Source organism: Anabrus simplex, chromosome 7, assembly GCF_040414725.1.
Source record: "Anabrus simplex isolate iqAnaSimp1 chromosome 7, ASM4041472v1, whole genome shotgun sequence".
In the NCBI taxonomy this organism is placed as follows: domain Eukaryota; kingdom Metazoa; phylum Arthropoda; class Insecta; order Orthoptera; family Tettigoniidae; genus Anabrus; species Anabrus simplex.
Window position 1 is genome coordinate 15,033,898 of NC_090271.1, and position 72,089 is coordinate 15,105,986.

A 72,089-nucleotide genomic window follows, 5' to 3' on the forward strand; every position below is an offset into this window, starting at 1 on the left:
AATGTTGTGTGAAAACATTATTACTCCACCGTATCTGTTCATGATAAAACTGACGACGCCACTTTCTTATGGCTTACTGAGGTACGACTAAAAGCTGCAATCTGTTAGCGACACATACTAGATTAGAGAAAAAGAATTTCAAAGTTATGAATGACGATTCAGCATTTTTGCTCCTACGAATGGTTGGTTAAAATCTGTAATCAACTTAAGTACTGCCTCCGTCACATTAACTGCATGGATTATAAGCATGAGAGCAGAGTCCTTAAGAGAGGCCCAGCCCATGAGCTGCTTCGGCAGTAGACTGCAATGGGCTTTGAAAGACTCGAACATACGAAGCCCGTGATGTCATCGCACGGGCCGGTCTGGGCAGCGCTCTGTCATTCGTACGCGGTGAGCCAAGGACAGCGCTGTGGTAGTTCCATGGGCTGACTGCTTCAATGTATACAGTGCCCTGCGTGTCAGCGGGGTGCGTTTCATTACGGTCGAGTGGAGCCGATCAAATTTGCTGTGGTTTTCAGTTTGACTTCTCCGTCTATCCTGTTATCGGAAACGAATGTGACTGCAGTTCCAAAAGAAAATAAACCGTGGCAAAAATCGTGAAGTTAAAAAACCAACAAACGAACTAAAACCGCACAATACAAGACTTCTGAACCGAATCCTAAACTTAAAAGACGTATTTAGTTGGTATTCAAGCCTGCAGTTGACGATGATGGGAAAGACGTTAATTGTGTGTGCTGTACGATCTGCGGTGAACTTTATGTACACACTAACGGTTACCCGCGGCTTCTCGCGTGGATTTCATAATTTGATAAAAGTAATCATTTCTCGGTACTGTACTAAGACATTATCTGAAAATCCCTGAAGTATAAAACCTCACTGAAAAATTGAGTTTCATTTCCCGCGGAAACTCTTTGTAAACCACGTTTGTGGTATTGCCTTTTTGGGGCTAAGTTGACTATGCGACATAGAACTGTACAAGTGAGAACGCCTTCTCTCAAGTAAAAAACAAAAGAGTTTCTTTATTTTTAAAGGAGATTCCAAATACATATTTCCACATCTGTAGCATCTTCAGGTTTTGAGATATAAGTATCCGCATGAAGAGAATTCAACACCTTTATCAGCCCTTCCTCCACCCCCACCTACGTGGATTTTCCGAAATAAAAAAAGACATGTTTCTTTATATTTAAAGGACATTCCAAGTACCAAGTTCCATGTCTGTAACATGTAAAGATTTTGACATACACTGTAGATATACCGGTACTCATTTTAAAAATTCACCTGCTTTTTCAATTCTTTTCAGTCCCTTAAGTGATTTTCCGATAACAAAAAATACGTGTTTATTGATAACGGAGCTGCCAAATGCCAATTATCACGACTGTAGCATCTTCAGTTCTTGAGATATTTGTATCCTCATGAAAATAATTCAACACCTATTTCACCCTCCGCCCTCCGAAGTTAATTTTAAAGGTGATTTCAAATGCCCATTTCCACGTCTGCAACAACTTTAGGTTTTTTAGATATAAGTATACTCATACAAATAATTCAACTAATATTTCAGTCCTTTCATCCCCCTTAAGTGGATTTTCCAAAACCAAAATAATACGTATTTCTTTCTTTTTATAGTTGACCCTAAATACCAATTTTTACGTCTGTAACAACTTCAGTTTTGAAATATCAGTACCCTAATAAAATTAATTCAAACCCCTTTTCAGTCCCTTTTACCCCCACGTTAAGTGGTTTTTGCAAAAAACTAATATTAAATATTATTATTATTATTATTATTATTATTATTATTATTATTATTATTATTATTATTATTATTATTATTATTATTATTACAGTGCAGGAGAAATCTCTACCGTTTAATTTCAAAATGCGATTAGCCTACTTTGAAATATGTTATTAGCGTACGGAATTCGTAGAGTGAATGATCCTAATAGTAGTGTGACGTGAACATTTCGTTGTGCACGGCACACATGTTATTGTGGAGAAGTACTCAAGGTTATTCTACTGAGCCCGCCCAGTGCTGTTGGCCACTACGCTGCCGCGTCAGAAGAGAACGGTATTGCACGGGCTGGGCTGCCGGAGCCCGTGGGTTTGAAGTGCTGCGCGGTGGGCCTGGCTGCAGCATGAGAGGATGGCCACTGGAATCCCATTTAATTTTTTGTCTTGCGAGTATTATATTTCATTGGGATAATCTTGGCTTGTCCAAGTGATTTTACTCGTCCGGTCCCTCGGCGCAGTGTCTTGTTTTTTGGTGTCTGTGTATCACTTGATTCAGTGAGGGGAGAGCGAAAGCACGTGACCTGCAGTAGACTGAGAACTTTCAAGCAGGGGAGTCGAAAGCCCTATCTTGATAATGTTAATTTGACAGAAAAGATGCCCCGTTATATCAGGAAGTATTAAGTTTAGAGCTTTGATATTTTACTACATGAATTTACACGCTTTCCATAAGTACTGAACCAGGATAGAATGGTTGGAGCAAACGATTGTAAAGTTATGAATTAGTTTAATAAGTTCCAAATTTTTAACAAAAAAGTCATTAAAATGTATGTAAATCAGAAACTATATATGCGAAGTGCTTTTATCTGGTTCAGTAGCTGTATCATGGCACAAGGTGACTCTCTGCAAACAATGAACTGCCTATCAAGTTCCGTTTCTGAGATAATGGGTCAAACATGTGAAAAAAAGTCATTTTTCAGAATATGATTTCAAAGTAAAACAAAATGTTCACTCTCACATTTACCCACAACAGTGCCTAAAATCCGACTCTATTTAATTGAAACTATTGAAATGTTTGTTTTGACAGTGTCGGAAACCTCTGCACATAATATTAAGGAATAGAACAGTGAAAACCACAGCCTTCTAGATTAAATGGTTCCAGACATTTATATTTTCAAAAAGAAACAAGTCTAAGTAGCCCAATTTGACACTTGTGCATTTATTTTTAAAATATTTCTTTAAAATGCTTCCATGTGTCGTATTAAAATAAATTATACACCATTTTAATCAGCAGAGTTCAGATAATTGAATGAGGCAACATTTGGAAAAAGTTATGTTTTAAATTTTTATTGTGTCCAACTCCCCTTAATGCAGTGCGTGTCTGTCATCTCGGAACATTCTTGACACAGGGTCTTGAACCAAAAATCTTTTACGACCAGTAGGATATTTTTGTCGCGCCACACCTCTAACTATGTAAAGACATAGTTCTCCACATTCTTGTGAAGATAGTCACACAGCAAGTTTTTTTACGTAGCTTCGCAGAAAAATAACACGTGGTCGTGGGCATTTGCTCTGTTAGTTTCAGTTTGCGGGAAACTCACCAAACCTTCCAAGGAGCCTAGTGCAACCTTACTATGTCTGCGGAACTCCTCTGTGCACCTGTTCATGTGGACTGCTGCAATGGAGAGGATTCTGACTTGCAAAACATCTCCAACATGAACTTCTAGAACGGAAGCGCAGCCCTGACTCTAGGAATGGAGCACCCGGTAACACGAATACAACACAGTGTGATCAAACCCAACCATCAGCAAAAATGGGTACAATTTTGTAATGTCTTTCTAAAACTTTATCAGAATGTAATACGTTCTTTCTTGTTGTAGAGTAAAATCCTATTAGTTAGACTTCTGTAGTAGCATTCTTTACATTTCAGCACTATCAGGGTCATGGAAATTTTTGCACCTGAGTTTGAAGTAGACTTGTATTAAATTGCCTGAGAGTGTTGTTGTCTTCAAACCTTAATAATTTAAGGGCGCCGTTGTACCTAAAAATCAGAATATAATAATCATAATTGTACCATGCGTTAACTTGTGCACTAAAAAGTTTCCTTACTGCGATTATAATCATTATCAATGGAAGATCTATAGACTTAATAGTCTATTAAGCGGTCTTTAGCGATTTTCAAATCCAACAGTTCACTAAACAAAGAGAAACTGGAAGCTCGCCTATAGCATAGGCCCTCCCCTCTTGAGAAGAAAGATCCAAGTGTGTGGGGTGACGCTTCTATAGCCTTATAACAACTAAGAGGCTACCCCCTCTCCAAACTCGCATACAGCCTGTTCACGGCCTAACAGAGGCAAAATAGTGCGATAATTCAGTGACCAATATCTTCCTAATGTAGATGAGACATATCCGTACGACATCCGATCGTGGTATCTCTAGTATTTAATAGATATCTTTCCTCGATTTCTCCCCTCCTCGGGTGAATTCCCTTGTCGATTAGGTGCAAAGAGATAAGCTAGATGGCCTGCAGTATTTTTCCATCGTTATGTAACCAACTATTCCTTCTTTTATCAGTAGATTATTACAAAAAAGGACACCACACTCTCTAAATAAATGCTCCAGTTACCACCAGCTCCTGTGAATCAGAAGGCAATGCATGAATATGTATTTCATTAATTCTTTCAGCGTAGATGATCAGGTTGCTTATGCTGATTTAAAGATGGCTCCCATATTTCGATTCGAAAAAGTTTACCTCTCCCACTCGGCTACAGCATGAGATGGGGGTGACTTCTCCTAATATTCATCTTGGTGGTTCCCAGGCTCGGCCACATCCATAGCGTCACAAGCTTCAATCTCCCGCGAACTTGCCGCTATACAAAGAAAGCTTTCCTAACTAGATCGTATATGAAGAAATATTTTGGAATAAAATTTATAGGATGGTTGTATCTCTTGCTAGGATGTTGATAGTCATTTATTTTAAGTTTCTCTTCTCAAAATAGTATTATGTCCATGACTTAGATAATTAATCTCGATCATAAGTCCTCGGTTCATGTCCCTGTCGGGTACAATATAATCTCGTAATTAACAAAATAAATATTTTGCATTTTCAACAATCATATTAAAAATAATATTGTTTCCAAAATGAACCGTGTTCAGAAGATAAGCTTGTTGGCAATCATTTTACAAAATCTTGTTAAAAATACTATTGTGGTTTATTAATTAATTGTGCTGAATTTTGTGATTTCCACTGTGAAGAACACAGAGTAAATCGGAACCCAATAAACAATTAAATAAGAACAAAGAGCACAAATAATCAACATACAACACCACCACAAGCATAAGACACGCGCTATTTACAAAATTATTTTACACGGTCGTTTTGTTCTTGCGAGCGTGTTGATTGATTTATTTTCCTCAGCAGATTTAGATCTATTCCAGTAATAAACTACCTGGTATTCTGTACTTAGTATTATCTTTATTATTGTTTCTTGCACATTAAATGGCTAGTAGGGTTTCAGGATCCCTGGAGACATCGTAGACATGTGTCCGGTCCTGGGCATGTGTACAGTTATCTCACAGTGATGGGATAAATAGTGTGCGTATCACATACTTTGTGTACATAAAATATGTGCTTGTCATGTGTTCCTTTTTATGTTCCAGATCTAGTTTGTATTGGTGTTCAGCGTCGACAATGGTTGTTACCCATTGGTAGGGCAAAAGTGTATTTAGGTCAAGGTTCGCTCCGAACCCAAGACTTTTGATCCTTGTACAGATTGTATCATATTATGTCAAGTTATTCCATTGGGAAAGCAATTTGCGGTAGGATAGTTGTCACTCGGACGTGTCTGCATTGAGTGTATAATTTAATTGCCCAGTAATATGGGAATAGCTTCAGTGATTTATGTTAAATATTTCAGTATACGTTGCACCAACCCGCGTCCAGGTGGGGTACACGAGTTTCCAGACTAGCTCTTAATAATAATTTCATCTGCCAAATATTCCTGGGTTGTGAGTTCCGCGTGAGAAAGAACACCAATGGCCTACGGTAAATTCCAACCTACGTAGATGAACGTCTTCAACACGCTATTAGTTGGTTACCGTATATGTATGATACCGGAATTCATCGTAAAAATCAGATTATCATGGATTTCCAAGAATTCAGTACATGTCATCATCATCATAATCGCAATCAAATTAGTCATCATAAGCTTATATCTAGTACTTATTCTAAGTAGACATTGAAAGAATTTAATGTTTTCACTACTCAGCTTTTATTCATAAATTGGTCTAAGTATGAGTTGAAATAAACGTAGATTATCTTGAAAAATCATTTATACATTATGGCTGGTTTCCTACGCAATCAGCATCTAAATAATGTAATGATGTTGCCTTGAAGAAAATAGGTTTAGGAAAACCTCTAATAAATAAATGAAACTAGGCCTCATTCATCTGTATCCTAGTCCTGGCCTGTCAAAGAATTGTATTATAATTAAGTAGTATCCAAGGGATTCAAATGAAAAGAAAAATAAATAAATTATATAACCAAGTAAAATCACTCAACATAATTGTAAAAGTTGGATAATTGTAATAATTATAATTATTATAATGATTGTAATGATTGGATGCATCCAAAAGGTTTAAGTAAAATAAGCTATATCCCTACTATATACAATGTTCAAATTGGGTTTCAATTGAAAATGTGAAAAACGCAAAGAAAATGGTCAATAATTAATCAATTAATTAATTAATTAATTAATTAAGATCTGGAATCTCTCAATATTAAGCTAAGTTGCTTCTTAAAATTACAAAAATTCAATCGTCTGAACCTAAATTCACATGCAATTACAGAAATGCATATCACTCGGCTGTAACACTTCACATCAATGTCCACGCACAGTAGAAAAATCGTGTGAGAAGATTAATGTCTGACCATTAGGGATTTTCTCTATTTGAGGTTCCAAATTATCTAACGTTTCATATTTCATGCCAGTTGGCCTCCATATAAGCAAATCTAAGTCCACTTTAAGTCGTAAGCATTCTCAAATCAATTCCATCGTAAGGCTTATATGGCTAAATCATTCAATTATTATTTTAATTCATGGTTAAAATTCAGTTAAAGTGCGTATATGACTTAACATAACATTACCAAGTGTATTTCACTTAATATTCCAACGAATAATACCATGGGTGGAAAAATTGACACATAGGAAGACTCTATCTTCATCTAAAATCCACATATGAAAGACTAAGTTACCAGTGATGTCTTATACTGCTCCCATAAAATCATAAGTTGAATTGCCGTTAGTGAGAATACATGAAAACAATCGTAGATATGTCAGTGAAAGCCTAAATATTGACGTAAGTGACCTCTCGGCTCTTCTGATGATCCTACTTACTTAATTAATTCTAAAGTGATGGCATTGAGATCGTATCCTAATCTGTATCATATATATATATATGGGAATAAAATAGCAATCGGAAACAGTACATTTCAATACCTATACCTTAGCATGTGCCACCTACACATACTACCATCTCTCGAAGAAATACTATGACCAACTTCCAAAATAACAGTAACTATCACCATCAAAATATACTAACAACTCATGTGCTAATTACATTCACCATTTAACACTTCCATTATCGCGTAGCATTTATATTCAAAGCACTCGTTTCATCAAAAAGCGCAACATATGTGCTATAACCTACACATATATAAATCATTATCATTACTGTCATAGTATCAAAGAACGGCACAACGTAACCTTAAAATTGTGCCACTATATTTTATTGTAATATTCCCTAAATACGATCTTAACGCACGTTATTTGTTAAAGCCATCACGCATATGAATATTAGCTTCCTCTTAATACTCTAATACTTCACTGACAACGAATTATGAAAAATATCAATCACTTCTCCACTATCATATTGACAAACTTACGAACGGCATTCACTGGTATTTTAACGCCTATGTTTGGAATTTACGGTAACTTTGGATGAATACCTATTTCCTTGTGAGCACACTCGTATATTAACTACGCGCACACAATGTCATAGTGCACATTATATATTAACCAAAAGAATAAGGTTTTCTACTTACGACACGACTCAAATGGGGACTTATCTTTGCTTATTGGATATTGACTTCCATCTCGCTGTTGATCGTCATGGGATGGTAGGCCTCGCTCCATGGTTCGGCTTAAGTAATAGGGTCCATCTCGTCCTCACAGCTGACTACTGTCCTCCTGGATCATCCATCTCGTCAAGCGTCACCATAGCCAGAGTAGTCTTTGCCTCAGCTTCTTAGAACATCATGGTGGTCTTCATTGCGTCAAGGACAGAACAACACAAGGCATTAGTTGATTTATACATGCTGTAATCTGCTTAGTAATGCTAATGTGATCAATATATTTGTTTTCTGGTCCGTCTAATTTGCTTATAAGGCTCTAAAGATCGTCTTATTCTAACTGCCTTGTTCGCCGAAACGTTGTGAAATTTACGTGCTTTTAGAATTGCACTCTATTTTCCCTTTAATTCAGCTCTCTTGACGTTGTGCAGTATCGGGCAAATACAATGTTCCGAGCCCAACCGTGACGTAGTACAGCTCCAACTTGACGTTTCTTATCAGCTGGTCTTTAATCTCACGTATATGTCAATCACAGCTGATGTTTTGCGGGTTATCGTAGATTTGATCTTATCTCCAACAGTTGATTAAAGACTCCGATTAGTAGTGGGTTTCTTTACGCGATTCCGTCTTTCTTCGACGCAGTGCTCAATTGAGTTTTGTTCTAATGGAAGACTTTTTTTTTCAATAATCGATTTAAATAATCCGCTCTCGTCATTCTTTCGCACCGCCTTCTAAAAGTGGTTCTTTCCGTGATTGCCGGTTGAATTTATTATCTCTTCAGTTCGTACCGCTGTTAATTGCTTTTATTCTGATCCGTTAATAGCCGGAGCGCCATTTTTGTTCCTAATACAGCAACTATAGAACAGTGAAATGGCACAACCTTAAGTTATTATATATTTGCTTTACGAATGGTCGGTACTCGGTCTTATCCCTCAATATCAATGTTTAAAATAATCGACGATGATGTAGAATCAATCCTTGTAAATCACTTGTAATATATGTTTCATTCCCCATAATCATCAGAATTTAATAAACCTATTTGATTTAATTTAAACTTTATAGATATGACACTCGTCTCTTCCTACCCTTTATGCCGCTAAGTTATTTTATACTTGATGTCCATTTGATTTTAACCCGTTAGTGACCCTGTAGATTTCTCGCCGGAGCCCATAGGGTGGGGGCGGGTGCAATGTATGTGGAATAATGGGAACTAGATTTAAGGATTAAATAAAATTGTTATTGAGATGAGAACTATTACTTTGAATTGAAATAATTTGTAAACTGAAAATCTCACATTCAGGCTCAAGGAATATTAACACCTTAAGTGCCACGTATGCAGTAAAAAAAATTCCATCCAGGCCATTCTTTATTTTTTTACTATAGAGTATAAAATGGTGCACCTTATTACAGAAATATACCCGTTAGTCACCTTGGGCCAAAATTTTAGTCATAACATTGTGTTGAAATTGTGGTGACACATTGGTCTCACGCGGCCACTGACACTACCTTCCAGCTGTATAGGCCGCGTGAGACCAATGTGTCACCACGTATCCTAGCCCAGTTCTCACCTTCCTGACACACTGGTATACGTCTGTCTCATTAATTCATGAACTACTAAAGAATAAAACTCTTATCTTTGGAAGACTGAAATCTAATCGGAAGTATAATCCAACCAATGTTACTAAAAGGAAGTTGGCAAGAGCAAAGACAAGAGCCCGGGAAAGTAACACTGATGTGGTTTTTCAAAAATGGCACGATAAAAGAGACGTCTTAATTTTGACAACTAAAAACACTGGTGAGATGGTCACTATTCAGAGGAGGGATGGTGAAGAGCAAAACCCACGTAGTGTTAGAGTATAACAAATACAAACCGTACATTGATTTATCATATCATAGAAAGAGCTATAGTACTTCCCTGAGACGGAGTAAAATGGTACAAAAAATAGCTATAGAGATATTGATCGGCATAAGTATAGTAAATGCCATCTATATTTCCAATCAACTTGGGAATGAGAGTATATCTGTTACCCAGTTCAAAGAGGACATTGTTGAACAGTTAACAGGTACCGGTATAAAAAATTTTCACATTCCCTCACAAGTACCAAAGAAACAGGTATTACCCCACCTACTGGAGGATGTAGGCCGGCAGGGAAGACAAAGATGCAGTAATTGTTATGAAGAGATCCATCCGGAATCAAGAAGGCCATATGCCATGAGGAAGACTCTACAGTATAAGTTCAAATGACCAACCTGTGAAAATTTCTTCTGTTTGGACTGTTTCTTCAAAGTGCACAGATTTGCAGTGCGATTGTGATTGTAAAACAGTTTGACTAATATTTCTTCAGAACGTCTCATTTGTCATACTTTAAATTCATATGCAAAAAGTGTACCAATTTTGTGATGTGATTGCGAACGAGACAAAGTTACAATCTTTTTTTTTAGGAAGTTGAAGTAATTTTTTTGTCCTATGTTTTCAATTTGTCTATAGGCCTAGACTCTGATATGAGACAATGAACAATGAATACACTATACAGTACAATATTTTGTTATTTGTACACATGACACGATCAGGAAACAATAAATGATGTCATAATTTATTTATTGTGGGTGATACATTACAGTGACGTACAGGCTACGTCGTGCCACATCGGACTCGCAAATGGACAGGCCAAGAATAGATTCATGACGTACTGGCCACCTACTTTCATTTAACATACGTTTACATGTCAAATGTGATGACAGTATGGCACCACGGGGCCTGAGGCTTTGAGAGTGCGTGTGAGTCCACAGCGGACTCACGCGGCCTGAATGGCATTAAGTTCTGTGAGTCAACGTTGGTCTCACGTGGCACTCAAGGTGTTAATGAGTTGAATGATGCTCACAATACTGGTAAAATTGAAACTAAACTTGGAGTAATACGTAGATGTTCTTGCTTTTTTAGTTCAATTCCATAATTCATTTCATTTTATTTGCCACATGATTCCTTGATTTTTTATTAATTGCCTGTTCACTATTTATGTGAGTATAATTTATACCTATTTATCATCCCGTTTTCTTATGTCTTTAATTTTGGTTTGGCCGCGCGGCATCCTTGTGTTTGCTGATCAGCATATCCGGAGATTTAATCTGCGATTCATGCATATTGTATAAGAAGATAAACACTGAAGAAACCTGCTCAAATGAAAAAAAATCAGAAATGCATTCAAAAAAATGAGAAGAGTGTTCTGTAGCAGAAACCTTAGTTTACCTTGTTCTATGGAATTGAGACCCGGACCTTAAAGAGAAATGGACAGTTTAGAGGCATTTGAGCTATGGACGTACAGAAGAACACAAACGATGAGGGAAAGAGAAAGGAAATATTAAATACTGTCAAAATCATACTGTTGTCCGGTTCCACGGCAAAATTGCATTTGGTTACAGGTTCGATACCCAGCAGGGTCGGGAATTTCGCTGGCACGGAGGCTGGGTGTATGTGTCATCTTCATCATAATCATTTCATCCTCATCACGGCGCGGAGGTCGCCTACGGGAGTCAAATCAAAAGACTTGCACCTGGCGAGCCAAACTTGCCGGCACTAACATCCATACGCCATTTATTGTACCGACCTTGTGTCGCTTTACACCATTACTCAGAAGAAATGATGCAAGCAGCTTTATCGGAAGAAAGAGCAGAAATTAAAATTAACGGAAAATCAATGAACAACTTAGGATTTGCAGATGACACATTGTTGTTGGCAGAAAGCCTGCAAGATTTACAGCGACTGTCCAACCGAGTCGTCGAGGCAAGTGGCCTATGGGGCTTACAACTGAATGTAAGTAAGACAAGTTTTATGGTAGTATCCCGAATACAACGCCAAGAGAGCTAGATGATCAATGTACAGAGAGTACAGCAAGTGACAAAAGTACAAGTAGACTATTTAAGATCAAATGTGAATTACAGCATCGACCCTACTAAATATCGGCCAAGCCCCTATATCCAGGGGCGCTAAGCCGTCACCCAGTTCACATATACGTTATACTCTGATTTCGGTACGGTTATAAAATTACTCATCTATCCTTTCTTCAAGTACTACCCAATTTTGTTTATTTCCGATGATTCCATTTTGAAATCTCTCCTACTTGCCATAACAGCTCGTTCTATGTACACATTTAGTTGAGTATTATCGTCAGTTTCAATAGCTTTGACCGTCACACACTCTCTTCCACTTTATGATATGATCTCGTCACAGAATTATGTGCTTTGTCCGCACTTTACATTACATGAGCATGCTTTATACAAAGAAATTCTGTTTTAGTGAAACATTCCTTCTGCTACTGCATTATTCCAGCTTGCACAAAGTACGTTGAATATTGAAAGTGTGCTGGTGATATTTTGTGACTTTATGTACGGCTGCTTTGAAATTACTGAACTCACTTTGTAGCAAAGAATGGCTGTGTGCCTTCTTAAGTCTCCGACCTGAGCCATGGCAAGAAGTTAAATAGCATTTAAGATCACGTTCAGTGTGAGAAGTGAAATTCTACAAGGCAAACAAACCAAACCAGGCAAGTTTTATTTATCTATATATTACAAAAGTTTGCTAAAAACAGCTTTGGCAAACCCGTCCGTCAGTTCTACTGGACCGATTTGCTTCATACCTGTTTTATTCTCTCCGGTATTTCCTGCCGGTGAATCATAAGACACTGATAGGTCTCCGAGTTCAGTCAACATTGAGTAATCATAAAAACAATCATTGAATGATCACTCCAATAATTGTAGGCGAAGGCTTACCCTAACCCGCAATACATTCTGTACTTAGCAGGTTGCTAAGCGACCAACACTTTCATTAATATTCTGATATAAGTGATTTTGATCCGTAGTAATGTGACTGCAGGTGTGGACACTTCCTCCGAATACTCTCTCCTCTCCGACCTGCCCACATTCTAAATATACTCAATAGATGGCACAATTTCCATGCTTCCAAGAGTAAACAGTCGGCCGACTAGACGACAATTAATAAAGCGCAGTTGTACCCGAACCAGTCACGGCCAATTGTTTGTTGGACTATCTTGGGCAAGATCGTTTGAAGATGCGGCCGAAAGGCGGGAGCACAGAGAATGTTGTGTGGAAAAAAGTGTTATAAACTACATTACGAATGAATCAGTTAATATGTTCATGAAACTATTGGAAATGGCATGCAAAGCAACATGACTGACAAAGGCTTTTCAAGACGATTTCTGTGACCTATGAATGCCGCAGGGCAGCAGGGTTCAACTAGTTATTTATCACACAGCTTTTAGTGCCGAGATTGACAGAGAACATGTTCGGCGCGTCTCGCGTAAGTCATCCTATTTGACGCCCATTGACGACTTGCGCGTCAGGGTGTGAGGTTATGAGGATATTGAGACAGAGAAAGTGTGAAACGTGATGTCGGCACACGACCTGCACCTGATGAATAACAAGGGTTCTGCTAACCCCTCGAATGAGTGGTGGTGATTGCTGCTTTAAGAGGAAAGCATGTATCAAGAAGGGTGTGAAAGTGAAAGACTCCCCAGGCCTCCAAAGCCTTATGGCATCGGGGTTGGAAAAGAATGAGTGTTGACCAAGAGAGGTCGGTAGGAAATACGAAAGTGAGGAGCTTGACACAAGTAAAGTGGAAGTAATGCCTGACTCTTCTAGGGGCCCACACTCCCAAGGTGCTCCGGTGGACGACAGCGTCATATGACCTCATTTCACAAGAACTTCGGAAACGTTTGGAACTGAATCGTCACCATAAGACTTATCTGTATCGGTGCGACGTAAAGCAAGTTGTAGAAAAATAGAGAGTTTGTTCCAGTGAAACGTGTGATCGCAAGTGAAAAGAGGCACCTAAGATATTTTAAAATAAATGGCTGGAAGTATGTCCAGTAGATAACTACTGCGTAACCAATTTTAGATTTTCAAACTGACCCATTCATCATAAAAATATCTTCTACGAAATGCCTGATTCATGCCAATTTGAGGGATGTTTTTTGCAACAAACTGCAACCCACTAATTTTAAACGTCAGGGTGGTTTGGCATCCCGGATTTCCAATTTCCTGTCTTAGAGCATACTCTGTGCGAACTTTGGGACTACAGCGCTACCTACAGGTTGTAATGGCGATGGAGGAATAGGGAAGAAAGAAAGAAAGAAAGAAAGAAAGAAAGAAAGAAAGAAAGAAAGAAAGAAAGAAAGAAAGAAAGAAACAAAGAAGGAAAGAAAAAAGCTTACCAAAAATTCTCGGAGCGAAGAAAACAACACTTGGTTCGAGCAAGAAAAAAATAAAGATCTGCACAAAAATGTGGAGAAGATTACAGATACAGTAAGCAAGAGGTGACTCAAGCACCGCTTACGATGAGTGAATACAGATCGACAAATTGTTGGTGAGTAAAAAATGTTCTCACTAAACAAGAAAGACATGGAAGAAATTTCCATAGGAGATGTGAAGTGGAGGGGTGTTTCGAAGGAAATTTGAGGAATGTAAAAACAAAGGAGCGCCTGGTCAGGGCAGGAAACCACAGAGAGGGAATGAAGAAATTCTGGGAGTAGGATAAAACACTAATCGGTAAAGTTAACTGTTTCTGCTGGTCCACAGTAAGACAAACTCGCTGAAGAAAGAAGAAAAATTTCGTGTAATTTTAAGACAGTCACATCCACACGTCTGTCGCGAAGAAGGATAAGAGAAGACGGAGTAGTCGACATGGTTAATGAAATAGGTGATAAAGATGACTGCTTGTGAAATAGATTAATTGGGACGAAATAGTACTGGTGTATTTGAAAGTTATATATCGAAAATAACTTCGAGGAGGCCTTAATTGAATATAACCTTTCAAAATTTAGGCGTTGGCTTTGTAATGGAAAGGCTAGTGCATCACTTTCGTAATCTGAATTTATCGTTAACCCTTCAGCACTGGCGCTTACTTTCTCAGACCCATGCCACATGTTTTCATACTTGGTGGGTGAATGATGCGGGTTGCAAGCCTGTTTCTCTGCGTACATTTCCCAACTATATCTATTTCCCTTCTAAAAATGAATGTCGCAAGGCAGCCTCTGCATGAGAGGAAGTATTTCATAAAGTAAAATAAAACCGGAAATATTAGCCGCCTGGGTCTGTCATTAGAGTATTAAAAATGATGTTTCAAATGTTGATTACTACTTCTTGGTGGATTTAGTGTCAGCTTTTATATTAATGAAATTTTATTTAGTGAAGAAGACTGTGAAAGCGATTTAGAATCAAACCCTGACGAATCAGACAAGAAAGAGAAAGATAATGTGATTCATGCAGAATACAGAGTAAGTCTATTGTAAATTTTGTAAAAGGTGATTATGTCTTAATTCATGCTGAATTTTCATGCCAGGGGTGTCCAGTTTCAAAATAATTTATGAATAGCAAATTCAATAATAGAATTTCAAGGCCTGAGTGAATATTTTTTATGGAAATGTTTTACTCTTGGTGTTTTGGTATGTTATAATATAGTTTAATGTAAAATAATTTCAAATTCTACACACTAGTATTTCTTGTGATGTAATACGCAGTTGAAAAAATTAGGGGAGCATCTTTTGTAACGTCTGGTATGTGAACGTTAATTTGGTAGACGGGGCTCCAATACAAGACTCACATATTTTCGACTGAGTTTTAGACTGGGCTGGAACACAGCCTCTCTCACGAAGCTAACTATACGTAGGCACATTAGTTATTCGTGCTATAAATGCATGAACTCAACTAGCGACAATCCCCTGTCTCATAAGCTGCACGTCGGCAAGGAGGTGTCTGCCGGTAATCCGGAGCCAAGATGGATCTGCTCCGAGCAATAGACCCGTGATATATTAACGCTGCAAGGTATAGCAGAGCTGGGCTATTATTTAAACAGACGGCTCGCTCCACAAGTCAGCGCTTACCATCAAATATTACACAGGGGACGCTCTTATAACGTTAATTTAAGATGTGCCATTTGTTCCACTTGTCAATATTCTAGGCAAGGGCACTATTTCGGTTCAGGTAAAGAACATCATATGATGATATGTTCCTGGTGCACCGTAATTTCAATACAGTAAGTGTTATGAATGCAAATATTTGCTTCAAACGTAAATTTAATGCCAGGTGTATGCTTCATTTTGCCGCTTTTTGTGGTAAAGGAAACACATAATTTTCAAGGAAAATTCATTTTTAGTTTATTCAAAATATTGGCCACTTTTCAGGTAAACTGCTTATCCTTTGCGGCAAACCATTGGTCGAGCCAGTTTCCAACTGGTGCTGCTTTGCGAGCGAGTGCCCCGTTGATGCCAAGGGCGCCAGGTACGGCGGGTGCGGAAGGATGTCCCATACTGCCTTTGACAGGTTTTGCTGTGTGGAACGGCGCAGGGTCGTGTCTTCTGGTCGCCTTTCGATCAATGCGCGATTTAAATTAACTATTCGTTGACGATAGTGTTGTGCATGAACGGTGTCGCCTGCAATCGCTCGTCTTCGCACTTTTGTCGTCTACCAGAGCACGCACTGTCATCACCACGTTTAAATTGTCGAAAACATGTGTCACATGTTCTAATCGTTGGAGCGTGTTCACCAGCAAACGATCACTTTCCACAGCCTTTTCCTTTTGATTAAATAAGAAAAGCAATGCGTGCCGCGAATGTTCTTTTTCGGGCAAAAACGTCGAAATGAAAACTGAACGATACAACACAGACGCTAGTGTTTGGTGGATTCAACTTGTGTGTGTTGGTAGTTATGTGACGTATGTGCCAAATTCATAAGCTGCGTACTGTTCGCTGGCGCCATTTATTATTGAAACCGAAAAGGACTTACGCATACACCTGGTAATGCAGATCATCAAAATAAATAACACAGATGAAGGGTAAAACATCATCTCCTCTTTTGCCTGGAGAAAGAATAGCATTGCCAACATTGTAGAACAATTCTCCCCTGCTTAATTTACAAGTTCATTCGCTCGCAAAATGGATAGATGTCGTAGAACGTCGAAGGTGCACCAGAGTGCTTCATGTGGCACGAGGTATCTACCTATTAGGACATGATGTCGACTCGTCTGAGAAAAAACATATCCTTCATCACCGTGATCAGATTCTTCTGCCTGTGCACACTTCCTTACAGTAATTCGGACACTTGATTCCTGTAACACGCTTTCCGATTTGTTCTCTGGTACAGATTCTGCAGTCTCCTGGGACGAATGTTGCGGCCGTGATAGAATACCTTTGAAACTATAACGGTCATCTTTGTCGAATTTCTTTCCTCATAGCTGATCAGTGTGACGTGTGATCTAATTCAACCAGGTAGTGATAGAGGGTTCAAACCAGGCAGAGGCACAATGATTTTTGAAAAGGGGGAAAATGTCCATTCGAATCTCCATGTCGTAAAATGTCGACATGTAGATATCAGTCAATCACTACTGATCTGTATTTAGGGCAGTCGCCCTGGTGGCAGATTACCTATCTGCTGTTTTCCTAGCCTTTTCTTAAATTATTGCAAAGAAATTGGAAATTTATTGAACATCTCCCTTGGTAAATTATTCCAATCCCTAACTCCCCTTCCAATAAACGAATATTTCCCCCTGTTTGTCCTCTTGAATTCCAACTTTATCGTCATATTTTGATCTTTGCCCACTTTTAAAGACACCACTCAAACTTACTCGTCTACTGATGTCATTCTACGCCATCTCTCCGCTGACAGCTCGGAACATACCACTTAGTCTAGCAGCTCATCTTCTTTCTCCCAAGTCTTCCCAGTCCAAACTTTGCTATATTTTTGTAACGCTACTCTTTTCTCGGAAATCACCCAGAACAAATTGAGCAGCTTTTCTTGGGATTTTTCCAAGTTTTTGAATGATGTAATGCTGGTGAAGGTCCCATCCGCTGGATAGTGGATAATGTCTTACCAGAGACGTATATTCCCTCTCCTTTACATCCTTACTACAACCCCTAAGTACCCTCCTAACCGTGTGCAGAGATCTGACCCTTTATTTACAATCCTATTTATGTGATTGCCCCAATGACGATGTTTCCTTATACTAACACCTTGGTACTTGGTACAGGAACTTTCACCCCCATCAACGTAATAATTAAAACTGAGAGGATTTTTCTTATTAGTGAAACTCACATCCTGACTTTTAACCCAGTTTATCATCATACCATTGCCTACTGTCCATCTTACAATATTATCGAGGTCATTTTGCAGTTTCTCACAATCTTGTGACTTATTTATTATTCCATACAGAATAACGTCATCCGCAAAAAGCCTTATCTCTGATTCCACTTCTTTACTGATATGATTTATATATATTAGAGACGATACCAAACCAAACCAAACCCCATGGCACTACAGCCCTTGAAGGGCCTTGACCTACCAAGCGACCGCTGCTCAGCCCGGAGGCCTGCAGATTACGAGGTGTCGTGTGGTAAGCACGACGAAATTAGAGACGATAATGGTCCAATAATACTACCTTGAGGAATTCCCCTCTTAATTGTTACAGGGTCAAATGAAGCTTTGCCTAGTCTAATTTCCTGAGATCTATAGTCTAGAAATATAGCCACCCATTGAGTTACTCTTAAGTCTAGTCCAGTTGCACTCATTGGTTTCAGTGCAATTGATTGATTGATTGACCAGTCTGTCGTATCTGGATCTTAATATTTTCAAAGTAAAAGATCTCTGTTGATACATTTGGAGTTTTACCGACAAAATTAATTAAAATCTCAGCCGTAGACACCTACAATCTAGTAGGCCTAGAGTAAAACGGAACGTTGAAATTCACGAGCAGACAGCGAGATGATGTCACATTGTCTGCGCACGGGGACTGAGGCCTTATGATTATTATTATTATTAATATAGGCAGTGTAGTTTACCAAGCCACTAAACTAGAGTACCGGATTTCCACTTCGGAGGGCCATTATAAGTTCTTAATCGCACTCCATGTACAACGCTCAATGATCTTAAAATTTTAGGGATATCGGCAGATGTGCAGGTTTCATACGATCCATTCGTGTCTGGAAATTCTTCCCAGTATGCCACTCCGCAGGCGGCGATAGGTTTCCCGGCTGATTAGTGCGCTACTTGAGCTGAAAAGCATTCAAAGAAGGGTACAGTTTCTGCAGAAGTACACTTCAGTTGTTGGTTCAAGGTTTGAGTGGCTCAATCTGCTGATCAATTTGTAGCTGGGTGATTTCGTGCTATAATTCTCTGTTTCATTTAACACTGTCTGCAAAATACGTTGAATTCTTCAAAGTTAAAAAGTGTACCATTTTACTAATTATTTGCTTAACGAGAAACGATTTGTATACTTTGAGATCGGTGGAAATTGAAACTTTATAACAACAAGCCGTTTAACAAATGCGTGAATTACACTGACTGACAGAGCAAATGCAACACCAGGAAGGAGTGGTCAGAACTTTATGCCCATTGCAGGGTAGACTGACGTCACTGAGGTATGCTCATGATGTGAAATGCGCCGCTGTGCTGCGCACGTAGCGAACGATAAATGGGACACGGCGTTGGCGAATGGCCCACTTCGTACCGTGATTTCTCAGCCGACAGTCATTGTAGAACGTGTTGTCGTGTGCCACAGGACACGTGTATAGCTAAGAATGCCAGGCCGCCGTCAACGGAGGCACTTCCAGCAGACAGACGACTTTACGAGGGGTATGGTGATCGGGCTGAGAAGGGCAGGTTGGTCGCTTCGTCAAATCGCAGCCGATACCCATAGGGATGTGTCCACGGTGCAGCGCCTGTGGCGAAGATGGTTGGCGCAGGCACATGTGGCACGTGCGAGGGGTCCAGGCGCAGCCCGAGTGACGTCAGCACGCGAGGATCGGCGCATCCGCCGCCAAGCGGTGGCAGCCCCACACGCCACGTCAACCGCCATTCTTCAGCATGTGCAAGACACCCTGGCTGTTCCAATATCGACCAGAACAATTTCCCGTCGATTGGTTGAAGGAGGCCTGCACTCCCGGCGTCCGCTCAGAAGACTACCATTGACTCCACAGCATAGACGTGCACGCCTGGCATGGTGCCGGGCTAGAGCGACTTGGATGAGGGAATGGCGGAACGTCGTGTTCTCCGATGAGTCACGCTTCTGTTCTGTCAGTGATAGTCACCGCAGACGAGTGTGGCGTCGGCGTGGAGAAAGGTCAAATCCGGCAGTAACTGTGGAGCGCCCTACCGCTAGACAACGCGGCATCATGGTTTGGGGCGCTATTCCGTATGATTCCACGTCACCTCTAGTGCGTATTCAAGGCACGTTAAATGCCCACCGCTACGTGCAGCATGTGCTGCGGCCGGTGGCACTCCCGTACCTTCAGGGGCTGCCCAATGCTCTGTTTCAGCAGGATAATGCCCGCCCACACACTGCTCGCATCTCCCAACAGGCTCTACGAGGTGTACAGATGCTTCCGTGGCCAGCGTACTCTCCGGATCTCTCACCAATCGAACACGTGTGGGATCTCATTGGACGCCGTTTGCAAACTCTGCCCCAGCCTCGTACGGACGACCAACTGTGGCAAATGGTTGACAGAGAATGGAGAACCATCCCTCAGGACACCATCCGCACTCTTATTGACTCTGTACCTCGACGTGTTTCTGCGTGCATCGCCGCTCGCGGTGGTCCTACATCCTACTGAGTCGATGCCGTGCGCATTGTGTAACCTGCATATCGGTTTGAAATAAACACCAATTATTCGTCCGTGCCGTCTCTGTTTTTTCCCCAACTTTCATCCCTTTCGAACCACTCCTTCTTGGTGTTGCATTTGCTCTGTCAGTCAGTGTAGTACCAGGGAATAGTGTTGTACGAATGGAGCTGACGGAGTTTCTCATGTGTGGAGAGGCACCTTATCAGAATTGAGAGCATGAGTTACAACTTCTTACATTGTATTCTATGTTGTTGTTTGAGTCATCAGTCTATAGACCGGTTTGATGCATCCCTCCATGCCACCCTATCCTATGATAAACTTTTCATTTTTACATAACTGCTGCAGCCTACATCTGCTCTAATCTACTTGTCATATTCAGACCTTGGTTTACCCCTACCGTTCCTACTGCCTGTACTTCCCTCAAAAACCAACTGCACAAGTCCTGGGTGTCTTAATATGTGTCTTATCATTCTATCTCTTTCTCTCGTCAAATTTGGCCACAACGATGTCTGCTCACCAATTCGATTCAGTATCTCTTCATTCGTGATTCGATCTATCCATCTCACCTCCAGCATTCTTCTGTAAGATCACACTTCACAAGCTTGTATTCTCTTTCTTTCTGAGCTAGTTATCGTCCATGTTTCACTTCCATACAATGCCACGCTACAGGCGAAAGTCTTCAAAAACATCTTTCTAATTTCTATATCAATATTCGAAATGAGAACATTTCTTTTCTTAAGAAAGCTCTTGCTTGCTTGCTTGCGCTCGTTTGCATTTGATGTCCTCCTTACTTCTGCCATCGTTAGTTATTTTACTACCGAAGTAACAATATTCATCTATTTCCTTTAAAATTTATTTCTTTGTCTAATATTACATATTACCTACTTTGTTCGACTGCACTCCTTTACCCTTATTTTAGACTTATTTATTTTCATCTTGTACTCCTCACCCAAGACTCTGTCCATACCATTCAGCAACTTCTCCAGATCTTCTGCAGTCTCCGATAAAATAACAATATCATCGGTAAATCTCAAGGTTTTGATTTCCTCTCCTTGGATTGTGATTCCCTTTCCAAATTCTTCTTTGATTTCGTTTACTGTCTGTTCTACATAAACAGTGAAAAGGAGGGTAGACAAATTGAAGCCTTGCCTCACCCCTTTCTGGATTGCTGCTTCTTTTTCATAACCCTCGATTCTTATCAATGCAGATTGATTTTTATATGGATTATCACGGTCTATTTCCCTCTAAAAACAATTCCAACAAGAGGGGATTCAAGTACTTGGAGTAATCTTGTCTGCAGTGAGAAGGATGACAAGCCGTTTTAATACGCCATAATGTAAAATGTAGGACATTCGGAATCACAGAGTTCACTATTCAATAGTTTTACTTTTAGAATGGAAAGTTCGGGATCTTCGTGTTTGCATTTTCTTAGCTGATCTATTGTAACAGTTATTGGGGACATTATGAAATTAATATTTTCTTAACGAACACTATAAACTTTATATATGAATTTAAAATAAATTAGGTTAATATAAACAGGATGTCGTGACAAGCAACCAACATTTTGGTGAAGCTTCGACGGGCGATATTTTATAATGAAACCGCATGCACTGAAGTAATGTGTATAATGCAATAATAGAGATGCTGAAGGAACTAGGAAAGGCTTATCCGGCGCTAAAACGTACTCGACTGACTTGGTGTCTACAATCAAAATGTATCTCCGGCGATATACGGTACACGTAATAAACTGCAGCAGTTGAACGGGTAAGTTTCAGCAGCAGTTAGTGATCTTGGCACGAACAGTATAGGCTGATGACATGACACTTCTACTAGGCCATCAGAGGGAAATAAAACACGCTCACTTGCAATCTCCCTTTTTATTTCTGATATTCGTTTGATCATTTGAAATCTGCTCCTCTTTTGGTCAAACTATTCAAAGGATGAACCTGCTCTGTTCCGATTGTAATGAACTTGAAGTAGTAATTAGCCACTTCTAAAATTTTTAGGGTTTTTACATCTGTGGGACGAGGTATACCGAGCATGGCCTTGATCTTATTATCGGTCTTCTGACGTCCTTTTTTAGAAGTAACGTGTCGTAAATAATACGTACACTTCTTGCGAGAAGATTCTGTATTTATCCTTATCCAGCTGAACTTCATATTCGCTAAGTCCTTTCGAGGCTTGCTTCCAGTCGTGCCGAACGTTCTTCTAACGTTGACCCCTGTACCACGCGGTAGTCGAAATAAGCCGTCACTCAATCCAGGTAATGAATTATCTTATCAACAATGTTGCGAAAATAATTCAGGGCGATATTCGACCCATGGAAGAGACTTTTGACGTAGTATTCGCTACGGTGCGTGGAAATAGCGGCAAGTTTTAAACTTTCGTAATCTAATTTTATTCCTTGTAAATATCCAGCTTGTAGAAAATGTTCCTGTTTTTCATGTTTTGGAAAATGTCTTTATTTTTTTAGGATGATTTATCATGATTTCGGAAGGTAATTATTCACAGTGACTGTCCGTTTGGTTTTGGGATTGGAACTAAACGAGTGTCGTATTCGAATGTTTGCAAACGTTCAATAATGTCTTCCTTTTAGAAGGCATCACTTCCTTGTTTTACGTTGTGAAGCAGGGCGTGGGTTTAAGATAACAATGATTGCTGTTATCTGCTTATTTTGAGAGAGCATAAGTCGTTACGTCGTTTTATTTTTTATTTTATTCAGCGAGTCGGCACATTTTGTTGGTATTCTTCTAAACCTGGTGGCCTGCTTGAGATACGGGGTAACTGGGTTGATCACTGGTCATCCACAGTTTTCACCCTCGTCCTGTTACACCGACTCAGTCGCTATTTGCTGTATAGGCTGAGCGGTTTGTAGTGGAGATTAGCGTGTTCTTATGTATGTTAGGATTATCTTCATCAACAATAACACTCGAGTAAGCAGTTATTTTTGTGAACTCTTCTATGTGAGCACATTTACGTCGCTGTATGGTTTAGGATGGGCTGCCAGAAAGTAGATCTCTTTCTAAGTGTTCCCGTCATAATGGGCATGTCTTGTCATGTACTACATTTTTCATTATTTGATCGATGAGGACAGTTCATTGCGTTGAAGCACTTGTCTCCGTGATCACTTTTTTTTAATCTTAGGAGAAAAGTGTAGTCATATTTTACGATGAGTTCCTTTGAAAAATCACCCTTCTTCCAAGGCAGCTTGAAATACTGGGATATTGCTATTGCCTTCGGCACGCGTGCTTAGTTATGGACATCCTTTACATATACCACAATAAGGCAGGAGATTTGACTATTTTGGCTATTATGGCCCCTAGTGCAAACTCCACAGATATTTATCGTCAGAGAATGTCCTTCAAGGACGTCCAAGAGGGTTCGGGGTCTGATCCTGGCGACAGTAACTTTCTCAACTCTGTCAGGTAATTCGTTATTGGATACGTCTTCTTCTAATGCCGTCTCCTCATAGATCATCATGGTATATTTCCTTCATTAGTGGCCATTTCGTTGAGGTACGCGCCACGCTTCTGATGTGACTCAACGTGAGGATTATGTTTGAACATCATTTCGAGGCACATTCTGGTTGCTGAAATATTCTTGAAATATTTAATAATAGCCAAAAATATAAAAATATTGAGCAGAGAATTAGGAGTATTGGTTTCACTTGAATCCATGCCTTCAATTTTCCATTGGTAAGGCGAGATATTTCGGAACGAATTGCTTCACCAGCAATCATTACCTTCTAGACTACATCTTGACCGATAGAAACAGGAAACATTAAACTTGGTCATTGAATCCAATGAACTCCCTGGAGCCTTGGTGTTGTTACATGCGAGCGATCTGTTGTGAGCCTGCGTGAGTTTATTCCGCTCTCATCCATCCTCTTTAAATGGTCTAACCTTTCTCTTTCTCTCCAATATCATTTGATTACCGCCTTATGTCACTTCAACTGTTATTCTCCTTTTCATTTTCTATTTTACAGGATCTACATTCTGTTTCCATCCTTCTTACGTTCCGTTTCACTTTCACGTTCTCTCTCTGATGCCGCATTTCCTGTTTCTCTTCCTTTCTTTCCGACGTGGCTTAGCCCTTTGTTGGAGCTGGATACATAAGACGTTGGCTCGTAACCTAAGCATCATTCCACTAAAAAGCCAGAACACGCAAATACAATACTTGTGGAAAGTTGGGAGCTCAATGTGAGATGCGCTGGGAATGTCGTCATTCCCAAAGCCTTCTGGCTCGGAAGTGATAAATCTGGACGCATTCGGTCATGTTCCGGCCGACACGAGACTCTAACACAGGGAGAGGCTTTCCTTACGGCTCATGAACTTATTTCAAGCTGTGATATTCGCAACTCTCCGGCTCAACCAAGAATCTACTTTTCATATTAATATAGCCTTTTGAGTGCTAAATATTTCCGGATGACGGGACATTGCGTCAATTGAATCCACTTATCGAAATTAATTACTTTAAGATGTGTTCGCGCAGCACACGCACGCACTTATTTACGGTATATTACATAATAATAGCCGGGCTGAGTGGTTCAGACGGTAGAGCGCTAGCCTTCTGACCCCAACTTGGCAGGTTCGATCCTGGCTCAGTCCGATGGTATTTGAAGGGGCTCAAATACGACAGCCTCGTGTCAGGAGATTTGCTGGCACATAAAAGAACTCCTGCGGGACTAAATTTTGGCACCTCAGCGTCTCCGAAAACCGTAAAGCTAGTTAGTGGGACGTAAAGCCAATAACATTAATATTACATAATAATTCTAATGTTATTTGTTTTTACACCCCACTAACTACTTTTATGGTTTTCGGAGACGCCAGAATTTTGCCCCACAGGAGTTCTTTTACGTGCCAGTAAATCTACTAACACGAGACTGTCGTATTTGAGCCCCTTCAAATACCACCGGACTGAGCCAGGATCGAACCCGTCATGTTGGGGTCAGAAGGCCAGTGCCTCAACCGTCTGAGCCACTCTGCCCGATATTTATATTGCATTATAATATATTGAAGAATGCTTTAAAAATTCGCCTTTCTAAGTTCAGTCTGCAAACCTTACTAAGTCTGTGGCCTCGTTGACGTTCATGTCTCCTGTCTTGTAAATAACTAAAACTGAGCCTAACCATCGCCGTCTCCCTCTCCCATACCCAACATGACTGAGTCCATTATCCTGCTCGGTAACCTTCCTCCTCCACATGCCGGGCCAATTTATTCGCACAGCTTCACCCATCGAGTTCATTCCTAACTTAACCTTTGTTTCCTTATTCCAAATTCAATTGTTCCCAACTGTTTTCACTTGTAATAATAATACTAATAATAATAATAATAATGCCGCGGGGTTAGCGGCGGGCAGCTGTGAGCTTGCATTCGGGATATAGTGGGTTCGAACCCGACTGTCGGCAGCCCTGAAGTTCTTTTTCCGTGGTTTCGCATTTTCACACCAGGCTGTACCTCAATTAACGGCACGGCCGCTTCCTTCCTACTTCTAGGTCTTTCCTATACCAGCGTCGCCATAAGACCTATCCGTGTCGGTGCGACGTAAAGGAAACTGTAGGATAATAATAATAATAATAATAATAATAATAATAATAATAATAATAATAATGACACGAATGCTCCCTACAAGACTGAACAACCGTATCATTACCTTCTTTCAGCAGAAGAAAACCAAAGGAGCTTGATTCATTGAGGTGGATATAAACCTTGAAGAAGTGGGAATTACACACAATGTTATCCAGGAGCGTGTCCCGCTTACGAAGAAACTTCAAGCATTCAAGGGTTTCCGAGACGAGCTAAAACTGAAAACAGGGAAGGTATGGACACAGGAGAGGAAAGATCGACACCGAGAACGCATGCGGGAGTAGTGGGCAGACATCAAAGCCAGTTGAAGTGACGTGGTCCGAAGTTGGCCGGTACGACATGAATAATAATAATAATAATAATAATAATAATAATAATAATAATAATAATAATAATAATAATAATAATAATAATAATAATAATAATAATAGTAATAATAATAATAATAATAATAATAATAATAATAATAATAAATGCTACGGAGATTATGCGCGGTGCAGAAAGATGTCAAAGAAGGTGCGGGTGTTGAATGGATCTAACTACCACATCAAAATTGAATTTAAAACTTTAACAAAGGTTATATTTCTCTTTAAACTGCGAACTTAACAATCTTTTAACTGAGTGAACAACATGAGGTTGCAGGTACAATGACAATTTCAAAAATTGGAAAATTCAAGATTCAGACCTTAACAAATTCTGGGCTACAAGCCCCCAGGTTACAAATTTACAATTGAAAGTGGTATTATTTAGAAAAGGGCAGAAAACCCCTAATTCAAGAACACTTGCTCCCAAAATTTACAATACCTAGCCTTCCAGAGGCACACTTGACTCTTACAAAACTTGAAAAGAGCTAACAGGCTTTCAGTTTCTTCCAGCCTACTCAAAGCCGTATTACATCAAATACTTACAATCTCCGGCCTCTAAAGGCACTATTTACAAATTGAAATTGTTTTACACAGGGGTATCTAGTACCCAACCTACTGGGCATTTGTAAAAAAAAAATAAAAAAAAAAAGAACAGGTTAAATAAACGGCCCGAACACAAACTGAATGGAGGCGTGCACTGCGCTCCCAGATAATGAAAATTTTAAAACCTACAGGGCTCTCGGCCGATGAATCTGGGGCTAGTCCCAAACTGCTGAGGTAGCTCTCAAACCAAGATGAAGTGGAGCTCGTGAGGGTAACTCACTCTCTATCCCCGTTTTACAATTAAAGAATTTATGAAGTTTTACATTAGCCGAAATAAAACTTACATTTTAGAAAGGTATGTTATATAGTTAAGATTTGGACCTTCCCTTCAGATAAAGTTGCGGAGACAGCAAGAAAGATAGAATTGACATGGCCATTACCATGTAGATGTTCTGCCTGCAGAAGAAGAAGGCGACTCGCCTCCTGCCTTAACACACACGCACATAGAAAGACAGCGATCAATTGACAAGGAAAGCTTGAAAAGCCGCAACTTATATACCCTCAGGGAAGGTTCGAGAGACATTAGGACTAATCCAGACACGCCCTCTCACGTGTTAATGGTTAACACAAAGTGACCAAGAAAAGCGGGATTGGTTGAAAATTAATTACAAAAATTCGTGATTGACTAGATTCAACATGGGCGGAAATAAAAAATTATTGCCAACGCAAAAATAAATGAACATAGATTCAGTTATGGAAAATCTACAAAAACGAAACTTCTTTAAGTTACAATTTCTTCTACCTTACACCAGAGTGCATGATAATAGTTTTTTGGTAGTGCCATCTGTGGAAGAATGTTCAGACTTCTTGATGAATGGCAAAACAAAACAAGAAGAAATTCAATTAGTTTAGGAAACTTCACAATCAGTGACATCTTCTGATTAAAGTTCCAACAAAGTTTCACCTTTTGATCAATAGAGTAGTTTATTAAGGCGCTAATTTTGAATGGGTGACGTTGAGGTGTACCTCCGGGTACAATAATAATAATAATAATAATAATAATAATAATAATAATAATAATAATAATAATAATAATAATAATAATAATAATAATCGTCATATCGTCCGCCTCTGTATCGTAAAGGTTAGTGTCATTAGGTGCTATCTCAGGGGCTCGGGTTCGATTCCTCGTACTGACAAAAATGTAAGAATGTCAGGAGGGCTGGTATGTGGTTGAAATGGTACATGCAGCTCATCTCCATTGGGGGTGTGCCTGAAAAGAGCTGCACCACCTCAGGATGAGGACACTAGTTTAGATTTACATCGTAATATAGAACTTGAATTCAGGAGATAGTGGGTTCGAAAGATACCGTCGGTAGTCCTGTAGATGGTTTTGTGAGGTTTGCTATTTTCACACCATTCGTTTTTTGAGGGCGAGTACCTGAGAGTCCCAGAGCGGAAACTACTCATCGGTTTCCTAGAAATGCCCAGTAGTCGGAAAAGCCTCTGGTTCTACACTGGCGAGCGAAAAACGATCTGGCTGAGAGGTGGTATTCACCTCCCGTCAGAGATGAACCCCGCCCCTCTTCGTTGAGGAATGGGGACTAATTTTGAGTCGGAGGGTTATTTTCGGAGTGGAGGGAGAAACTTTCGTTCTTAACAAACGGCCCCTTTCAGGGGTTAAATTTTGAAGTTCTTTAGTGAGAGAGAGAAAAAGAGATTCCTGTTCCAAAACAGGTCGTAAGAGAGCGAAGAGTCGCGATGCTTGAAACGTGTGTTCGGCTTCTTGGTCCTTACAACCTGTCTTAAGAGTCGCAAATCTGGGACTGTACCTTAGTGGAGGCCTTTCCTCCCCACTCCTAGCCTTTCCCTATCCAATCGTCGCCACAAGAGCTCTCTTTGTCGGTGTGACATAAGATAAATTGTAAAAAAAGGAAACAAATCGTACCGAGTCGAAAGTGTAAAGAGATGGCTTCCACTATAACAACCGCTTTCCACGTGCCAGAAGTCTCGGTTTGAACTGCGAGCTTGGATCCACTATTAGCCCTTAGAGTTCGCATGGATACTAACAGAGTCATGAGGATAGACAACAGTAACTAGCTCACGATATTTCATATTGTGGTGGAGGTGGTGAATATAGTCAGCCCCACCGTCCAGGGGTAGCGAGCCTACTTCTAACTCGGAGGATCCAGGTTTGATTTCTGCACAGGTCAGATATGTTTGGCTGGATCTGATGGCTGGTTCGAGGTCAACTCAGCCCACGTGAGAACAACTGCGGAGCTATCTGACGGTGAGTTAGCGGCAGCGAGAGCTGACCAGGTGCCAGCGATCGCTCCCTATCACGGGTGTAGTGATTATTGTTTTAAAAAGAAGTAAAACTCAGCTATCATCTCTCTTAACACTCATCCGAAGAAGGAAAAGGACCGGCAACATTCCGAAAATGAAGGTACCTGAAAAACAAAACGAAGGACCGCAAAGGACATCAAGGTGAGGGACTCCCTAATATCAACAAGAGTTGACCAAGGGAGGATGAAAGTGACGAGCGGTGGTGGTGGTGATTATTGTATTAAGAGGAAGTACAACTGGGCAACCATCCTATATATAACACTAATCAGAGGGAATAAATGGAAGGGGTCCGACACTTCGAAAAATGAAGGTGTCGGACAAAGGAAGACTAGGGCCACGAAGGGCATGAAGACGAAAGACTCCCTAGCCCTCGCATACCTAATAGCGTCGGGGTCGGAAAAGGACAAGAGTTGACCAAGGGAGGTCGGATAGGATAGATGAAAATGAGGAGCCTGGCACAAGTAAGTGGAAGCAATGCCAGGACTCAGCTAAGGGCCCCGTGGTCGCCAACCCACGCTCCAAATTTCAGAGCCCCTGGGGCTCTTTTAGTCGCCTTTTACGACAGGCAGGGGATACCGTGGGTGTTATTCTACCGCCTCCACCCACAGGCGGAAAAGTGAGGAGCCTCTTACACGTACGGCCGCTAGGGCCGTGTGGTTGCCAAACATGCTCGTAAGTGGAGAACAACCTGGAGTCACCTTTTATTGTCCTCTTACGGCAGGCGGGGTGCACCACGGAGGGGTTTATATTAACATGAGGCACGAATGAGATCTAATAAAGAACGATAATATGGCTAGTAGCATTTCTTGTAATTTTTTTCCTATGAAATTGCTTTTCGTACTCCGGTTGTTGTAGTTGAGTAGTTATGTTTTAACTTCACTTTATTATCACTTCTGGTGTTTAGCTAGAAGTGAGTTCAGCCTATAGTATTGTAATCCGCAGTATTAAGTACTGGAAATACGGAAGACGAAAGAATTTGTATATGAATTTGTATATGATGACGCTCGATTTAGAATCTTAAAATAGTAGTATTTCTTGTAATATTCTCTTTCTATGGAATTGCGTGTTGTACTCTTGTTGTTGTTGTAGGATAATTACAGTTTAACTTCGCTTTATTATCACTTGTAATGTTAAGCTTCTTTTTTTTTTAAACTTGCCTTACGTCACACCGACACAGATAGATCTTATGGCGACGAAGAGATAGGAAAGGCCTAGGAGTGGGAAGGAAGCGGCCGTGGCCTTAATTAAGGTACAGCCCCAGCTTTTGTCTAGTGTCAAAGTGGGAAACCGTATCAGCCACTCAGCCCGGCCAATGGCGAGACGATGTTGAATTTCAGTGCAATTATGTTTTGTCTCTATCTCACTCAAAATGTAAAAAGAATGGTATTTCTTTATCGGTCGCGTCCAAAGTGACAAAGACGTGTACTTTTTAATTTTCCGTAATCCTTGTCTGTCGATCTGTCTGTATGTGCGGCATTACGAGAAAATGTTTAATGAAAATCAGTATGTAAAGTCAGGGAATGAGCCACTACAATCTAGGCTTTAAATAATTTTACTTGCACTAAGAAGTCAAATGGTAGTTTACTACACAACTAAAGTTATACAGAATTAATTTTCGATTATTTATGTCCTGTACTGCACACTGGTACGTAAGCCTGTCTTCGACAGTCAAAATTAGTATGTAAAACGTGATTAGAAATTTGAAACGAACATGTTAATATATCTTAGGAGTAAAAGTTACGCTTTCCTTGTCATATACGTGTCAATTATACACAATCGTAACATATAATATGACATAGTGACAGGACTATGGAATGAAAACTACCGAATTATTCGATAGTCGTCAACTACCGTTACAACCGATTGTTTCCGTTTGCATTCGGGTTTTCATTCGGGTCGCAAATTCCAATTGTTTCCACTAGTCAGCGCTGTAATCGTCTTCCTCTTTCGTTACGGAGTGAAAGTCAGTCATTTATTATAAATGAATAGACTTCTGACCCAAAGCTGTATCATGATAAGTGCAATGTTATTGTTGTGTACTTTATCAATTGATTATCATATTATAATTTTTATACATTCTTTCCATATGCTAACCATGAAGCTCTAATGATTGAACATTAACCTTAAATGAATGGAATTATTTTAAATTAATATATGCACTATTACTAGGAAAATATGTTGTCTTTTCATTTAGTTTGGTGTATTCACATTACTTTAACCTTCGTCTGAAATTACCTAACATTTGTTATTTTATGAACAGACGCTCTTACATTCGTTAACTTGTGGTTAGGGACACAAAAATGCATTTTATTCAAAATGAAGCATAATGACCATAATTACTTTAATCGGGACATTTTATTTTATTTTATAGACCAACGTGTTTCCGTTTCCAATCACTTCACTAATTAGTTTATTTTTTGTTGTGTAGTGTGGTGATTTGATTTTTTAATTGTGTTTATAAATCTTGATATATGTGATATTTTTGTACTTCAAACAGAAATTTTCTGCAAACAAGAACATACGTAATGAGTGGCTCAAAGTGATTTCTCGCCGGTGCGCTAATTCCTTCTTTAATTATCATTGTGTAGTGTAGTGATTTGGTTTTCTTTAACTGTATTTGGAAATATTGGAACATGTACTACTGTGTGCCTTTCTATACTTCGAACAGGAAAAAAAAAAAAGAAGGGAAATTATTATTTTACGAATTCGCTGTAGACCAGGACAAAACTAAGGAGTGCCTCAAAGCAATTTCTCGCGACAAGTTTGTCTCTTAACACTAATTCTGCTTATTCTGTTGCCTGTAGCCTTCATTTCAGGAAATCACTTCAAAGATTTTGCATTTTTCAGAAATCATTTATTGCCTCCCACTATAACTAACAAGCTGACACAAAACTGAAATCACTGAGTTGAAATCTAATATTTTATAGTATTGTTGACATTTATTTACAAATTTATTTTCAAATATCAGTTTCATTGCAGAACAACTAGCATAAAGTGGAGATATGCCTAAAGCAAAAACGACATTACAAGCACAAGGCTGTAGCATAGCTCCTTACAACCACCCTTGAATTAGCACTTTTTACTTACTTTTCCGTTTTTATTTTCAGGTATTTATTACCCATAGATTGTATATCATTGAATAACCCTTCAGGTGAAATCATATTTGCCACATAACAGCAACACAACACATTTTTTCCAAAATAAGCTGAACTTTAACATTTAAACACTGACAACCATTACTGTTATGACAGTAAGGCCAGTAAGTGTTACCTGTGCAATGAACAGTCTGTCAAGTATTTACACAAAATATTTTTCTCTCACGGAATTTTTATTGAAAATTCTAGTGCAAGATATGAATGAAATGTAATCTGAAACGATATGTATTGAAATTAGAATTTAAACATATTTGAATCAAAATATTTATATTATCCATACACTCTTATGTTTTGATCACGCCCCCTTTCTGATAGAAGCACTTGAATAATTTTAAAACTCTAATTGAACAATGCCTTTTAATCTCATGATTAACACCAGAAGACAACAGTATTGTGATAAATTCAGCGATGTATCTAAATGCTATGAATAATAAAGGTAATTGCTACTATTTCTCACAGTTAAGGAACGTGAGTTGAACTACTCCATCTCTCTGCAGTTTCATTTCACGACGTTATTATGGCAAATATCAAGGAAAGTAGCCTTTAGGATTAATCATCTTAACAGTATTAGTCAAGGTAACATACTCCTTCATTCGTCGTAATTAAGATAAATCGATAATAAAAGTCAATATCAGAACGTCAGCTGGACTACATCATCTCTACGCAGTTTCATTTCACGAGATTATTTTGGCGAATGTCAACGAAAGTAGACTTTAGGATTAATAAGTTTAACAGTATTAACCTATGTGACATTCTCCATACCTCTAAGTTACGGTAAATCAACAATAAAAGTCATAATCATAGAGGAGTAGGCATTTCTACCGCAAAAACTTGGGTCGCCAGCGCCACGTCTCCATCTATAAAACTACTCCGATTACAGTACTTGGACCCGGTTGTCAGGCCGCTAGAGCGACGCATCAAGTCGGCCGTGGCTTCACAATCGATAGTCTACCGACAGTTTAAAGCGTTGCCTACGTTATAATAAAAGGCCTTGAAATAGAGCCCGTAAGACGCTATCGAAGTGGTCACGATGAAGTTCAATGCTGGGTCGCTAGGATCGCTTTCTTGCACCCTGTCGACCAGGTTCGCGCCTTTGAGTTGGTTGTGAATGTGTGTATTCTTCTGATGTTAAGCTCTCGCAGGTCCAGTCATGCTTTATTGCTGTGCTCTTTATTGTCATTCACCTATATTAGACAACGTTGCTTCGAGCCATTCAAGTAGAAGCGAGAGAGAGAATATTGAAACTTGATAAGAGCCCCCCAATAGGATAGTTTTAAAACCTTAGTGATATATCCAAGCCAATGAAGCACCGCTCTCTTAAAAAGGTACTCTCAATACTGACACAAATATTTAGCTCTATTTATTCAGTATATTATTTACTTATTGGCATATACGACCATGCGAACACAAGGGGGCAATAACGCGATCTTAGTGGCTGAATAGTGAACTAAGATGTCGCCCGTTTCCACGAGTGCATTTCAAGGCATAGCGTAGGCAACGGTTTAAAGGCCCGCTCCCGCCTAGTGGAAATGAATCGAATCGAACAGAATTTGTTTTTAACATATGTTTAAACGGGAGATAGAGATGGCGGTCGCCACGAGTCTAATCGAACCGAACAGAACAGAACAGAATTCTCTGCCAAGAATGTGTTTCGACTAGCGGAGTGGAATCGAACAGAATTATCAACATCCGTGCAACTTTCTAGATGATCGGGATCTTTCGGACGGCCATTTTGGTGTCAAATGAGTATCTGCTTCTACTGCGAAGTCGGCTGTTTCGTGCAGACGATCGCGAACTTTTTTGTTTCGTTATGGTTTATTCAATTTACTTAGAACGGACACGGAAAACTTATCAGGTTATTTCAAAAATATATATTTTTTACGACAAGATTCATGAGTACCGTATTATTGCAACAATATTAAGAAATAATGCCTTAGAGGAAATGAGCGAGGCAATGACAAATCAAACTGATTAGAATATTCAGTTTCGTTTAGATTATTGTAGCCTATATCCAATTTATTGTTGACTTCATCACAAAATCATGTTATGTTGGAGTCCACATATCAGAACGATAACTGACATCGCTCGGCATGTACAGTCCCTTAAGTGTTTATAATATTGACAGCTGAACAATTTCATAAGTGGCATTCCCTTCGTTTGACAATGTGTCCTCAACAAACCGTACTGCATACGAAACTGCTCTGCAGTGGAAAATTAATACACTTCACAGTTTATAATTAATGTTGAGGCTACTTCGATTAACGATTTTATCCTGCAACGGTACGCAACCTAACGTACTTTTTAATTGATCCCGAACTCCCACTGCACCGGAAGTAGCATTTCCTTCTGTAAAACTGACTTGCTTTGTTAACTTCTACTATATGAAATAGTTGTTGAAATTACAGTTAACAGAGACTTAACTTCATCACGCACTAAACATTCAGATAAGCTTGAACACTCTCCTTTCGGCTCCCTTAAAAAGTTAATTTCATGCTCCCAGAACGTTCTCCGATCTCTTTTTCCTTTCACTCCCTTCATTTCTGCCTCCTCACAAAAATGCTAGCGTGCTTTAAGTTTCCCGTAGAATTCCATTCGATTCTGTTCCGCTAGATGTGAGCGGTCGAGTGGAAATTTCGACTGTTCGGTTCGATTCGATTCCACTAGATGGGAGGGAGCCATAAAACATTCGATATTCCCATCACTATTATGAAATATTCTTATGAACCATATTGAATGTGTGCGTTGATGGAAGTTGTACTTTGAAGTTTATGGATCTGCGAACGCTTGATGGATACATAGTGGAGTGGAGAGATTCATACCAAACTTATTTAAATTGTGTTCCTCTGCCCTGCTGCCTGCCATAAAGAAAATTCGGAGAAAATTGGCTCCAATGAAGTACGAATGAAAATGAAAATCCTCAGCCTTTATTTCTCCAGTCATTCGACCAGGTCAGGAATGGAATGAATCAAGCCTCCATCTTGCGGCGAGGATAGGAATTGTGCCGGCTGCCGAAGCCTGTCGCTCCTCAGGGGCAATGATAAATGTTAATGGAGAGTGTTGCTGGAATGAAAGATGACAGGGAAAACCGGAGTATCCAGAGAAAAAACTGTCCCGCCTCCACTTTGTCCAGCACAAAGCTCACATGGAGTGACCGGGATTTGAACCACGGTATCCAGCGGTGAGAGGCCGGCGTGCTGCCGCCTGAGCCACGGAAGCTTCTTAAACAACGAATGGTACGTCAGAATTTACAAATTTATTTTTGGAATAAAACACGTTTTTCCTAAGTCTGGGTCCTTCAATATTTTTGCATGAACAATATCTCTGGTTAGCTTTACCACAGCCAAACTCGTTCCATTGCACAAACCAGCATTAGCATTTAGATGGTGAAGAAGAATATTAGGACGCACATAACTTTTATGTCTATCTTGTGAGGTGGTGTACCTGAAGGATCAGAGAGTTAAGGAAAATAAATATACTGCCTCATAAACATCATCGCATTCTGCGGAGGCAGTGGTTAATTTACTGGTATAGTTATTTTGTCACCTTTCAGAATGGTTTTTTTTTTATCAAAATAAGGCGGGCAATAATGTTAGTACTTATTTAATTTTGTTGGCATTTAAAGGACACATGTGCAAATGTTATTAATGTGCATCAGATTATCTTGCATACAGCTGCATAAATCAAAGTGTTTGTATACCAAAGTAAAAACATGTGTAAACGAAATTAAGTCTAATAAACAGTTAGTTTGTTTTATGAATAATCCGATTTTATATACACAAACAAACTTTCAAAACTCTCTCCTGTAATTTAGCTTTCTTGAGATGTTGCCTCGTTGTTCTCAGTGTGCGATATCATGTCGATTAACCTGGGCTTTTGGAGTATCATCACGAAGAATATCGTCGTTACGCCTCAAAATAGGCAATATTGTGTGAAGGAATACTGACCCGCACCACATGTATCATTTAGAACGAAGATTCATGAAATGGTGAACCTTAGATGACAGAAACTTTCTCTTTTTTTTTTTTTTTTTTTTTTTTTTTTTTTTTTTTAAATCTGCTTTTTATTGACAATATCAAACACTACTTACATACTAAACGAGATACACAAACTTCTTATTGTTTTTAAAACAAAAATATTAGAACAAACTTAGGTTAATTCGGCAAACAGAACGTTGATAAGTTGCATCTAAACAAATAAATTAAAATTTAAGACAGGAGAACATCAAGTCGTTCACAGCAGAAAAAAAAACCCACACAAAAACTTTTTTTCCTTTTGCACACTAGGAGCAAACTTAATTATGCCTGTCATTCATTATCCAAATCCTTGAACAGTACACAGTTTTATCACCACAAAACACCCTGCAGTTAACCTAAAATTGGCAGATATTACACAAGGACATAACAGGAAGCACTCAGAATTTAAAAAGATGTGATCCAAAAGCTTCTTGAAGACACTTCTGTCTGACCATCTTCCATCGTTCTTTCCTGAGATGATCCAGAAATCCTGGTAAAGTCACACTTGTATGCTGAGCGTACGCCTTGATGTTGTAGTGAATGGCTCCGGCTATTATCCATATGCAAGCGTTTCTACTCTCGTTCTGTGCGTGATTTAGTTCCAGATTCAGCATCTCTCTCACTCTGTCACTGGTTGTTGTTGTCCCTGATATCCTGTAGATAGCGTTCAGTGCCCATCTCCAAACTAGTGCCGCATTGCCGCATGTGGTAATTCGATGCACGAGACTGTCCGTCTGATTACATACCAGGCATTTGTCAGCAGATACTTGTCCATGCCGTTTCAATTTCTCACCCGTCGGGATGATTTCATTTGTGTATATGTAGAGCGATACCCTCCATTCAATCGGGATCCATTTGTTCCAAATATTTTCCCAGATCTGCTTCCAGTCACGATGTGGGTATTTCTGTTGTACGAGTGGAATACATTTAGATTGCTTCAATCGGAAGTTGTATATATTCTTAGCTTTATCCAACTTTCCACCTGTAATTTCTGTTTCTGGAAGTTGCTGTAGAATGGAGAGAGCGTTCCGGAAGCAGCTTCTAAAGGGATCTTGTTGTTGCAGGTTTGTTGTTACACACAAATTGAGCACTGCACTGTCAAATACATCTCCTCTTGAGTACAATGCTTTAATGATATGAGACAAAAAGAGTGCCGCGCATTTCTTTTCGACTGCAATTAGGCGCAAGCCACCATCCTTTTCAGTAAGATGAAGTTGATCTCTTCTTATTCTGTATCTGTATCCTTTCCATAGATAAAATCCAATTGCCATTTCAACACGTTGGCAAATGACATGTGAGGCGGGAAGAATTTGGGCAAGGTACCAGAGCTTCGACAGCGCAAAGATATTTATATGCCAAACTTTTTGGAAAATGTTGAGTCGTCTTGAAAGTTCCTCCTTTAGCTGAAAGCGTAGGGTGTTTAGAGCAGAAGTCCAATTAGACTCTATCGTCTCCGAAATATCGTTACTGAAGGTAATGCCCAATATCTTGCAGTGGTTAACAATTGGAATCCGGGAGCTGGCAAATACTTGTCGATTGGCATTTGAACCTAACAGCAATAATGAGGATTTGCTATAATTCACTTGTGCCCCAGACACCGTACAGAAGGCCTCGAGAGTCTCTTGCGCATGATTAGCATCTTCGTCACTGGTCAACAGTAGGGTAATGTCATCCGCGTATGCGCGTACTGTGAAGCATTCGTTGTTAATACTTAATCCGGTTAAAGAATTTTTCAAACTTTGAATCAGGGGTTCTATTGCTAAAACAAAAAGTGCCATTGATAATGGGCATCCTTGTCTAATTGATGTGTGTATCGAAAATTTTGCTGAGAGAAATCCATTTATCATAACTCGGGAGGATGCCTTGTGGTATATGCGCTGTATTGTTTCTATGATACGGTTTGGAAATCGAAACTTTCGTAGAACTTTCCAAAGATAAGAATGTGCTATCCTATCGAAGGCTTTGCTGAGGTCAATGCTAGCCATAGCTCCTGAAGCAGTGTCACACACTGAATGATATATGATGACATCACGTATTGCCAGGAGATTATGGAAGATGTTTTTTCCAGGTATAGTGCAAACCTGTCCATTAGTAATTAATGAAGGGAGGATAGTTCTGATTCTGTTCGCTAAAATCTTGGCTAGTAGTTTATAGTCGGTGTTTAATATTGTAATAGGCCTATAGTCACTGATATACGTGCAACTGGAGAGTTTGGGAATTAGGATGATAATTCCCTCTGCAAATGAATCACTTATGTTGTGACTGAAGGCATAATTAATAACTTGTGTCAGGTCGTTACCAATAATGTTCCAAAATTTCTTATACCATTCATACGGGATCCCATCATGGCCTGGCGTCTTATTTGATGCAGTATGGTCTAACGCGCGCTTCACTTCTTCTTCGGAAATATTATTAGTAAGATGTGCGATATCATCTCCTTCTAGATGATTCTGGAGTTGATGAAGATATCTGTCAATATCGAACTCTGAGATGCTGTCTTCTGCAAACATTTCACGGAAATATCTCTCACTTTCTGCAAGGAGCTGTTCCTTTGTAGTAAATATTGTCCCTTTACCATTATCCCATCGATTAATAAATTGCTTATTGGCTGACCGTCTAATTTTGGCAATGTGGTAGAGAGAGATTTTCTCTCTTTCGATGAGGGAAGTGCCTTTTACGTGCTGATGGAGTTGTTCTAGGCTGCTTTCTTTAATACCTAAAATAATTCTCTTAATAGAATTTAATGCAGAAGAGACATTTTGGCCTTGCTGTTCCTTGTGATGCAGATCAAACATAACTCTGTCATAGAATTCAATTTTCCTACTTGTATCCTGGTTGTGCTCATACGCTATTGTCCGTCCGAGAGCTCTAATGGCAGGTTTAAGTTTATATGTCCACCAGTCCATCACGCTACTATAGCGATTTTGCGCTAATTTGCATTGGTGATAACAATCAATGAAACGTTGGACATCCTCAGTATTGTTGAAAACAGACCTATTCATCTTCCATATTCCTTTCCCCACGATGCATCTGTCACTCCTTGTTGTCTTCATCATAACTAGAACGCTGTGGTGATCGCTAAAGGCGACGGGAATCACCTTACAGCTATCGAGGACCTGTACTTGCGCCTTCGATACGTACATCCTATCTATCCTGGATTTCGACTCCCCACGGCAAAATGTAAATTCGACATGTGAGCCGTGTAGCTGCTGCCACACATCCTTGAGCTGCATAGACTGTATTAGTGTCTGAAGGCCTGGACAAAAGTTAAAAGTACCTGTTTGGTCTCGTGGGTGAAGAGTGCAGTTGAAATCACCTACTAGAATAATTGGACCAGGTGTCACTAAATGGGGCACTATTTCATTTGTAAATAATAGGTTTCGGTCCTGTTTGTACTGTGACCCGGATGGGCTATATACGTTTATCAATCGTGTGTTATTATAGGTGGCAGACAGAAACCTTCCCGTAGGGTCCAGGATGACATCAGTGAGCTGAATTCCTTTCCTGTATACTATTGCAGTTCCTCGGAAGTTATCACCTACGTTCGTTATATAGTCATAGTTATATAAGAAATGGAAGTTTGTCTCATTAACTTCCTGGAGGAATAAGATGTCAATATCATATTCCTTCACGAACCGACTAAGCAGCGCTTGAGTTGTAACACTCCTTGCTCCATTAATATTAAGGGTGGCGTAAGTTGTAAGAAGATTCACCATAACAAGACAGAGAGGGAAAGCAAAATGCCAAGAAGCTGTATTCATGTTTAAGTAGACGGTTATTTATAGATACGACAGGTAGTGGTTGGTGCAGTCAGTTAGGTACAGACGCTTTAGAATTAGACCCTTTCCGCTCGGCACTCTTCTTTCTTGTATGTAGACGTGGGTCCCTAAAGCTTAAGGAAGTATGTGATGGTTGACTGTCCTTCAAGCTTTTGGCCGCCGTGGATGACGTACTGTGTGTTTTATTTATGTTTCTCATTCGAGGTGAAGACATCTTACTTTGCTTCTCTTCGCCAATACACGCTTCAGTTTCCACACCTTCCTCTGCCATTTCTGTATCTAGTAAGTCCCGATCGGGTGTATCTGCACTGCCCATAATTTCGGTTTCCATCCTAGAGGGAAGAGATGCATTGTTCGTGGTCTGGCTAAGATCCAGAATTAAAGGGGTACTTGGAGTATCTATCAGGTAATTCACAGACTCCTGGGCAGGCGTGGAGTTCACTGTGGCCAAGGATATGGAAGGCACGTCTTTAGTTGCATTAATTTGTTCATGGATTTCAGGAGGTAGGGATTTGGAAATGCTATGTTCCAGCTCAGTCTTCATACGTTTATTCTGACTCTCCGTGACCGAAGGAAATTCATTCCTATCAATAGCCGGGTTGTGTGCTGTGTTTTCCTCATTGTGTATATCTGCCCACGGTGCTTGTTTACTGGCGTTGTTGTGTGGCTCGCTTAGCGATGGGGAAACTGGTATAGTGGGGTCTAGTTCACTGACGGAGGAGTTAACAGGTGTGAGTGTGTCATTGTTTACATTTCTTCGCTCTGCCAAGCGATTCTGGCGAAGCGGACAGTCTGGTTTCAAGTGACTGGGCGAATTACAAGCAAGGCATGTTCTAGTTTGGCCGTCATAAATAACCTGTGCACGAAAGCCTTCAATATATAAGAAGGAAGGTATTGGGTCCTTTAACTCCATTCTAATAGCACGTATACCGTTGCGTACTTTGAAGGGGTATTGCTGTGACCACTCCTCGTCCCTGTGTTCTACCACTTTCCCGTATTTACTTAATACTAATGAAATGGACTCTATAGGCACTTCCGGGGGAACATTTAGTATTCGAACATTCTTTTGAACCCTGTCGGCTGGCATCACAGTAACTTTTCCTATACGACCATCACTTAACATTATTTTCTGAATCCCTGAATAGTGACATATCAAACGTTCGTAAATCACTGTTGAAATTACCTTAATATATGCTGCGGTTTCCAGATTGTCCAGCTGGATCATGTCGATTTGATCTGATGAGAGTTTCAGCAGTGACTGGATCCAATTATGTACGTCCCACGCCGAAGGCTTATTCTCACGTTCAAATATGCATTTCAGAGTATTCCTCCTTACAAATTTTGTTGCCATGATATTACTTATCTTTTCACTGTTTCACTGAAAACACAATTAAACGAATTCACACAAGTAGAACTCGAAACAAACTTGTAGTTTTCTTAACAAGCACACTGTTGTGACACGAGCGACTAGCAGGAGAATGCAGAGCAGACAACCTTCTCTCACCGCTAACAGCGGCCAACTGGATGTTCAGAACCTGTTGGTTCATATTGTTAATTTGTCCTGCTACATTCGGAGAGGGAAATGAATTCTCATTTCGATGCGAAGAAAAAGTAATTAAATATTGTACAATATTTTTTGGAATTTGGTTTAGTGAAATCTCAATGCAGTTTTGACCTAGTTCTCGACTAATGAGCGTTAGAAACCATTCACTATAGCTGGGTTCTACAGCATTTTCAATCCATTTTGGTTTAGAAATTAATCTTAATTTTGGACTGTAGAGTAGTGTAATTAAACATTTCTTGAACGGATTTCGGGAACAATGGAGATATAAAATCCTTATGCATCTGATATTTGAAGTTGTTCGAAGTGGTTCAAAACTTCTGCAGCTACGTAATTTGACTGTCATTTACAATGTCCCGCCATTTATACATAGATTTCTGATTTCTCTCCTAAGGCCATACCTTCATTTTTGTTTCAACTCCGTTTAACACCTTTATAAACTCAAATGTTAATACGGAATTCCTCTATTTACTTTTACTTAATCAATAACAGACAACAACCGTTCATAATGTTGTAGCCCAAACAATATGCGTGCCCACTGGCTTAGATGGTAAGGTGCCCTATGCTCGTTAGCTGTACAGAGGGTTTTGCCATACTAGTCGCCATCTCTCTTTTATTCTGTGGTCGTTAGGTACTACCTACAGCGAAGATACAGACACGTAATATTCTTTAAAAAGTACTAAATTCTTGATTGTGAGCGTTTCATTGTATTTTGCTAGTAAACAACATATATCTGGTGTGAATTTCAGCTGTTAAATATTATCGTTTTATTCAATATCGCTGTGAATGACAGACGGAACAGGGATGTTATACATGTACATTTTTACTGTACTGGCTATGATAAAGATGTTGACGAATTTCGATTTTTGTTGCTAATTAACTTTAATTAATTTAATTTAATTTTAAAGTACATATGTTATTTTTCCAATCGAAAAGTACTACATAAGAAAAGTCATAGAGAATACAATTTCCGATCATTTATGTCTTATTCAGTTTTACCATACCGACTATGATAAGAGTGATGGTGGTGGTGGTGATTATTATTTGAAGAGGAAGTACAACTAGGTAACCATCCTCTGTATAATATAATCAGAGAAAGAATATGAAAAGGGTCCGACACTTCGAAAAATGTAGGTATCGTCCTAAGAAAGACAAGGGTCACGAAGTGCATGAAATGCTGTAATGCTGTCTGTGTCAGAAAAGAACAAGTGAAGAATAAGACAAGAGGGAGTCGCGACAGAAAGGAAGAAAACTAAATGTCAAGTCTTACAATATCGAAAGCTAATAAAACTCATCAACAATAACATTACATTGACCATTGTTTCTGTGATACACTTTGTCTCTTCTGTTGCCACTTATCTCCGTTAGATGGGATTTCTGCTGCTTACGGAGTATAACAGCCTGCCTGAATATTGATGGGAAGTAGCTGGGGAGTTAGATAACTTTCTTCTTTAGCATGCCATTCCTCTGGTTCATACTCGTAAATTTTCTGATACAGCTGGTACGTAACACACTGGTTCATCATATTATTACAGCTATTGGATCCCTGCTCTGAGGCGCTCGAAGGAGTGTTCACGGCTGTCTGAGGCCTGATCCTTCCAGCTTGGGAGCTTTAAAATGGTAGGCCGGCAGCTTGGTACTGTTCTTTAAAAGTAGAAACTATGCGGTTTTTCATTTGATCGAGTATTTCATATGATCGCATTTCTTTAATCGCCACAATCCTATTGCCTTCATTGTAATGATGTTGATTTCAGATGGAAAACAAAAAATACAGTGTTTCTGAGAATATAAAATGTCAGGTGGAGGGTGACTGTCTGCCATTATAATGAAAACTGTCTAACTCGATTGATTGGCAGTAGGGAAGTGGGCCTGGCATCATAGTGAAAACAACTCAACTGGATTGTGAGTGATAGTAGGCAAGAGGGCCTGCCATTATAATGAAAATTCCCTAACCCAGTCTTCACATGAGAAAAGACGTATGGTGACTTCACTGTCGTGTTTCTGGGGTAATGTTAAGAGCTATGCATTTTAATATAATTTTACTCACAACGTGTAAACTACTTAATCTGGAATTCTCTATACAATGTAGAATTCCATAGCGAAGCTCGGGTATATTAACTAGTATACTCTATAAACTTATGTATGCTAAAAGATAATCAAGTTTATGAATGACAAATTGCTGTCTGAGAGGTATTTCCAAGTGGTCCTTGGGAACAGAATAAGCAGGCAAAAGAAACTAACCAATGGACTTCCCGCGGTTAAGCTCTGGATCTAGTTTTACATCAGGCCAGACTGCAGGATTTATATTTGGCAACGCGAGGCCGAAATCTGGAGAAGAGTTAAAGAAAGGTGGGGCATCACCAATCCGAACAACAATCAAGTCACTTGTTTCCACCTAAATAACAAAATGACTGGTGTAAAACTAAACATCAACTTTAATGAGGAAATCATCCTTCACCAAAGTTTCTCAAAATATCTGATCATTGCTTTGGATTGGATCCAGACTTTCAAGAGCAGTTTTCTTATTTTATTTTTGCTTTACGGTACATGTGAAAGGAAATAAAGAGTGTGTTTCTTGTAACAGACACTAGGAGAGGAGGCCGGAGTCATTGGGAACTTTCGTGCTATGAAAGAGATATAAAGGCCACACTACCTGGAAACCAACCCGACTGAGATGGCTGACTAAATCCGAAAATGGACTTCGAAGGACTCGAGTGGAGACAAGCAGAAGGTTGAGTACTAACCATATTTTACTTATATGATAATGTAGCATGGAAGATAAATTTTATAAACGGTAAATATTCGATGATAGGGCAGATTATAATGTGCCTACAGCATGGGGTACGAATGTAACATAAATACTAATCTGAGAGGGTATAACTTGTGTTTAGTTCACGGGAATTCTTTTCGATATTTAATTTCATATATACATTTACGGAGACAGTCCACGCTTCAAACCCCAGTGTATTTCTCTCAAAGAAAGTGACCCGAATTCTCCCATGTATCTCGTAGTCCTGGATCATGTCCTTGTCGGTTACAATATTCTATCCTCTCAGTCACCTAGAACTCTGCTGAGTAGATTAGAAAGACAAAACAGACTACGTAATTGCAGATAATCAAGCAGGACTCCGAGAAGAAAGATCCATCTAAATAACAAAATGACTTGTGTAAAACTAAACATCAATTTTAATGAGAAAATCATCCTTCGCCAAAGTTTCTCAAAATATCTAAGCATTGCTTTGGATTGGATCCTGACTCTCAAGAGCAGTTTTTTTATGTTGCTTACGAAGGTGCACCTATTATTTCAAGGAGCTGCTTTCAATAGAATGTATATTTCTCTCAAGCCAGTGATTAAATTATTTTGAATTTCCTAAAACCTACGTGTATCTTTCTTTCAAGATTTCTGCTTGTTTCCTACCGTTGCAAAAACCATTTGGTCCGATCCGAGTTGCCTCTGGTTTATCACCAGTTAATTTACTAATTTGGTGAGTATTTGCTATTAAGTTTTAAATATTTTCAAAGGGTATTTGCCACTTTGTTTATGTGTTTACTTATACCAGAAAACGCCAGTACGCCTGGTATAGTGAGTGCCTATCATGAGACTCGCTCTTCGGCTGGTCCGACGGCAGACCAGAAGATAACAGAGATGGGAGCAGGAAACATCGTATATGAACGATGGAATATAACCTCGCGGGCGGAGAAGATGCAATTAAATTTAGCGACATAAGTCGCACAGTTGAAAGAAAAGCGAGACAGAATAAAATGCCACAGCGATACAGATCTCAAAGGCAAGTTAGCCAGGCCCCACTGGGACAACAGAACAGACCCTACTCTAAACTCAAAAGCCATCCTACAAATTCTAAAAACCAAACGACTTATGACTTTAAAAAAGGCGTATTCGAATTTGGAGGATTTAGGTATCGAGCATTAAAATAGAACACAACTATTTTTCATGTAGAACTTAATTTGGCATCCATTGTTCATGTAGCCTGTATAACCCTTAAATGACATAAATACATCGACAGCTATCTGATAATTAACAGAACGTGAACATTTTTTTTGAGAAACAAGAATCAAAAGAAGTGCCCATGTATGCTCTTTTACTTCCTTACAACTTGGTCTTACTGTGTTTTTTATTAATATCATCTGTTAAAATACGTAATCTCATCGACAGAAACATAGAAATGAGTGCTGTACCTCTCTGTAATACTTAAATATAGTTGTAATAACCTTCAACATTTCCTTTATTAAGAAAGTAGTTACCGGTATTTCTGAAAGTTACGCCAGCATGGTGAAAAACATTGTGTGCATTAAGTTATGTTTGCCAACTGCTGTTGTCCATTCATGTGGTAAATTATTTGGGTTCAGAAGCTAAAATACTCTTCACGTATATTACAAGAGTGATGTTCTTAGCTACTTTAACTAGTTTATGGATATCCCATGCGGCTAAATAGTACAAAGTGCTGGTGGTGGTGGTGGTTATTGTTTTAACAGGAACTACAACTGGACAACCGTCCGCTATTAACACTAATCAGAGGGAAAGAATGGAAGGGATCCGACACTTCGAGAAATGATGGTATCGGCCAAAGAAAGACCAACACAACGAAGTTCGTGAAAATGAAAGACTCCCTAGGCGTCGAATGCTCTAATACCGTCAGGGTCGGAAAATAGCAAGAGTTGACTATGGGAGGTCGGATAGGATAGAAACAATTTAGGAGCCTGGCACAAGTAAGTGAAAGCAATACCATAACTCAGCTAAGGGCCCCGTGGTCGTCAACCCATGCTCCCAAAGAGTCCCTGGGTCCCATTTTAGTCGCCTCTTACGTCAGGCAGGAGATGCACCTTACGTGGATGTATTCCACCATCCCTACAAAATGGTACAAAGCCGGCTTCTGTATTATGTATATGTCAACATCATTTGAAAACTGGTGAACATAAGTTGTTGGGCTACAGTTGGCTTTTAGCATCATCATCATCATCATCATCATCATCATCATCATCATCATGAGAAGAAGAAGAAGAAGAAGAATAAGAAGACCGAGCAAGTAGATGTGCGGTTTCGGTCACGTAGCTAGCAACTTGCGTTCAGGAGAAAGTGGGTTCGAATCTCACTGTCGCTACGCCTGAAGATGGTTTTTCGTGGTTTCCCATTTTCACACCTGTTTCTTAATTAAAGCCACGGTCGCTTCTTCCCAAGTCTAGCCTTTTGCTATCCCATCGTTTCCATAAGATCTATGTGTGTCAGTGCGACGTAAAGCAGATAGTTAAAAAAGGAAGCAGAAGAAGAATACTTGCGCATTATATGAATATTGGGCTACACTTATCATTCGAATCACATGTCTCACTTTTATGCGAGTGGTATAACACTTGTGGTACCAGTTTGTAATAGGCTTTCATAATCTTTAGCCCCTGTGGCTGGGGGTGGTGGATTATCACCCACGGTATCTTCTGCCAGTCAAAAAGGGTCACCAGGGTCCCTCAACTTGGAAGTGTGGGTTGAATACCACGGGGCTCTTAGCTGAGTCCTGGATTTTTTCCGCTTAATTGTGCCAGGCTCCTTACTTTAATTTTCCCTAAATGACCTCCCTTAGGTAGTTAACTCGAAAAAGAAAACACGAATAATACTATTAGGCCTATGCAGTTTCTATTACATTTGTTGCTTCTTTTTATCTTTGTTCGGGAGATTTTCTAGAAAATTTTAAAGACTTAGGTGCATTAGGAACATTTATGGGATAGAATTCCATTTGAGTGTTCATCTACTGTCTTCTGTTCAAACTGCAATTCATTAAAATTATGTTAGAAGGAAATACATAATGGAACCAATAAATAAATAAAAATCGTGCATATAGACATATGATTCTTCAGGAATAATTTACTATCCTGGAACAAGACTGAATTATAAAATGTAGGCTGCCATTTATCACGCCTGGAATTTTGCTCCGTACCCACTGACCTCACCATTGCTTATCACTGGAAAGCGAAACACTCTAATCCCGCCAGTTGACTTATTCTGACAATTTGGTGCAGCACAGTCGGGCTCGCCCACATGATGAGGATGCAGTCACAGCAGAGGATTGTGGTATCGTGTCCAGACCTTGCACTAGAGGCATTCCAAGTCGACAGGAAAAACAAGGGAATTGTTCAAACAAACTCAAATCAATTTCTGTGAGATATTTCTGAACCGCTCGAAATCAGAACCGGTAATAATAATAATAATAATAATAATAATAATAATAATAATAATAATAATAATTTCGTGTGGCTATTTCTAGCCGAGCGCAGCCCTTGTAAGGCAGACCCTCCGATGAGGGTGGGCGGCATCTGCCATTTGTAGGTAACAGCGTGTTATTGTGGTGGAGGATAGTGTTATGTGTGGTGTGTGAGTTGCAGGGATGTTGGGGACAGCACAAACACCCAGCCCCCGGGCCATTAGAATTAACCAATTAAGGTTAAAATCCCCGACCCGGCCGAGAATCGAACCCGGGACCTTCTGAACCGAAGGGCAGTACGCTGACCATTCAGCCAACGAGTCGGACATTAGAACCGGTGTTCGACATGGAGACGGATCATCCCCTTCACTATTGAATATAGTTTTGGAAAAAGTGATTCCTGAATGGAAAAACGAAACTAAAGGTGAAAATATTGGCAGAAAAATAAAATTTACATTGATTGCTCAGTTTTTACAGATCACCTTGCAAATCTTTCTAACAAAAGGTTCATAGAAAAACTTCACGAAATAGCCTCACTGTCTGCCCAGGATTCATTTTAATTCTAAAATATACCACTCAGATTATTATCCAATGTATAGACCTCGAATTTAACCAAACCAGACACTAACATAAAGTAGAAATACGCGAAGTGTATCCTACTTCTCACAGCACACTATGTGTTATTTCGTCTGCTAATTCAGTCAACCTGTACGATGACGTCAGACCAATGAGATCGCGTACTTGCCTCACGTGGCATTTTCGTACTTTAATTTAGATTTTTATCATGTTTGGAGTTATTGTTTGTACATTCTGATCACATTTTTGAATTCTGCATGAAATTTTGAATCAGATTAGCATATTTTAAAATAAAAGCCCGGATCATGCATTGTCTTTATCAAATTATTGAGTGGTATGGCAATAACATGAATTTGCTGTACTGTACTCACTATTGCGTGTTTCTGTGGTGTGTTGTCTGAATATGAAGAGGAGAGTGTTGGGAAAGATGAAAATATCCAGGCCCCAAGCCAGAAGAATTAATCAGAAGCGAATAAAATCCACGACCCGGCCGGTAATCGAACCCGGGACCCTCCGAACCGAAGGACAGTATGCTGACCACTCAACAAGGAGTAGAATAATAATAATAATAATAATAATAATAATAATAATAATAATAATAATAATAATAATAATAATAATAATAATAGACATGATATAGGCTTTTGGGTTTATGCCTTGTCAAGAAAATAAGGTGAAATTACTTACGTTTCGCAGAGAACTTTGTTCTGCGTCTTCAGAAGAAAATCTCGACTGTCCACGAGAAAGGCCTGTCAATTGACACGGCATAAGCCCAAAAGCCTATATCATGTCTATAAATACGGGCCGTGAAAGCATCAATGGCAATAATAATAATAATAATAATAATAATAATAATAATAATAATAATAATAATAATAATAATAATAATACTTGCAAAATGCCAGACAGCTGTAAAGAGTTCGATGTTACTAATGTGCTTCTGAAAAGACGCCGTCATTTTTCAGGGACAAAGCACACGCTGTCGAGAGTTATGCCCTGCCTTAGGAAAGTACATCTGCAACAAACAGTCTTTCTGTGCAATATTTGAAAATCCAAAGTTAAAATGATGAACCATGTTCCATCTCTATTGACGACTTTCCTTCCTTTGTATACCGTAATCTTTTGTACGGAACACTACATTATCCCTAGCCAACCCTGAAATACCTTTTTGAGGAATCTCTTCTAAATTTTCCAGGGTTTTTTTTTTTCCATTGTGGTATTCAGGAGTTGGAAGTAGGTCTATATAGACTGTTTCTATTGTGCTAAGAATACAGATCATAGAAATAAACAACCCACAAAATTGTCAAGTGGCAAATGATGGTGTAGCAGAGAGAGGGCATTGTGAAGGCAAGGGCCTGCCGTTCCGCCTACCTGCGAGCCACCGGCCGTCCACCGCACATCTGTGGCCAGGAGATGAATAGCTCACAGACTGGAGAGTTTGAATGCTGGCCGGGTGTGCACAATACAGTGTACAGCCCAACAACGTTCACCCTTTGCTTACGAGACTCAAAGAGAGAAATCTTCAGTTTTTGGATGCATTCATACGTTCGCAATAAGCTGCTATCTCCACCTTCGTGAACAAATACTTTAGAACTGTACTGGTCTACGAAATGAAATTAGAGACAGGAATAAGCGTTTCTTCTTCAGAAGGATACAGAAATGAAAACGTTTCACCTGAGAGCCAGATAAATTTAAATCAGTGAATTATTTAAACGTATTAAAAACTCTATTTTCAAATATCGAACGGCTAGCGACTGGATTGAACCCAACTTGTTAGAGAAAGCAGCCCTCTTCGCGATAATAAAGTAGCTTAGCAACTGACTCAAAACACACACAATAAGCGATGACTATAACAAGCTGTAACACTACACAGCAGTCATTCGCCAGGGAACCCTGTGTGTCTTTGAGTCTCTGTCACGAAATAAAAAGGTTTGTTTGAAAAACTGGAAGTCAGAGCGAGAATTCCCACAAAGACGGAAGACGGTCGAATACACGAGCTGTACTCCCAGTGGCAGGAAAAGGAGGGTCACGTGGCAACTGGTCCGTACCCACTGGCTGACGGAGACTAAGAAGGACATAAGGCAAATGGAGTCATAGATTTACAAAACAGACCCGGTGGGGGCCGTATATCCCTCCCTGTCGTAAGAGGCGACTATAAGGGGCCGCAGGTTCTCTGAATGTAGGAGCGTGGGTTGGTGACCACGGAACCCTGAACTGAGTTCTGGCACAATTTCATACATCCTATTCGACTCCTTGGTCAACATTTGTTCTTTTCCTACCCCAACGCTAGTTAGTTACCGAGGCCTTAGGAGTCTTTCATTTTTACGCCCTTTTGGCCCTTGTCTTTCTTCGGCCGATATATTCATTTTCCCAAGTATCTGATCCCTTCCATTTCTTCTCTCTGATTAGTGTTATATAGAGGATAGTTATGCCTTTGCTGGCAGGACCTAGTGTTTTCAGTGCACTATGTCTTCTGGTTTATGCTAGAGGAATTTTGTTACTTTCATTAATCAATCTCAGTCTTATCCTTGGCTTTGGCAATATGAAAGTGACTGAGGTATGAGCGTTGCTAGTAATGCCATTCCTTGTGCAGCCAGTCCCTGCTATGAATGGTGTGAAAATGTCGCTCATAGGGTCGGTTGGTGCATGCATTTCGATGGGCTAGGCAGACTGATGTGTAGTAGCAACCTCTGGCTCGGTGAGGAAAGCAACGGGAAACTACCTCACTCATTTCCCTAGTACGCCTCTTCCAGTGACACCTAGGCCATCTATGACAGCTGATGGCGGAGCTGTTGAGGATCCAACCAGCCTTAGGGCTGAGGACTAAACCTACATACAGAGGATGGTTGCCGAGTAGTACGGTACTTCATCTTAAAACAATAATCACCACCACCACCTGAAGAAACTCCGAGGTTTTCAGGAAAAACCACAGAAGAAGAAGAAATATACACCCTGGTCGGAGGTTAGAAAGGACCTACACTGGGAGAGGATGTGACGTTGAACAAGCGTGGGCCAAATACGAAAGTAAAAGAACAAGGGGAAGAAGTACTGTGCAAGGAATATATGTATAAGTTCACAAAAGAAGGCCACTTGCGTTCTATAAATGAGCTGACATCGTTGTGTTGAGTATTTGAAAGGGTATCAGGCACATTATTCAACGAGGATAGTCTTACTCTACAATTTTAAAACATATCCTGTAATTCCTCTCCACACACAAGGCGACTGCAAAATGTGTATCGCTTGTAATTTTTTTAAATGTGAAATACCTGAAGCCATCACTGTTAAGTTTCGATTCGGTTTTTTTATAAGTGATAGTTTCTTGAGGCAGCGTGTTAAGTAGTGAAAACGCTAGAGTGAGAGGATTCCTGTAGAGCACAAGGAGGCTGCAACTCCCTAACAAATATATAAATTAAATACAGTCCTGTGATTCGGGCACCCAGTTTTAATGGAGGGCCTTACCTCCCTCACGCCTGCTTTTTAAAGTAGGTACATTGATTGATGAGGAAATACAAGCAACGAAAATATCTAACTTCAACAAATTATGTAAAATAAAAATATGTATGCCTGAAAAATCTACGCTTGCTTACTCTGCAGGAGAATAGGCGTATGAAGATACATGCAGAAGTGTACTTCGTTTAACGACCTGAAAACTCTGTCCTCATACCACTACGAAGTGACAGTTACTAACTCTTGCCACGCTTACTGTTTCGCTCTTTATGCACACTCTAGTAACTCAAGGCCATTGTAACAGGACCATTCTCCACACAGTCAGAAAGCAGCTAATTCACAACGTTGACTTTGGGTGGGTTGGCTTGCGGTTTCTTTGTCGGTCCCTTCGCTAATTGGTGCCTCTCACCCGTAAGGTCGTGGTGGTAGTGATTATTGTTTTAAGAGCAAGTACAACTTGGTAACCGTCCTCTACACGCGCCCGTCAGATTTATAGCTTCTTGTCAGGCGGCGTTCCCTATAGCCTGTGTCAGTTTCCGTACGATGGTTTTATAAAGGTAAAATACAGTATTATGGCCATGTTTAAGTGACACTTGACGCAAACCATTTTCCGAATAAAGCAGTGCATTTGGCGGGTGGTGTGATACCACAACGTAGCAGCCGCATGACTGGATAATTGTAAGTAATCTATTGAGATTAAAACGCTTCCATTTTGCCAGAGACTGTAGTTGTGAGACGAAAAATAACTGAGAATTATGGCCATATATTCACAGTGGAAACAATGAGACCGAAGTGTAAGGCGGACAGAAAACTTACTTCGAATTCTGCCAAAAACTCAACATTGTCGCAGTACACCCACAATCCTCGGATATTAACATTGTGACAGGAGAGATACGTTCCACGGAGACTAAACACTCTGGCAGGGGAGCCACGTTCCACGGAGACTAAACACTCTGACAGGAGAGCCACGTTCCACGGAGACTAAACATTGTGGCAGGAGAGCCACGCTCCACGGAGACTAAACATTGTGGCAGGAGAGCCACGCTCCACGGAGACTAAACATTGTGGCAGGAGAGCCACGTTCCACAGAGACTAAACACTCTGGCAGGAGAGCCACGTTCCACGGAGACTAAACATTGTGGCAGGAGAGCCACGTTCCACAGAGACTAAACACTCTGGCAGGAGAGCCACGTTCCACGGAGACTAAACATTGTGGCAGGAGAGCCACGCTCCACGGAGACTAAACATTGTGGCAGGAGAGCCACGTTCCACAGAGACCAAACACTCTGGGAGAAGAGCCACGATCCACGGAGACTAAACATTGTGGCAGGAGAGCCACGCTCCACGGAGACTAAACATTGTGGCAGGAGAGCCACGCTCCACGGAGACTAAACATTGTGGCAGGAGAGCCACGCTCCACGGAGACTAAACATTGTGGCAGGAGAGCCACGCTCCACGGAGACTAAACAGTATGGCAGGAGACTCTAAATACATGGAGACTAAACACTATGGCAGGAGACTCTAAATACACGGAGACTAAACACTCTGGCAGGAGAGCCACGTTCTACGGAGACCAAACACTGCGGAAGGAGAGCCACGATCCAAGGAGACTAAACACTCAGGCAGGAGAGCCACGTACTGACTCTTGTGGAACGGTCTGAAGTAAGCTTTATTTTACCCTTATCACGTGTTTTGCAAATCATTTTGCTACGATTTATCCTTTTCCTTGTGCTGCAATATGCACATCTGCGGTAAGTCCCTATCTCGGGAATGTGAGCACCAACATTACAACACCTGATAGAGTTGTCAAGGGTGGAAGGATGGTTTCTCTTTCTGGCCTTCCCAGTGGATGGGACAAATCCGCACTTCTTCCCGCTTGTAAGTATACCAATGAGCTAATTTGGATCGGAACTGTAGGTGGGATTAGAACTTCCTTTTTCCTGCCTTTTGCATCTCATCTTTGTAAATTATGAAACTGTCAACAATGCAACCTTGAACAAGGTAATACAATATCTTCATCCTTCATGGCCTACTCCTCCAGGAAATGTCGTAAAATGATGCGTACTGCTTGGTTAAATCTACACCTCCCATATATTTATTACATTCAGCAATGCTTTTTGGACACTCAACCATTTCATGCTCGCCAGTTTTCCCGGTACGTAGTACATTTTGATGTACGAGGTGATTATGCTGTTTACTAGTTCACTTCTTCCCACGATCGTTCCATTTGGAGACTGATATGTCCCCACATTGCCCAAAGTCACCGTCACTTGGCTTCACTTCTTGGTCTTTCCTTAGTAAGTCCTTCGGGTAGTACTTACTGTTAAATCTTAATGGTCCACAAGCAAATATGCCCTTAGAAAGTAGTGTTCTAAGAAGCGGCATTGTAGTAAAGAAATGATCAAAATATACACAGTAGAACAGACCCTCAAAAGCTCTGACCAATGTCAGGACAACTTTTTCACCTAGTCCGATAGTAACGTCACCGGCTGTTTTACCCGCGTAAATGTCAAATGCTACAATGTACCCCGTCACAGCACACTCCACAACCCACACCTTGAATCCTTTCGTTGTAGGTTTCATGGAATGTCTACCTCTGAATCCAAGCATGCTTTCGTTACTCGAAAGATTGCGAGATGGCTGATAAATCTGCATAAATGTATTCTTCAAGTGGGTAATCAAAGGTCTTACTTTATAAAGTTTGTCCAATTGTGGGGATTCACGAGGTGGAGCTTTCTGGTTGTCTTTCAAAAGAAGGAAACGTAAAATTTTTAAACATTTCTTCACAGTCATCACTTCTGCGATTCGATGGAAAGAGAAGTTTTCATCACTAGACCAATACCAATCACATACCGGGTAATTTATGAATTCCCCATCTTCTTCTTCTTCTTCTTCTTCTACTTCTTCTTCTTCTACCGGTTTCCCTACAGCTGTGGGTTCGCGGGTGCGAACTGTGTCGCACATGGGATTTGGCCCAGTTTTACGGCCGGATGCCCTTCCTGACGCCAACCCTATATGGAGGGATACATTTATGAATTCACATACAAACGAGTATTCCCAGGAATGCCTTAAATCTTCAGCACCCAATGCGAAAGTGACCCCTGCCTGAGTGGCATACAAGTTACTTTGTTGTACCACATGAGAAATAATATCAAGACTTAAAAATAACATGAGAATCTTCATCGGACTCGTGACATCAACGGGCACCTTACAGCCAACCAACTGAGTGAAGTTTACAGTGTTGTACTTCTTTGCAGGACCACCCTATTTTACGAAATCACACCTCTCAGAACTAGCATTTTCAGAATTACTACCGGTATTCCCTTCACTATCACTTGATTCTGTTTCTGGCACTATAATTCTTGGAATGGCAGTGCGTTCGAGAAATTCATCATCACTTTCAAAGTCAGAAGAATCGGACTCATGAAAGCTATACTTCATTTTGTTGGCGTCCTGCCTTGGAGAAAATCTCTTAGTAGATGAGGTAGCTGCCGCTTCTGAATAAGCGTTGAAGTTCCTAACTTGCTTCACGGGTAAATTGTCCTCAGCCCGTGAATCACCCTGCAAGTCCTACTGGAAAGCCATTTCGTAAGTGACTGACACTAGCTGCTTGATTTCCAGCTCCGTGAAGCATTTTCCCTCCATCTGCATAAAGAGTTTATTATTATAATTATTATTATAATTATTATTATTATTATTATTATTATTATTATTATTATTATTATTATTATTATTATTATTATTATTATTATTATTATTATATTTTCCCTGATACTGATAATTGACAGGATGGTGTATAAAAAGCATCTCCACACATACAATCTGTACGTGTCTCCAACCCCGATTGAGGTTATGGTTGACTGTCGCATCCTCCCCCTAAATTGAAGTATCAGTAGCTCACTCAATATGGAGAGCCCCGGCTCCATGGCCAGAAGCTCAAGAGCGGTGAGTACGAAGTGTTTCTTTTCCGTCAGAATATTTTTAATCGACTCATATTTATACACAACGTTCTGGAACGTAAAAGAGTTTACGTCATTCACACAAAACTGCCTTTTATTGAAGTCTAGAAAGTTATACCATTGTTCAATGCTTGTTTCGTCCGCCACAGCGTCCGAACATAGTGCGAAAAGGATTATCCATCTGTTAAGTCCCTGGTAGAAGTCTGTCTTTGTGCGAGATAATATCGAGAGCTACCGAATGGATGTCTATACAGCATTTAACAAGGAGTCCGACTCGTTGGCTGAATGGTCAGCATTCTGGCCTTCGGTTCAGAGGGCCCCGGGTTCGATTCCCGGCCGGGTCGGGGATTTTAACCTTAATTGGTTAATTCCAATGGCCCGGGGGCTGGGCGTTTGTGCTGTCCCCAACATCCCTGCAACTCACACACCACACATAACACTATCCTCCACCACAATAACACGCAGTTACTACAAATGGCAGATGCCGCCCACCCTCATCGGAAGGTCTGCCTTACAAGGGCTGCACTCGGCTAGAAATAGCCACACGAAATTATTTAACAAGGAAGGTTTAGGTGTATGAAACATTCATCAATGCTAAAATGAGACTGAGGGATTTTACTGAGCAAAGTCAAAGAATAAACGCCAACGGAGCGCTTTCTTCGTTTACATGTGCGAAATTGGATAAAAGGGTATGATTTCTTTCACTGACCGCCTCTATGGTGTAGTGATTAGCTGCCACTCCCGGAGGCCTGGGTTCGATTCCCGGCTCTGCCACGAAATTTGAAAAGTGGTATGAGGTCCACTCAGCCTTGGTCAGCTGACTAGATGGGGGTTCGATTCCCTCCTCAAACATCCTCGAAGTGGTTTTCTGGGTTTTCCTACTTCTCCTCCAGTCAAATGTCTGGATGGTACCTAACTTAAAGCCATGGCCGTTTCCTTCCTTGTCTATCCCTTCCAATCTTCCCATTCCCCCCACAAAGCCGCTGTTCAGCATAGCATGTGAGGTCTCCTGGGTGAGGTACTGGTCCTCCTTCCTAGTTGTATCCCCGACCCAAAGTCTGACGCTCTAGGACACTGCGCTTGATGTGGGAGGTGGGATACCTCGCTGAGTCCGAGAGAAAACCAACCCTGGAGGGTAAACGGATTAAGAAAGATAGATTTCTTTTACTATCTTTGATTCCAAACTTTTAAATTAAATATCTGAAAATATCATGTTACGGGGAGGTGGAGTCGCCACCAACAGGACGGACAGTGCATGTAACGATAAAACCTGGAGAAATGCACGAATGCAACTTTTCAGAAAGCAAATGGGTGAAACGGCCTAAGATCATTCAGTACTCTCTGCTCTTCATTTACTTTCCACGTCATTTCCTTTACCCTATTTCCTGACGTCAAAGTGAGTAGGAGTCATTGCCACACGGCTTTTATCTTGGAGCTGCCGCAACGAGCTGGCGATCAATCAGCGACTCTTGCAGTTCCGTCATCTACCATCCGCAAAGAATGGAGATGTGTGTCTCTAATAATAATAATAATAATAATAATAATAATAATAATAATAATAATAATAATAATAATAATAATAATAATAATGCCCGCTTCTGCGGTGTAGTGGTTAGTGTGATAAGCTGCTACCCCCGAAGGCGCGAGTTCGATTCCCGGCTCTCTCACGAAATTTCGATAGTGGTCGGAGGACTGGAACGGGGTCCATTAGCCTCGGGGGTCATCTGAGTAGACGGGGGTTCGATTCCCACCTCAGACGGCCTCAACTACCAAATGTCCGCCTCCATGGGTAAATAGTTAGCATGTTGGCCTTTGATCCAAAGGGGTCCCGGTTTCGACTCGCTTGAGGTCAGCAATTTTAACTTTCATTAGTTAATTCCTGTGGCTCCGGGGCTGGGTGTTTTTGTCGTACTCAACATTAGAGTTCGTCTTAGGTAGGGCCTCATCCTCACAGGTCGCCTATAGATCGTCAACTCGAATGACTGCACAAGACCTCTCGGGAGGCCGTACGAAAAAAAGGAAAAGCTTCCGAATTCAGACATTACGTCAGATGCAACCTGTCTGTTTCACTCTACCACACGATTTCAATACCAGGACTCTACTGCATAGTTTTAGCACCACACATCCGGGAAATAGTGGATTCGAAACCCACTGTCGGCAGCCCTGAAGATGGTTTTCGGTGGTTTCCCATTTCCATACCAGGCAAATGCTGTACCTTAATTAAGGCCACGGCCGCTTCCTTCCCATTCCTAGGCCTTTCCTGTCCCATCGTCACCATAAGACCTATCTGTGTCGGTGCGACGTAAAGCAAATACAAAAAAAAAAAGAAGAAGTGTTAGCACCAACTCCAGCCATGAGGGGAAAAAAGATGAAGTTCGTTCCTTGAATGAATTTGGATATCGATAAAAGAAGGGGAAGGGTTACGGCGGCTGCAGTGGCGGCAAGACTGCAGCTGTCGATATTAGCTAAAATGGCGCCGCGTTCGGTTTATTCAAATGTAAACATGAGCATGTGCGAAGCATCAGTTTAGTTCTTTCTGTTTGTTTGTTTACATTAGAAAACGTTAGTGTAATCAAGTTTTTTTTTTTTAAATTTGATATGATATGTTAGGACTGTCGATCGTGTTGTGCGCCTGGATGTAATTCATATCAAAGCAGATGCATTAACTGTACTCGCCGTGTTGAGTTCTTAGTTACAAATAATTCATTAGGGAGCATTAAATATTCGAGGAAAATTTGGTCATTAGAGAGGATGTTTTCCGTGTACTTGATCGAGTTTTTTTTTTTTCTTTCTTTCGGAAAAGGCCAAAACTCTGTGTTGGTGCTTAACCTAGTGCATTTCCTAACTACTGTACCTTATTGGGATTTTTTAAAGAAGGGTTAATGAAAGTGATAAAGCTAATTATTTTTTATCAGTGAATGGAGATTAAATTCTCTCTGTTAAATTAGATGACAAGGTAGCAAGGTAGGTAAGAGGCCGGCGGGTTGGTGTTAATGTGCTTTATACAAAAATGCCCATGCCACGGGAGAACTTCAAATTGAGAGACAAAGATTATCTGAACTGTAACGGAAGGAGTATGACAGTTAGGTGAATCATTATTAGAATTATTGTTAGAGCATGAGAGAATTGAAATTCATAACAGGGTTGTGTTCCTAATACATTTGTTGAACGAGGCGGGCTATTATATTTACTGTAAAAGCGCATGGCAATAGAAAGGTCATTCAAATAAATGTATATCTAAAACAAGTATTACCGGGCGAGTTGGCCATGCGGTTAGGGGCGCGCGGCTGTGAGCTTGCATCCGGTAAATACTGGGTTCGAATCCCTCTGTCGGCAGCCCTGAAGATGGTTTTCCGTGGTTTCTCATTTCTACGCCAGGCAAATGCTGGGGCTGTACCTTAATTAAAGCCACGGCCGCTTCCTTCCAACTCCTAGGCCTTTCCTATCCTACCGTCGCCGTAAGACGTATCTGTGTCGGTGCGACGTAAAGCCACTAGCAAAGAAAAAAAAAACAAGTCCTGATTCATAGAAAGAAGAATTACGGACTGGAATAATTTACCACGGGTGCTTCCTACTATACCTACACCAATTCGATAAATATCCAGGTTCTTGGAAATCATTTAAGAAAAGATTTCGCAAACAACTGATAGGTAATCTGCCACTTGTACGACAGCCCTAAATTCAGATCATTGATTGATTGATTGATTGATTGATTGATTGATTGATTGATTGATTGATTGATTGATTGATTGATTGATTGATTAATTGATTGAATTGAAACTGCCACTGTTTGGAATGCATGATATATTATCTAACCTCTTTCCTGGACCACACTAGTTCATAGAATTTATCATCGCTCTAGCCCCGCTGACAAGACTTTCACACCCGCGGAACGACTGTCGTTTGTTTACAAGCTCACGGCCTCCTCGGAAAGGATGTTGTCAAGCGGTGCTCAGAGCTGCCAACTTTTGTACTTAGGAACTAATGAGTGACTGGTACTTCAATAGTTGATTATTGTTGCACTATTGGTGACGAGTTGTTCTTGCCATGCGGACGTTATGATAGGACCTGGGCAAGACCAGTGATATCGGGACAAGCAAAGGGAGTCTGGGGGCGTAAGGCCCCAGCTTAGAAACCCCGAAGCGCCCCTAGGCCTCTCTAGTTTCGAGTACAAACACGATTGGTTCGGACTGGTTCTTACCGTGCGGACGTTAGGATAGGATCTGGACAAGACCATTGGTCTGGAGTGATTCTTGCCGTGTGGACGTTAGGATAGGATTTGGACAAAACCTGTGATTCTTGCGCTTTTATCGTGCGGGGGTTGGTAACGGATTATGATTAATATTATTGACGCGAATGAGATCACGTGCCACTTTACAATGGCCAATAGGAATGCAAGTAGCTACTTCAGAAATGAAAATGTCGTATAATACCGGTACTCTTTATTAGGTTAGTAAAGTAAATGGTGGGTTCCTGGACATCGCAATGAACACATCTCTCCTCTGCGACCCACTCCAAGTAAAATTTCATGAATTTTTAATTACTTATAAGATTAGAAATATGTTGTCAGTCGGGATGGAGTAATGCCGTGTATTTTCCACATAATACTTATCTAAATATATGTCTAGATAGCATTAGTTCTAATACCCCAAGCAACGTATTCTTGAATGAAAATAGTAAACTGCTTCGAGAATCAGGAATGTAGTGTGTGCATTGATGCGTATGAAAAACAAAAATAGTGTAGAAATCGGTTTTTATTTCTTCAGTGTTAATTCAATCAAATGAGATATTATTGACTTCCCTGCTATTTTTTTCAACTGATACACCATATAAACTCATAATTGACGTTTTACATGTAGTGCACGACATTGAGAGAATTCTAGTGATATAATTAGTGTTCAGTATCGCTGATGTAAAAATATCATTAGTCCACAAATGTTTCCTGCGTTACGTGGGTCTAGTGTCGACATTTAATTTAAATGCTCTATGTTTTCAGATGGACCTAGTTATTTTGTTGAAATGAAATGGCGTATGGCTTTTAATGCCTGGAGTGTCCCAGGACAAGTTCGGCTCGCCAGACGCAGGGCTTTTGATTTGACGACCGTCTGCGACCTGCGAATCGTGATAAGGATGAAAGTATGATGAAGACGACGAATACACAAAGCCCCAATGCCAGAAAACTAACCAATTCTGGTTAAAATTCCTGACCCTACGGGGAATCGAACCCGGGACCCCTGTGACCAAAGGACGGCAAGCTAACCATTTAGCCATGGAGCCGGACTCTTAATTTTTTATTTCACCTTAACATTGTTGTTTGAGACATCAGCACACAGACCGGTTTGATGCAGCTCTCCATGCCACCCTATCCTGTGCTAACATTTTCATTTCTATGTAACTATTGCATCCTCCATCTGCTCTAATCTGCTTGCCATATTCATACCTTGGTCTACCCCTACCGTTCTTACCACCTACACTTCCTCCAAAAACCAACTACACCGGGCCAGTTGGCCGTGCAGTTAGGGGCGCGCAGCTGTGAGCTCGAATCCGGGAGACTGGGTTCGAATCCCACTTTCGGCAGCCCTGAAAATGGTTTTCCGTGGTTTCCCATTTTCACACCAGGCAAATGCTGGGGCTGTACCTTAATTAAGGCCACACCGAGCTCTATAGCTGCAGTCGCTTAAGTGCGGCCAGTATCCAGTATTCGGGAGATGGTAGGTTCGAACCCCACTGTCGGCAGCCCTGAAGATGGTTTTCCGTGGTTTCCCATTTTGACACCAGGCAAATGCTGGGGCTGTACCTTACGTAAGGATACGGCTGCTTCCTTCCCAGTCCTAGCCCTTTCCTGTCCCATCGTCGCCATAAGACCTATCTGTGTCGGTGCGACGTAAGCAAATAGCAAAAACAGAAAGAAAAAATCCAACTGAACAAGTCCTGGGTGTCTTAAGATGTGTCCTATCATTCTATCTCTTCTTCTCTTCAAATTTAGCCAGATCGATCTTCTCTCACCAATTCAATTCAGTATCCCTTCATTTGTGATTCGATCTACCCATCTCACCTTCAGCATTCTTCTGTAACACCACATTTCAAAAGCTTCTATTCTCTTTCTTTCTGAGCTAGTTATAGTCCATGTTTCACTTCCATACAATGCCACGCTCCACACGAAAGTCTTCAAAAACATCTTTCCAATTCCGATATCAATGTTTGAAATGAGCAAATTTCTTTTCTTAAGAAAGCTCTTTCTTGCTTGTGCTAGTCTGCATTTTATGTCCTCCTTACTTCTGCCATCATTAGTTATTTTACTACCCAAGCAACAATATTCATCTACTTCCTTTAAGACTTCATTTCCCAATGTAATATTTCCTGCATCACCTGCCTTCGTTCGACTTCACTCCGTTACTTTTGTTTTGGACTTATTTGTTTTTATCTTGTACTCCTTACCCAAGACTTCATCCATACCATTCAGCACCTTCACGAGATATTCTGCAGTCTCCGATAAAATAAAAATATCATCGGAAAATCTCAAGGTTTTGATTTCCTCTCCTTGGATTGTAATTATCTTTCCAAATTCCTCTTTGATTTCCTCTACTGCCTGTTCTATGTAAACATTGTGAAGGAGGGGGACAAACTGCAGCCTTGCTTCACTCCTTTCGGGATGGCTGCTACTTTTTCAAAGCCGTTGATTCTTATCACTGCAGACTGATTTTTATACAGATTGTAGATAATTCTTCGTTCTCGGTATCTGATCTCAATCACATTCATAATCTTAAATAGCTTGGTCTAATGAACATTGTCCAATGCCTTTTCTAGATCTAAGAACGCCATGTACGTGAGCTTGTCCATCTTGATTCGATCGTCTAAGAGCAGCAGATGTAAAGTCAGGATTGGTTCACGTGTTCCTACATTTCTTCTGAAGCCAAATTGATCTTCTCCCAATTCAGCTTCAACTTGTTTTTCCATTCTTCTATAAATAATACGTGTGAAAATTTTGCAGGCATGAGATACTAAACTAAGGGTGCGGCAGTTTTCACTCCTGTCAGCACCGGCTTTCTTGGGAATAGGTGAAAGAACATTCTGCCGAAAATCAGATGGGACTTCTTCTGCCTCATGCATCTTACACACTAAATGGAATAACTTTGCCATGCTGGTTTTTCCTAAGGCAGTCAGTAATTCAGACGGAATGTCATCAATTCCATGTGCCTTATTCCTATATAGGTCGTTCACAGCTTTGTAGAACTCTGACCTCAAAACTGGGTGTCCCATTTCATTACCATCAACATCCAGAACCAAATCACCTACATCTTTATATTGATACAATTGTTGAATACGTCCCTGCCATATTTCTGCTCTTTCTTCGTTCCATAGAAGTGGCTTTCCATCTGATTTCTTAATATTCATACACCTAGATTTCCTTTCTCCAAAGGTTTCCTTGATTTTCCTGTATGCAGCATCTACCTTTCCTGAGACCATACAACTTTCGACATCCTTGCACTTCTTCTTCAACCATTCTTCCTTAGCTACCTTGCACTTTCTATCCACTTCATTTTTTAATCGCCTGTATACTTTTCTGCCTTCTTCATTTGTAGCATTCTTGTATTTTCGTCGTTCATCAATCAGGTCTCCTGAGTTATCCACTGATTCTTAGTTTATCTTTTCTTCCTTCCTAACATTTCTTCAGCAGCCCTACTGACTTCATTTTTCATGACTATCCACTCTTCCTCTCTTTTGTTTCCTTCAGCCTTTTCATTTAGTCCTTGTGCAAAATTTTCCTTGTGAAACAATCCCTCACACTCTTCTCTTTCAACTTGTCTAGATCCCATCTTTTTGCATTCTTTCCTTTCTTCAATTTCTTCATCTTCAGATGGCATTTCATGCCCAACAAGTTGTGGTCAGAGTCCACGTCTGCTCCTGGGAAAGTTTTGCAATCCAACACCTGGTTTCTGAATCTCTGCCTAATCATAATGAAGTCTATTTTGATACCGTCCAGTGTCTCCAGGTCTCGTCCACGCATACAGCCGTCGTTTGTGGTGTTTGAATCAAGTATTGGTAAGGACTAAATTATGATCAGTGCAGAATTCAACCAGCCGACTTCCTCTTTCGTTCCTTTGTCGCAATCCGAATTCTCCTGCTGCATTACCTTCTCTTCCTTGGCCTACCACTGCATTTTCAGTCTACCATCACAGATTCTCATCACCTTTTACACATTGTCTTAAATCTTCTATCTCTTCATATATTCTCTCGATTTCCTCATCATCTGCTGAACTAGTATGCATAAAGACCTGCACTATTGTGGTGGGCATTGGTTTGGTGTCTATCTTGACGACAATAATTATTTCACTATGCTGGTCGTAATGGCTTACTCCTGCCCTATTTTCTTATTCATTATTAAACCAACTCCTGCATTTCCCCTGTTTGATTTGTGTTGATAATTCGGTTGTCGCCTGACCAAAAATCCTGTTATTCCTGCCACCGCACTTCACTTATACCAACTACATCTAACTTTAGTCTATCCATCTCCCTTTTCAGATTCTCTAACCTACCACAACGATTCAAACTTAGAATATTTCACGCTCCGACTCGCAGAATGTCAGTATCCATCTTCCTGATGATCGCCCCCTCTCGTGTAGTCCCCACCCGGAGATCCGAATGGGAGACTAGTTTACAGTATCTCCAGAATATTTTACCCGGGAGGAAGCCATCATCGGTACATCATCCATACAGAGAGAGCTGCATATCCTCGGGAGTTAGTTACGGCTGTAATTTCCCGTTGCTTTTAGCCGTATAGCAGAATCAACACAGCTAAGAGATGTTGAGTATTATTACAAGGCCATATCAGTCAATCATCTAGACTGCCACCATTACAACTTCTGAAAGGCTGCTACCCCCCTTTCGATGAACCATTCCTTAGCCTGGTCTCTCAACATATACCCATCCGATATGGTTGCACCAGCGGCTCTGCTATTAGCTTCATTGGGACACGCAAGCCTCGCACCGCGGCAAGGTCACATGGTTCGCAGGGGAGGACATATATTTAAATGTGCGAGTTATTATTGACAATTTAGCAATTCTGTACGATAATCAGAAGGTTTTGTTTAAGTATCACTGGTTTGCGTACATTCAGCCGGTGCGTCGGCCATGTTGATTTTGCATTAAGGTCTGATGGTCTGATACTATTGTAGATGGTCTTGGCGTAGGCCATGTTGTTGCTGATATTTTTCTACCCATCATTACAATGGTTTCTGTCCTGCTGTTTACTACTTGACTCGGCAAACAAATACAGTGCATAAGTGAATACAATGCAGCTATATTGGTGGACGTATAACAGAGCTGAAGTTTCCTTTAATGTAATGTCAAAAGAGAGCCAGTGTTGACAGACCGAGTTCAGACAGGAAAGTTGACAGAAGTGGACGTAATGTTAAACTCAGTTGGGAGCCCCGTGGTCGGTAAACTCACTCTGACTTTGAAGCCTCTGAGTAGTTGTCTCTTCCGACCGGATCTACCACCCAAAATGTAATGATATGAGTGTGAATTTGAGGAAACACATTTGACTTTGATACTTCTTCACCTCTTGGTTAAGAGGAGTAAAAATGGTCAACACAGGCTACTGACTTCACTGCCGTCTATAAGATACTTTGACATTATACGGACACTTATTTCACGACTTTCTGGGAAACTCATGGTTAAGGAGTTAAAAGTAGCCCATAATTATCATGAAATGAGAACCTTCAATAAAATTACAACTATCATGAAATAAACAACTTAAATGTAAACTTGCTCCATAACATTAAGAAGAGAAGAGACAGGTATTAATGTCAGGGAGTACAAGAAGACGGTTTGCTAGGAAGGAATGAATAGACGTGCGACGTGAATCTCTTATTTCTGGGGCTGTAGAAGGCTGTTTTATTTATTTATCGAATGGCTTTTAGTGCTCGTCTGGTCCAGGTCCTCCCATTTGACGCCCGTGAGCGGTTTGCGCGTCTTGATGTTCTCTAATGACGACAGTGAGGTAGGGAGAGGCTGAAGTACGGTGTCGACACACAGCCCACGCCTTCTGAATAGGTCAGCTCAAGGCTTAACATCTGGATCCGACGGACGATTTTTTTAAATTCTGTTACAATTGGCTTTATGCCGCACCAACACAGATAGGTCTTAAGGCGACGTTGGGATAGGAAAGGGCTAGGAGTGGGAACGAATCGGCAGAAAAGAAGGTACAGCATTTGCCTGGTGTGAAAATGGGAAAGCACGGAGAACCATTTTCACGCCTGCCGACAGTGGGCTCAAACCCACTATCTTCCGAAAGCAAGGTGCTACCTGCATGACCCAGACCGCACGGCTACTTGCTCGATCCCAACGGCCGAATCACCGTCAACAGCGTCGTATGTCCGCAGTCCATATGAATCCTGCACACAGGTTTGGAATACAATCTACTGCCAGGAGGACCAACATTCTGATGAGGAAAATATCGATATTGGTGACTTTTATTTTCTGGTGGTTTAGCGTCCCACTAACACATCGAAGGTTTTTGGGTACGTAAGGATGGTAATAGGCTAGGATTTGGAAGGTAACGCCGACCATTTTTTAAGCAATAGTTGATTATTGACGCGAGTTTCATTGGTCCGTCCCTAGCTGCGAGGGAAGCTACAGTACTCATTTTCACAACAGACAACTGTTGGGATTATACGTTAATAAAGGCCACGAGCGCTACCTTCCTTGCGTCAACGAAAATCTTCAATGTGTTAGTGCGACGTTTAACCACTAGTTATTTATTTATTTATTTATCGTATGATGTACACAGAAAGATTATATAAATAAGTATGCAAATAAGTACACAATGTATACAAACAGAAGCCTATAGTTCCAAATCAAGTCCATTGATCCATTTTAAGGCCTCCTCAGTTGCGTTATGAATGTCCTCCAAAGGACCTTGAAATGCTCTCTGTGGACACTCGACAATTACATGGTAGATGGTCTGTGAGGTAGCTCCACAATCACACCCAGGAGACTTCTGCCAGCCCCATTTATAAAGAGTATAGCCGCATCTTCCTTGATTGACTCTAATCCTGTTTATAGTCCTCCATTGACGTCTGGGTAGATGGAATCCGGGAGGTTGAACATGAGGTAGGGTCACAAGATGTTGATTGGGAACAGAAGACTGTTGCCATTGATGTAACCAGGCGTTCGTGATGGAGAACCCAGATTCTTCCAGTGTAAGTGCAGCACGCCAGGATGGAGATCTAGACTTAAGTCGTGGAGGGGCAAATTGATTAATATCTTGATGAACGGGGAGGTTGGAGTCCTGGTTGATCTTCTTCCACAATTTTAGAAGAGCTTCAGACCTTCTTAAGCAAGGCGGTGGAATATTGCTGAGTGTAGGCAGCCAGGCCACGTTTGTAGAGCGAATGCAACCAGTTATAATGCGCATTGCTTGATTTAGTTGAGCATCTATCTTCGCAGTATGAGCACTGTTCAGCCAAGTTGAAGCGCAGTATTCGGCAACTGAATAGCAAAGGGCTAGAGCAGTAGATCTCAACACTTGGTTGTTTGCGCCCCAAGAGGTGCCGGCTAATTTTTGAAGGATATTATTCCGACTTTTAATCTTGGCGGCTGTGTTGTTAATATGATGCTTATATGTTAGGGATCTGTCTAATGTGACTCCTAAATATTTTGGGAAGGGACAATGCTGTAAGGATTGATTTCTGATTGTTATTGAAGGCTTGTAGTTGGCAAATTTATTTCTGAGATGGAACACAGATACAACAGTCTTTTGGAGGTTTGGACGAAGACACCATTTTTGGAAATATGTGTCTAGCTTTTTTAGATCTGCTGTAAGTATTTGTTCAGCTTCTGGAAAGCTTGGTGTTTGACTAACCAGTAGTATATCATCTGCGTAAATAAATTTCCTGGACTTAGTTGCTGGTAAGTCAGCAGTATAGAGGTTGAAAAGTAAGGGTGCCAGAACAGATCCTTGTGGAAGTCCATCATTCAGTTTGTAAATTTTGCTTACTGCATCATCCGAGAAGATCTGAAAGTTTCTGTTGCTAATCATATTGCCAATGAGATTTGTAAGCTTGACACAGGGGATGGCAGAGATAAGTTTTAGCAGAAGCCCTTCTCGCCAAACAGTATCATAGGCTGCTGATAAGTCTAAGAAGACAGCCATACTAATCTTCCGATTCTCAAATCCATTTTCAATATGAGAAGTCAAAAAAAAAAAAATAAGGTCATCGCAATTTCTTCCAGGTCTGAAGCCAGCTTGTTCTGTGGGAAGGAGATTATTGATGGTTTCTGAAATCCTATTGTATATTAGTCTTTCCAGGAGCTTTAGAGTAACACTAGTGAAAATGGGAAACCACGGAAAAGCATCTTAAGGGCTACCAAGTGTGTGATTGGATCCCACCGTCTCCGGAAAGGAAGCTCACAGCCACGTCACGCTCAGTCGGTGAGCGGCAATCATCCTCCAGTAACACTAATCAGGAAGAGGTCCAATACCTCGAAGAATGAAGGTATCGAAACCAAACGAAAGACGCGCGGCCTCGCAACCCTAATACCGTCCGTGTCGGAAAGAACAAAAATTGAGCAAGGGAGGTCGGACAGGAGGAACGTGCCACATTAAAAGGAAGCAGTGTCAGGCTCAGCTAGAGGGAACCGTGGTCACCCGCCTAAGCTCTCAGCTCCTGGTGTTCCCATTACAGCGGGAATGGCAGAGATGATGTCTTCATTCGAGGGGAAGTTAGGGCAAAGTACCCTCTCTTACCCGTAACCATCCCGCACCCACAGGGTAGCTTGGGCATCATCGGGTATCTGCCCCGAGCAGCCAAGCTATTTCCTAAGCAATTATTTATTACAGTAGTTGATTATTGACGAGAGTTTCATTGGTCAATCCGAAGTCGGGAAGGAAGTTACAGTAATCAGCTCTGTCTTCAGAAAGTGTATCTGAGGTGCGGAGAGTCGTTCTGCGTCATATTAAAATAAAAGACGAATGCAGACGCCAGAGGCGAGGAATAACAAATAGCCGCGGCCGACCCATGCATCATCTCCGTGGCAGCGTGCCACTGTAACTCCACTCAATTCTTATGTTAATCCGTTTTGTAGAGAGCGATGCCGGCATTATGCCACGTAATGGCTGGATGTAGCTAAAGTCAGCACAATCGTGAGCCTATCACTTGCTGACTCGTGAGGTCTGCTATTCGAACCTACTTGGCTGGCATTTTTCAGCGGCAGTAATTTATGGCGCTGTTCAATTGTCTGGCTAACCAGCACAGAGACCATATTTCGTGCCGTAATGGTGACTGTCTCCTTCACTTGATTTATTGTGCTGTTTCAAGCGTAAAGGATTTTAATTCTTTTAAGACCCAACTCGCAAGCTGTGTACTTGTGTCAGTAGATTGGGTCTAAATCTGCGTGACCACATTATCAAAACAATACAAGCATATTCCATTTTCTTCTTGTCTAAAAATAGATCAAAAACGGGAGATAAGTGATTGGAATTCAAAAGTACCCGAGCAAAATACTGTATGTCTGCATTAGTGATTTATCATACCAAACATAGAACTGAAAAGTGTAATTTTGTTTTAGCATTATTTAACTGTTATTTATTCCAAAATACAGGGCTAGAATGTATTACAAACAATAAACATTGATTTATTTTATTTATTACATGATATTTAACAGAAATACGATGGACTCGATCACAAAAGTGAGAACTTCACTAGAATATCTGATGCCATCAATTGAATATTTATCTGAAGAAAGCATATCCTCGAAATATTTTATTTTTATTTTTCAAGAAACGCTGACTAAATTGTAGGCATGAAATTTTCTTAAAGTATGTCTTGATCACTATCACTGCCTTTACAGTATCGGTGATCCAACGGTTCTTCACATTAGTACACAAAGTAGTTACGAATGAAAAAATATTTCCACAGCCACGTTGATTTCTGGAGTTACCAACAAAAGTCCAACAGCTTCCCCTCTATCACCTTCTCGTCCTGACCCTGGCGAGAAATATATGCGGCTTTTATGCACATGAACATGTATGTCATCAAAGGGACCGCTTAGGTCATGAATTGACTGCGAGTATAGTAAGGATGCGTTTGAAATTTAATTGTTGGCAATTTGTAAGTTAACTCAGCACAAATTTTGAACACCTTCAAAACTATGACTTTTCCCATTTTTTCTTCCACGCAAATGCCGGATCAGTCCCAGTTCACAGGCAAAAGTCGATTCTTTATACCTCCTTACCCAATTATTGCATTCATTGTTTATTTCATCTTCATAAGCTCTTCAACTGAACTTGGCGTCAGGAAGGGCATCCGGCCGTTAACACATGCCACATTCATTCCTCTCCGCCCACCCCTGTTATACAAACAACATAACAGCATGTGTAGTGCTACATTGGTGATGATTGTTGTTGCAGGAAGAGATACAACTAGATCACTGTCACTTCTCAGAAGAGGAATTCTAACTGACGCGAACTTTCGAGGACATATGGAGACAAAAGGAAGGGCCAAGAAGAGCGTAGAAAGTGAAAGTCTCCCTAGGCATCGCGAACATAAAACCGTTAAGAGTTCACCAGGTAGGTCACCCTGGAAAGATGAAAGTGAGGAGCCTGACATAATGCCAGACTAAGCAAGGGGTTCCATGATCTCCACTCATAGCTCCCAGTTGAGAACAGCTAGTGGTAACAACTATTAGAAGCCTCTTACGACAGATGAAGGACATGGTCGATGAGTTCTGTACCCACATTTGTGTCAACACTACTGCTGTGCTAATTCTTCAGCCCAATATAATAATAATAATAATAATAATAATAATAATAATAATAATAATAATAATAATAATAATAATAATAATAATAATAATAATAATAATAAAAGTTGTTACGGTGATATCGTGGTGGACAGAAGTGAAAGAAGGCGCGGGAATGAATCGGACGATATAAGGCAATCATAAGATCGATTCTAAATTTTAAAGTCAGAGCTATATTTCATACTGTGCTATTTTTTGTTTCTTTTCAAAATCTCAACTCGTCAATAATTAACAATTTAGTTACGGAACCTTCTATTATAATCTTGAAAAATACTTTTAGATAGTTCAAGAATAATCAGATAAAAAATGTACAGGTTGAGCTTGAAGCTCGCAATAGCAATTAACACCTGAGCACGTTAGTCAAGGAGACGGAGTATCCAAGCGCATCTTTTGCTCCACAAAATAATATAGGAAACCACTCTCCAAACATTATGCATTACCGGCCTTCCAAAGGCACCGTTCAACCTTTATACCAATTGGAGGAACGTTCTTGATCTATTAGTTTACAATTAGGAATCTACTTCCAAAAATTCACCTTACCAAGACCTATCAAAAGGCGCGACCTGCATTTAGCAAAATCAAACAGTATTCGCTGTCGTATGTCCTGAACCATAAAGGAAATGAACCAGGGGTACCGAGTACTAGGCCACTGTGAACAGCAACAGGTCAAGTTACTGGCCCAAACATCAAAATGGTGAGAAAGCGAACGCTTGCGCTCCTTGAAACTCGAAATGAAAGTTTAAAACCCTATTTGGGCTTATGGCCCAAAGTCACAGAGGCTAAGCCTATACTACTGAGGTGACTAGATGGAGAGAATATTTAAATTACAAGGATTACAAACGGAAAAAGGTTACAAAATTAACAGTCACCTGAAAATCAAGTTGATAGGGAACGCGAGAGGGTATCACACTCTCTATTCCCTGATTTCGCCTAAGTTCTTTTGATTTGTTTGAAAGTTACATTTTAGAAAATTAAAGTCACATTAGTGAAGATTGGACACTTTCCCCTCTAGCTAGCTTTCAAAGGCTATCAGCTAGTTAAACTAGTACTGCCATTACCTTGAGCTGATGGACTACTCGATGATGGGCGAGGAACCCCCGCCTCCTTTATAAACACACACTCTGTCGACTGGAACGATCAAAAAGACAACCAGACTCGAAAAATGTGCCAGGTTATATACCTGAGAGAACTCTGTGCTAAGGCCCGACACACCCTCAATTTTCATTGCGTAATTTAAATAGATACAAGACAGAGCTTATTGGCTAACAAAT